The sequence below is a fragment of the Colossoma macropomum genome, unplaced genomic scaffold (genome assembly GCF_904425465.1).
Source record: "Colossoma macropomum unplaced genomic scaffold, Colossoma_macropomum, whole genome shotgun sequence".
NCBI lineage: Eukaryota > Metazoa > Chordata > Actinopteri > Characiformes > Serrasalmidae > Colossoma > Colossoma macropomum.
The window spans coordinates 30391-102479 of NW_023495905.1; the positions used below are offsets into that span (position 1 = coordinate 30391).

A 72089-nucleotide genomic window follows, 5' to 3' on the forward strand; every position below is an offset into this window, starting at 1 on the left:
AATTCTTAAATGTCATTTCTTTTTTGAAGAGTATTTAGAACAGCCATGGTGATATGACCTGAAGTGTCTCAGTACTCAGTAAAGCAGTTGAGTTATTAGTAAGTTTGATAAAAGTAAGAGTTTTATAAAAGTAAAAATAGTTTAAACACACTGGTGGGTCTGTGGATGCTAATGTGCTTAGGTGTTAAACAAAATTATGTTGTACAAATGTAATACCTGCTTTTCCAGACACACTTAAAAAGCTAAACACTGCCTTAACTGAACTCTGCATTAACAGATGTTGTTGTTGTTGTCAGTTTAATAACTGAAGCAATAACTGACATGAGTACACTGAAATATTACAGTAACAGCTGCCTTGATCATTTGTACACTTACCATGTAACCTGTCAGTCAACAATAGTATATGTATGTCACTTAACAGTAACAAAAGTAACAACAATAATAATAGAATGATAATAATATGTAATGTAATGTTATGTAAGTTTATGGAATATTATTTTTTTTAAAATAGCAATAAGCAGGTGTATTGGTAACAGGTGAAAGTATCATGATTGGGCATTAAAGAAGCATCCATTAAAGGCTCAGTCTGTACAAGCAAGGACGACTTGTGGTTCACCACTTTGTGACTTTGTATTTCACCATCTACTGCACATTGTACATACTGTACATAATATTGTGAAAAGAATCAGGGAATCCAGAGAAATGTCAGTCTTATGATGCATTAACACCGCAGCAAATGTTTAATTTTGTTTCGAGGGTAAGAGTTTGTGGTTGTCACTTGAAGATCAATATAGACACATCTAAAATTATATGAAAAAGCAACAAACAAAGGTGTGGTGTCTTTTGAGTGGACATCTTGGAACCAACTGAGCTTTGAACGAAAGCCGTGGTTCTAATTGTAGTTGGGAAGGATCAAGCTAAAAAACAGGCAATAACAACCTACCTGCTTTATTGTAAGATGAAGAGTAGGGGAGAGAGCTTTATATAAAATTGGTTACAATTCAAGGTTCAACATTGGTGGTGTTTTTATTCTGTAGAGTTCTATACATGTATGGATATACAATAAACAATAAAAACCATAAGAAACAAAGACAGACGGTACAAAAACAAGAAATTAGAAACACCAGGCATTTGCACATAATCACCTGAGAGATGTCCAAATGTAACATATTTGTTGAGTTGTGAAAAGATGAATGAAATTAAAAACAGAGCATATGGAAAAAAACAGTAGCAAGCAGCTTTGACGCAGTGCAGTTATGAAGTTCCTGGATGGCTGAAGGGAGGAAACTATTTCTGAGGTGATTTGTTTTAGTGGTCAAGAGTCTGTTGTCTGCCAAGGACAAAGTGCTGGAATATGAGGTGTGCTGTGGTCATTTTTTAAAGCTTAATGTACAGCATGAGTGGCCAATTTTATCCACAATCTGCATTTCTGTTCAGGTGAAGACCTGCAGCCACATCGTCTCTTTGCAGATAGGTTTGGACGCCTCTGGCGTACAGGGACTTCACTGATGGGAGATCACAGTTGGAAGCTATGTCCACAACCCACAACCAGTTCTAGTTTCCTTTTTCCTTATTCATGAATGGTTTACCTGGTACATATGTAAATATTATTGCATTAAAGCTGACATTATGTAAGATGAATAGAAACAAAGGCAAAATTTTTCCAGATATGATCCGGATACAAAACACATGTTAATACAGGGTGTAAACAGGCTTATAGTCTGCCTTACTACATCTTTGCCAAGTCTCTCACATTGCGGTTTGCTAGTGTCCACTTGTGCCTGCTTGATCTGGTTTTGCCTGTTCCTGTTTGTCTAAAGAATATGTTCCTCATCTGTATCAAGCTGTACGGTCTGTTCTTTATTTAGTGTTTCTGAATGCTGAGATGTTTTGAAAAGAATGAAGAATAGCATCATAAGACTAATTAATGACAATGATGCTAAAAGTTCCCTATTTGTAGAAAGAGCATGCATGAAAAAGAAAATTATGATTATAAAAATATATCCTGGCAAATCCACTGAGACGTCAGGAGCGAAATTTGTGTTCTTATAAATTAATTCTTCCAACCAAGATATTAATATGTTAGCCCCCATTTACCCTGTTCTTCAATGTTCAGCACCCCCACAAGACCACCACAGAGCAGGTATTATGTGGGTGGTGGATCATTCTCATCCGTGCAGTGAGAGTGACGTAGTGGTGGCGTGTTGATTTGTGTTGTGCTGGCACGAATGGATCAGACACAGCAGTGCTGCTGTAGTTTGTAATTGTAGATGTTTGTAACTGTAGAACTACAAAGTGCTCCTTTGTGAATGTCAATACAGACCTAACATGTAGTATACTATAAGCCATTACAAAGCCAATTTAGTTATTTTACAGAAGTGCATTCCCTTATATACAAATTGTGAAAGTTGAAAACAAATTTAAAAGAATTAAAGGAAGAGAGATTAAAATCATAGATCTCACAGTTTATGTGTTAGTCTGAAATGTGGCTGTTGGTGTTATCAGTGAATGTGGAGCATGAAAGTAGGAAAAGGAGCGACAGCAGAAACACAAAGGTGCATGCTGGAAGTCTTTGCCCTCAGTTACGTGCATACACCTCAGAGGAGTCTACATGCCATATACCTGCATACATGCACTACTAATTACATTAGTACATTTGTGTGCTTACAGTGTAAACACACAAATACAGTCTTTTGTTTTTGTTTTGAAAAGAAATTCAAAGGCAACAAGCAAAGCTTATTGAGTAGTGGCAGACAGTATAATGTACTAACTATTACAGCCATAGACTGAATAGCTATAGAATAGCTAATATCCCTCTACTGTTATGCATATAAAACCACTGGACAGAAGCCAACAAACCAAGAAGAAACTTCACATGCGCCTTTATTTTACATTTAGCTTGGAAAAGCGACACTCATGCCTTGTTGGAGAAAAGCCAGAACAGAAACACAGAGAAGACAGGGGGATCTTTGGGGTTTGATTTTACATCATTTTTATTTTTCACATTAACCCCCTCAACTAGCCAGGGCCCACCAGCGGACCCAAAGTTTTATTACGCACTTCTGTAACCTAAGAATAACTTAGCCAATTTGCATTGTAGTCCATATAATTACTGAATAATAAGCCTTAGTATGTAATAAGCCTGGGATTTTAAGGGGTTAACCGAAGCAATGTTGTTTTCAGGGGAGCTTGTGTCTTTGTATGTTAAACTTCTTATGGCTCTTCTGTAATTTGAACGCTCCTAATCCCTAACATTTAAAGAATGTTTTATGAATGCATAGGATTGCTTTCATTTACAAATGTTCTTTTACTTGATTATGAACAAATACAAATATTCAAACTTAGTTTACTGTACTTTATTGCTTAATATAAACCACAATAACAAAATAATGCATGCTTTGTGTATGTGGTAATAGTAGTCTTTTTGTTATTTTCTTATTTTTTTCAAGTCTCCACAATTTCAGATTAGCAGCCAAGTTGCATAACTGTATCTTCTTCACATTTATTCTCTCATTGACATCTTTTGTCATATTTAACAAACAATACTGTGTACCATTTTAACTGATCAAATTTTCTTTCATGCTTCAGTTTACTTTCATAATATTTAGGTTCAGATCCTTAATAATGGAGGTCCTGTACTTCTACAAACATTTCACTCTTTAGTTTTCATTTTTGTCAGATTAAATATGCCTTATTTAGTTCAGAAAAACATGCCAGTGGAATAAGACAAGCATAATACCAGAGGGTTATGAAAATAAAATAACACAAATACAGCAAGGCATGTGATAATACAAATATGATAGAAATATTTTGTAGCAAAAGTTTGGATGTTTAGCTGTTTGAGCTGCATTTTCATCTACAGCAGCTGCATATCAACAGTAGAGATACATTGATCAATAACCTGAATGTGTATGCACAGTCAAACAGTTGTTAGGCAGACATAAAGAAAAAAGAACACTTGCAAGCAGCAAACTAAAATAACAGATAGCAATAATTACCTACAAGCAGTTTTTTTGATTTTTTTGGTGATTTTTGGCAGCAGTACATTTGATAGAAAGTTAAGAAGCTATAAGATGATCAACTCAAGGTAAGATGGTCACCAAAAGATAATAAAGTATTATAAAACAAAGCTATAAATCAAGTTGTGGCTACTGTTTATTTTAAGACCATAATGCGTAAACATAGAAATAGTAATACTATGTTTAATAAAATGTATGTAGAAAGTAGGAATGTTCATATTCAGTAATTCAGAGTCTTTTTGTGGCATAAAACTGTAGCAAGAGACAATTGTTTAAATGCAGTTTTCATGATGTGAGAGCTCAAAGCAAAAGAGATTAATGTGAAATTTAAAAATCAATGTACAGAGCAGATGCTGTGTGACTGACAACGTACTGAACTCTGATACATATCATCAGTCATGATGATGCTAGGTATGAACATTCTTAGATTTCTTTTGTAGATAACTTCTTTCAGACTTGAGCTGATAACTTCTTCAATTCTTCTATCTCTTTGGCGACATCTGTAACACAAAAGAAATTTACTTTAAAATTCACTTTAAAAAACATTCAAACAGTATGTTTAAATCTTCTTTGAGTTGAAACGGCACTTTAAGAATAACTTACTGATGTAAGGCAAGGTGTTTGTATTGAGAAGTGAATGTCCCATTGACTTGATTAGTCTTGCCTTTATGTCCTCCAAAGTGAAATGCTATTAGAAAGAACATGTTAACATTATGATAGTAATAAATAGTACATTTGCTTGGAGTTCGTATTTCAAATTTGTACTTATAGTTTTTAATTGACTTTAATTGGTCTATTACAAACCAGTGTGTTATCCGTTAGGTCACACATATCTTTCTTTGCTTTCTGGAATATTTCACTTTTTGATGATTCTATGTGGTTCAACAGCATTTTCTGCCTCTTCATCATAGAGCCAGGTCCAGTAATAGCAGCAGCACCTAATACAATACAATGTTCACTTCTTTTGCTGATTAGGACTAGATAGGATGCCTCAATTTTATGAAGAATCCTTAGCTGTAACTTACTCTGATAGCAGGGCTGCATTGTGGATTTAATGGATTCATGAAGAGATGCGTATATTCTCTTTTTTTGCTTGACAATTTCTTGTTTAAGCATGGTCTTCAGTTTCATTTCCTTTTTGCATTAAAACATAAAAAGACAAAAACATTTTAAGTGAGATAAATGAGAATTAAATAGTTACTGGAGTGCATTTTGTAACACAGACAATGCATAAAAGATATTAAACTATTTCACGAAAGTGAATTATTAGATTTGCATGACCCCATAAAATATGTACTGTAATGAAGGTTTCTTTATCCGAACTTGTACATATATTGTTGCAAAATTTGCAACAAACAGAAAAAGGAAGAAGCTCTACTAAGTGTCCCTGAATGATAAAACAATAGCAGATGAAAATAATTACTGCAATTAACAGAAGACAATGTAAAAAAGTTTTGGTATTCATCACATCTTCATGTAGATCACATATAGACAGATATTAATACACAGTAGTATCTTATTCACCTCGGTTTGAAGGAATTTCAGCATGTGAATCAGCACTGGTGATTTTGTGTATTTTGTTATCAGGTCATCTGGGATGATTGTGAACTTATCAATGTTTGCTTGCAGTGATTTCTCAGTTGCTTTTCCCTGGACCCTGAAAAAAACAACTACTGAAAGTGGAATTTGGGTGAGGCCGGTTAGAGCTGCAACATGAGGTAAGTTGTAACACCATCAGTATCATCAGAAATCAGCTACAGGTGTCGAGGTAACAAACTAAAATCTCAAATCTGGATTACTGCTTGGTAAGTACTCGTATTAATGGAAGGTAAATGTTTTAACTGATATAGTCAAAATCATCTCTATCTCATTTAGTTTGATGTATAAAATGTACATACTTGCTGAAAGTATATAGCAATATCATGTAGACTGTGTTGTATCACACAATATGTTGTAGATAAACTAACCATAGAACAGCAGGCCCATGCACATTTCTAACATGAACCCACTCAAGTCAGGTAAACTTTAATTATCCACAAAAAATTGACTTTGTCCTACATCATCTGCAACTTTGTTCTCTCTTAGGTCCTCGATCAAACAAAGCTTTTTAGTTATAGCTGTTTTAGCTTTTTTAAGTTTGTCCATTAGGTTTCATTGTCAATATTCAGTTTAATGGTTTACAGAATGACTGAACTGAGATAAAAAATAATATTTTACTTTAAATCATTGGTTTTATTCATTTTATGATTCCACTGGTTCAATGAGTCTCAGTCTTCAAACAGTTAGAATCAGATGTGCTCCTGCTTTGTTGGAATGAAAAACATGCATCCACACTGGCTCTTTGTGAATAAGGTTGGTCACTAAATAACTCTTAATAAAACACAGAGACAAAATTGTGGTATTTCTCATCAAATGGAAATTCAATCGAAATTAAATAAAATGGTGAAATGCATTCATACACATCATCAAGCTTACACACCAAAATGCGACTCTCAGTTATGTATTCTCAGTTATATATAAATACATGACAATTCAGTTTTACTCACGGGAAGAAGTCACTGAATGCTTTATCAATGTGCTGTAACATATGTTTGGCCAAGTGTGTATTTAGATCTGTTTTTCCCTTCTTAGACCTGTAGAACCCATCATTCTTGCACAGTGCTGTCAGTGTTTGGTGAAATCCTCGACCATCCTTCTTCTGAGTAAAGAACGGATTTGAAAACAATGCAGTAGTTAAAGTGCCTAAAACATATGACAAATGTTAGACTTAAAGAAAAAAAAAATTACCGGTACTATTAATTCTTTTGCAGTTTCAACACATTTTTCTTCAGATTCTCTCACTCCTTTTAAAAGAAGTTCTGTCAGGGAGTTGTAGATTAGGGCAAAGTGTATATGCAAGTGGTCAAGTGCGCTGTGAAGATTTGTCTCCAAATTAATGTACAGTCTTGAGCTCTCTTCCATCTAAAATACAAACATTATAGCAGTTTTAGTATATACATTTTGGTCTGGCCTTCATCTTTACAGGCCTGTTTTGTATTAAATGACACATGAGCTTAATGCATATGAGTTTTACACAAGACTGTCTTGACATTATTTCCTGCATGTTGCTTAATGGGGACTTGTTCAAGCATTTTGATCCAGTGAAACTTTCAGAAGGGTTTAGAGAATCCTATAGCATTATAAAAAGTTTAAATTTTTTCAAATTACTGTAATTCTGTTTTGAACAACGTTTGATGATAACAAGCTCTAGAAGCAGACAAACAAAGTACTTATCTAAAGATAATGTAAAGTAGCGTATGCAAGAAATCTGCTTGACCAACTAAACTATTAGGTAGCTATCGCATTAGGTAGACTACAGCATTAGTATTTTTTAATCCAAGAAAAGGCTACAACTTGCAGTAGATAACAAGCTAGCAATGACTTACATTATCACAAGTAGCCTGCTCAGTTTAACACACTTTTAAACATGCTTGTCATTCTTGAACATTGTGAACATTGGAAAAGTGAAACTAGCACAATTTAATATAGTAAAGGTGCAAGAAAGATGTCATAGCTAATGACATGATTTAAAAGAGAAATATTTTTGGCCAAGTTTAAAAACTAAAAGCAATCCCAACACACTGTCAAAAAGCTCGGCCACAAGGATACATTGAAAAGGAAATATTAGGGGGACAATAACTTCCCCTGTAACCTTCAGGCTGGACATGAGTTTATTTTCCCCAGTTTATGTTAGTTTCTATGTGGCATTACCACATTGTGTGCCATGCTGAAATGGGTGACCGGAGAACTGTCTCAATAAGGCTTTGTTCACATAGCAGCTAAAAGTGACATCAGTATATTGGTGCTGGCAGCCAAATAAGAAATGTTCTAAATCCATTGTTGTGTTAAAGCTTTTCAGTTTTATCTGAATCCCAGTAGTATTCTTTTTTTTCCTGGTGTGTGACTGTTGAGCTGTAATGTATCCAACTGTTGTTTTTGTTTGTGTATATATGGTTATTTATTAGAAAATTTCAGAAATGCAGCTCAGTCCAAACAGCCAGATTGAAATTTATGCAACTTTTATGTCAGTCCATCTCAACATTTGTCATAATTTTGCGCTGCTAAAACCTCATAAACAATTGGGGAAATGTTTCTGTACAAACAGAATTGAAGAGCCGCTCCGTGTTCAAAGAAGCAAAAAATATATCAGCAAAATCATCATCCTGTAAATGATACTCACAGATCTGGTTCAGAATTACAGTAAATGGACACTGTTCTTAAGGGGGGGGCTTTTTCCCCTGGCTTCACCTACAGTACCTCTTTGGCTGTATGATGGATTGTTGGTATGATTAATGCCACAAATTTAGTGGTGTGACCTACCATTTCAGTGTCACTCTCCTCGGAACCTTGGATTAGGGAGAGGATTCCTAGTGCTCCAGTTATGTAATGACTTGTCATTTCATTTGTGTGACTACTGTTGTACTTCCTCAAAATGTCCCTCAGCATAGGTATCTCTACATAAGGTGAGATCAGAAAATGTCATAATGGCTAGCTTTTATCAGCACATTTGTTTTATATGTGTAATTTTTCTGTCCTTTAATTTGTGATCCTTCAACATTATTTTATATTTGGAACTGCTTATGCTTTACCTGTTTCCTGTGGTTTCAGTATGGGATCTTCTTTGGTGAATTCTTCAGAACTCACCGTGAACACAGAAAAGAAGTCATCATCGCAATTGAAATGTCTCTAGCGGAAGATAATAGGAAAATCAGGCCCAGGTCTAAACACATAGCTTTTGTAAGAATCATCAACAGAAGAAAATACCTGAACTATATCCTGCTGATTAAAATTCTTCTTCACCCTTTCCTTGGCTTTATCATTCCTATGCAGTATGCATGCAGTTTTTCTTTTGTTGGTGCATTCTGAGTCCTACAATGATATGCAGATTATTTATCCATGGGCCACATTTACAAACCTCATTTCTGAAAAGTTGGGACATTTTGTAAAATGCGTTACTTAATTGTGTTTTGTACAGTTAAACAAGTTTAGAATTGATGCCTGCAATACGCTCAAAAATTTTTACTCAAAAAAGTCAGAACAGAGGCATGCTTACCACTGTGTTACATCACCTTTCCTTTTAATTACACTTTTTAATTGCTTGGGAACTGAGAATGCTAACTATTGCTGTTTTGCAAGTGGATTTTTTGACCACTTTTGTTTGATAGAAGACTTCAACTGCGCAACAGTCCATGTTTGTCATCTAATTATGAAAACCATGGCTGAAATAACCATGGAAAAGACGTTGTCTTGATGGCAGCATATGTCTCTCTAAAATCCCAATATATGCCTCCGTGTCAATGATACCTTCACTTCCTTCAAGTCACCCACTTTTGCCACTGCTTTATGGACCATCTTGATGAGCTCGGGCCCAGAGAACTCAGCGGTGTTTCTGCATAGAATTGATGTATGGCTTTCTCCTTTCATAATAGAGTTTCAAGTTGCATTTCTTTAAGCAGCAGTGGACTGTGTTAAGTGACAGTGGTTTTCCGAAGTACTTTTGAGCCCATGTGGCTTTATTGAACACAGCAACATGGCAGTTTCTCATGCAATTCCGTTTAAGTGCTCAAAGGTCATGCACATTGAACAGTGGTTTCTTGCCGTGCCCTGAGATGTCTCCATATTCCCTGATTATTTTCACAGTATTATGCATGGTAGATGGTGAAAGACCTAAATTCTGTGTAATCTTGTGTTAAGAAATGTTAGTTTTGAACTGTTTAACTGTTCTTTCACGAAGTTTGGCACAAAGTGGTGAGCCACGACCCATCTTTGTACTTGTAAGGACTGAGCCTTTGGTGGACGTGCCTTTCTTCTTTTATACCCAGTCATGATACTCTCACCTATTACTAATTGCCCTGCTTATTGTGGAATGTTTCAAAATGGTATAACTTGTATATTCTATAAACCTTTCACTCTTATTTTACCCATCCCAACTTTTTTTGAATGTGTTGCAGGCATCAATCAATAAATTCAAAATTTATTTATATTCACAAATACAATTAAGCTGGTCAGCCAAAACATTAAAAGTCAATTCTTTGTACTTTTGTCAACCTTTAAATAAAAGGGTTAAGAGAATAAACAAATCACAGATTCTTGTTTTTATTGCATTTTACAAAATATAATAATCAAAAAACTTTTCTGGACATGTTATTTGTACAAACTTATCTATAAATATTCTGTGTATGTTTAACTACATTATTACCTGGGGTGTGATTTGAAAGTCCTCATCTGTGAGCTTTCTGGATCTACATTTTGAATATGTGTTTGTCAGATTATAGTACCAAAAAATTCCAAAAAGACAAATTCATCGATGGACATTAATAAGTTAATGAATCAAATTCATATCTTTTGGCTGAGTGGACTGTTCTTACGCAAATCCTGGTCAGCATACATACATTTAAACAAGCCTATTTAAATCTGAACAGGTATCAGAGCTTAAATATGATTTCTATTAATTAAAAAATCTAAATAATAAAATCATAAATTAGATCTTACCTCATGTAGTTCTGTGGATTGATGTCATCAGTCTTGGTACATATAAAGGAGATGCTGGTGCACTCTCCACCTTGTGCCATGTCTGTTATACTGTTAGATAAAATCTCCCAGGCTGCCTTGTCAGACCCAGCACGGTTTATTTCACTTACGATCCACACTGTAGAACACTCTCTCAGTTTCTATAAAACATCAGAGAACATTACAGTTCAGCAGCTGAGCACATGGTGCAGTTGTTAATTGCATGTTTTGTTGAACACATCCTCTACATTGAACAAACTTCAATTTATCTGCAAATTTAGTGCACAATTTCTTTTCATTTGCTTAGTTTAACATATTGGGAAAAACATAACTTTTGATGTGTACCACAAAACTGAATTAAATGGCTACAGAGCTTGATTATATATACAAAAATAACCAGAGAGCGCTTCTAATTACTGCATTCAGCTGTTTTAAGGTGCACCAATTGCTAACACAGGTAAAAAGTGCATACACAACTTGTATAATCTCCATAGAAAAGCATTACCAATAAAATGGGATGCCCTAGAGTGTGCTACATAAATATAAGGTATAAGGCTCCCCAGCAGTGGAACTGCGTTCTGCGAAGTGATGGAGTACCATTGAATACCTTTGGGAAGCATTACAGTGGTGTTTGAGATCCAGACCTAATTTTCCAACATCAATACCTGACCTTGCTATCACCATGGAAAAGAATTAATAGAATAGGTTTGAAACAGCCGCACATAAGCCTAAGGTCACCAAGCCCAAATCCAAACGTCACCTAGAAGGGTATAAAGTGTTCCAGCATTGAACTGTGTTCTCTGGAGTGATGGAGCTCATCATGGAGCTCAATACATGTGGGATGAAGAGGAGCAGCGTTAATGATCCCGTACTAATCATCCTAATAAACATCAGTACCCAACCTCACTAATGCCCTTGTGGCTGAATGCAGTCAAATCTTCACAGCAATGTTCCAACATCTAAATATACTGGTATATAGTATCACACTCAACTCCATCCTCTGAAACTACCGTCATAGACCAGTGTTTCTTCTAGCATCTTACTTACCTGCCTTATTACCCCACTTATCTGTTACCTCACTGATCCCTTTCTTGCCACTATACACCCTTTAACTGCTGCTGCACTCAGCACTTTAACTTTAGACTCATACTTTGCACAATGTAAAGGTTACAGTCATATGTATGTGTGTGTATGAGTGAGTGATTGTAGGAATGCATGTTTTATTTTATCTTTATTATTCTGTATTTTATCTCATTTTATTTTAAATTTAGGTTACTCACTACATGTAAATGTTCGATACTGTACACTGTAAGCTCCTGTAACCAAAACCAAATTCCTTTTAGGTGTAAGCATACCTGGCCAGTAAAGCTTCATTTTGATTCTGATTCTGATCTAGTATAAAGCCTTCCCAGAAGAGTATAGGCTGTTAGTGCAGCAAAGGAGGAAAACTCACCATTAATAACCTTGACTCAGAAGGAATGCTGAATGAGCAGGTGTCTATAAACATGTGGACATGTAGTGTACATAATTACGTTTAATGTTCTGAGGTTTCTAGATTCTAAGGTTTTTGGCTATTTGAGAGTAAAGTTTTTTTTATTTTTTTATTTTGGAAACTCCAGCTGTGCAGGGCACCTCACTGAGCCTCTAGTAAAAGTCAAGGTTTCAAATTAATAATGAAATGATGAAATGATTTTACTTCAAAATAAGTTATTATTATTAAATTTAATATTTACCAATTTCCACATCTCATCTCTGCTCTTGTTGTAGTCTCCAGTTCCAGGGAGGTCCACTATTAAAACATGTTCTAGAAAATCTTTACAGTTTGGAATATTGATGGTCACACACTTCACTACTGGCCAGTAACATCCTCCAGGATTGGAATCATCATGCTGAACATAACACTCAATCTTTTCTGAGAGTTCTGAGGCCTGATGTTAAACACATAATGCACACAGTTAGAAACAAAAGAGGTATACTGCATAGATCTTAGTGCATCATCAGACCTCATCTTCAGGTTTCAAACATTTGACAAAACGGCATTGTTCCTCAGAGTAAACAGCTTTGTGTCTCTGGAAAAACACTCATGTCTCCTTAGGTGTAGACATCACCTGCACAAAATGGCACCAGGCAAAACAGCCTTGTACAAAATTGCACCAGGCAAAAAGGCCTCACACGAAGCAACATTCAGGGGCAAATTTAGTGATTCTGGGGCTCTAGGCAAAAGACAGGTATGGCACTCCCAAATGCACATTTTTAAAAACGTAATGCAACTGTCTACACTGCAAAAAAGTCTTGACAAGTAAAATCATATTGAACCTTATCTAATATGAAACTAATATTACTCATTTTGAGATTGTTTTAAGAATATTATAAGATTATCAAACTTATTTCTAGGTATTTTTCCATAATTTTATTAAGTGAAATTATTTTACTGTATTGACATATAACCTTACTTGTTTTAAGAAATATCCTCCAATATAGTGAGATAATTTAGACTTGAGTAAAGTAGAAGTAATGAGTAATGAGATTACTTTTACTAGGAAGCAATAATTAATATAATCCCATTACATTTCAGGCTCAGTAAAATGAGTGACAATAATCACTATAAACAAATATCAAGTGTTTATTTATTTATTTATAAATGGGTTATGCAACTAGACTTATGTACTGTCAAAATAGACAGTATCTGTAATTTTTATTTTCTTGGGGACCCTGGCACAGAGAGGCCCTGGATGGCTGCCTGTCTTTGCATTAGGCAAAACAGCCTTGCACAGCATCAGGCAAAACAGCCTTGCAAAAAATGGCAGTAGGTGACATCCATGCACAAAACAATCTCAAACAAAAATGGCATCAGCCGAAAGGGTTTTGCACAAAATGGCATCAGGTTAAACAGCCTCATACAAAGCTGCCTGATGCTGTTTTTTGCTTATCTGTTGTGCCTGATGTTTTTTTTTGCAAGGCTGTTTCGTGTAATGCTGTTTTTGCAAGGCTGTTTTGCCTGATTTTCAGTAGCTCATGACAGTGTTTTTCCTGAGACACAAAGCCGTTTCCACTGAGAAATTGTTATTTTGTCTAATTTCTGAAGCTTGATGCTGAGGCCTGAACACATCCTAAAATAAACATAATACAGGTGCTTACTTCACATGTGTAGAATTTACTATGAATAAATAATCTAGTTTAAGTCTCACAAAATTTCATATTCTCAACAACAAAGCCAATTTTGACTTACATTTTCACATATTATAATTTTTTTTTTGGACATGAGAAACTCTGTAATTCCTGTGAAATTGTCATTTTTCATGAGATTTTCTAAGGTCATAGAAAGACCTTCCTCTCCATACAGTGCTGTAATCTTCTCTTTTGCTGTACTGAACATTGCATCGTCCTTCTCCTCACCATCCTCTGATAAAACATTCAGAAGTGTTTTAAGTTCATCTTCCCATTCCTGAAGTTAAAAAAATATATTATGTAATATTTAATAACAAACATTACAATCAGAAGAAAAAGAGTTTTCGAAACACAAGAGATGACAGTTGCTATAATTTGATTTTATGTAAATAACATATTTGAAGGAAGCTATTTTCCAAGTTATTTAATTGTACCATTTGCTGGTATGGGGCAACACTAACTTTCGGGATTTTTTTTTCTTTGATTAAATTCCAAATTTTGTGTATTTTGAGTGGGAAAAAAAACATCTTTATAATGTGTACCTCTTTTGAGATGAATTTAATCTCAGCTCTGTAGTTGGAGTCTGTTATGTTGGCCCCAACCTGTATGATGACTGAAGGTAACAGGTCTCCCCCCCCCCAAGATGGCGTTTATCAGGGAGCTCTTTCCAGCCCCTGTCTTCCCAAACACTCCAACAGTTGTTTTCTTCTTTATACTGTGGTCCAATTTTGAGATGTTTTTCCTGTGCGCAAAAATGCACAAGAAAAATAAACATGGTTCTATCAATTGAACCATTAGTGTACTTATAATGTGCTATTATTAAGGCTACTGTACCTGATATAGTTAATGAGTTTCTTGCTGGGATTGCTGTCTTCATATTTATATTCACCGAGATCAGATTTAATTTTTGTCATAATTTCTTTGGCTCTTCTAATTTTCATCTCTAAAAATATGTTATGAAATGGAAAAGAACAATTATGACAGTAATAATAACAATTATGACAGTAAGTAATAATAGTAATAAACATTACACTTCACACAGACATAACAGACATAAACAAAATTTGCAGGGGTTCAAGCGTTCATTGCATCTCCTACTGCCTAAACCTGAAATTACTTATTATGCTAAATGAATACTGTTAAAGAATGAAATGTCTCATATTCTATTTAAAGCTGATGGGATGTTATAAATATGGGGAAAGTAATGTTGTGTGATTTTTCAAATACTTGGGTTAAATTATTGTAGTTTAAGAGAGTTTTTATTCTACTAGGTTGTAAGGGGTGGTATTACCAAAAATTTAAAGATGGAAATGGGGTGGATAAATGCAAGTGAATTAAAAATAGAGATTTTCTATTTGATAAAATCAGCTATTTATTTAAATCAATGTAAAACAATGCTCCATTGCCATCAACATGGGTTTTGTGGCGCTTGATAGTTAGCTGTCTGCCTCAGAACTATTCATTATCTCACCGCGTTTATAGCAGGAAGGCTTGGCATAGTTCTTCTATATGTAGTTCTTTGTTCTACAAGGGTGCAAAACAACTGCATTCCATGCTTTAAATGTAGCTATGTTATAACTGAATTTTATGGGGAATACCATGCCTGAAACCCCTCTTTCTTCCAACCCAACACCTTATAAATTCACATCCTCACCTTCCTTTCCCGTGAGTATTCGCAATCCCCACCGCCACCCCATCTCCTCCCTGTTCCTCAGTCCTACTACAGCTATGGGGGTCTGGCTTTCTAGCTACAGGCAGAAGCTGCCCAGAACTCCAGCCCAAGCTCTCAGAGTTCCATCAATCAATCTTCCCTCATGCTACCACCACATGCTGAAGGCCGCTGCAGCACTAGGTCTCCAGTCCATCACAGGGCATGGTTGCAATCAGTAATGACTTTTACTGAAGGATTGTTGTTTTATTCTGTGTGATTAAATGCTGTAAAATGGCGCATATAGGCACATTCAGATTTAATGTCTGGATGACTGGACTTTGGAGGAAGACAGCTAGTAAGCATGTACAGTGGAGCATCGAGTGCCATGGAGCATCAAACAATTCACTGAGGGCGGATAGATGGCGCTTTCTGACTAACATTTAGCAATCAGAGGCAGAAGTAACAAAAATGACTATTGTTAAACAATGAATGAACCAAGTAACAAAGAAATAGGACAAGTTAAATTATGAATGCTGCAAGATGACAATAATTATTCAACAAATACATTATTTTTTAGTTACTCTTGATTAAATATCAATTCAGTTTTTAATTTACATGCATTTTAATCACCTTTCTTTTTAAGTTATGTAATATTTATATCGTCATATAAAAACCTTCTTTATGAGGAATTACGAGTGTGGTTCATATTTTATCAGTTGGTTGATTTTATAAATAAATATTTGTAGCTCAAAGTTTCAATTCATATGCATTTGGATGACTATTTTTTATTCACATGTATTTTTATGTGCCCCATTTTCATCATTTGATTTTTGTTAATGCTACTCCTTTTTATAGGTAAGAAAGTATATATAAAGCAGTAAGTACACTTCATAAAGAGTCTATAATTTTTTAACATATTTGAAGGTTTCCTATTTCATTGGTTTGTTTGTTTTTTCCTTTATATGTTTAGAATTTGGTTTTGGTTTAGAGTTTTGTGCCATTAATAAACTTTGAAAACTGCATCTGTATTCTGCTTTCAAGTACACGTGTGACAATTTAGAGAAACAGATATCAAGTCTTCATTTATGCTGATAAAGGTAATATTTAAAAGTGACTTTTAGATTTAACATTTTGTCATCCTTTATATCTTTTAAATAAATAATACTGCAATTTCCTTATGTGGAAAAAGTAAGTACACCCCTGCATATATCACTACTACAAACATGTCAAGTTGAAATCAGATGCACCCGATCAGGTGCTAATGATTAGAATATCATTAGTGAATATCTTGGAGGAACTTGTCTTTTTTAAACCTCATCTTGTCTGGTTTATGCATTGTCATTGGACTGTGTGGTATCATCATGGTTAGATCAAAAGAGCTCTCTGATGCCTTCAGAAAGAAGGATGCCTATGAGTCTGGGAAGGGGTTTAAGAAGACATCCAAAATATTGGAAATTAAATTTTCCCACTGTCCGGAAGTTCATCTACGAGTGGAAAAGATTTAAAAAGACATCTCGAAGACCCCCAAAATTTCATCGCAGCATCTCCAGGTAGCTCTTGGCACTGTTGATATAAGTTGTTTGCCCATGGTACCAGAAACCATGTTTGGTGAAAAACAAAGACAGGATTTGATCAGAAGAACCTCATACCAGCTGTAAAGCATGATGGTGTAAAGCATGATGGTGGAAATGTGATGGTTTGGCGCTGATTTGCTGCTGCAGGACCTGGCCAACTTGCAGTCATAGAATTGACTATGAACTCTTTCATAACAGAGAATGCTAGAAGAGAATGTGAGACCATCTGCGAAACAGTGAAGCTGAAGAAGTGGACATTTCAACAGGACAATGATCCCAAACATACAAGAAAATCCATCAAGGATTTTCAAAAAGGAAGAAATTGAGGGTTATGGAATGGCCTATAGTCAAAGACTAGATCAGAATCCCATTCAGATATTGTGGGGGGATTTGAAATGGGCTGTACATACAAGAAACCCCTCAAACATTGCTCAGTTAAAAGAATTCTGCATGGAGGGATGGGCCAGTATATGTTAGAAGCAGTTATAAAAATTGCCTACATAAAGTTGTTTCTGCCAAAGGGGGCAGTACAAGTTACTGTAAGACAGGGGTGTACTTACTTTCTCAACAAACAAATTTTTTTTAAGTCAAATTTACATTTTTTTTTAATTCACATGATGATTATCTATACTACAAACTGAAGCATTTCATTGGCTGTACTTACTTCTTCACATGACTGTATGTTCACATCTGGTATTTATTAGGCTTCTTGAAAAGTCAGTTAACGGTGTGTTATGCATACAGTCGGTGGAATTTATTATTTTTATGAATCATTAAATTATTAATCATTTAAAGAATAGCTTTTTAAAATTGTAATACTGTGTTTAATCCAATGAGTGCTGTATGTAGATCAGAGGTGGTGAGTTACACTTAAAATGCCTTTTTGGATAAGTTCTAAAATGTGGTTTTGTATCTGGTTTTCTTACAAACAAAAACCCAAACATCACAAGTATATTTCTAGTTACATAGTAAAAGTTTGTATTATTTCAGCAGTTAATGATACCAGTAAACCAGTTTGCCATAGTTAAATACATGGCTAACAATGAGAGCCAAGCTTAAAGTTCTAAGCAAATCTGATTTTTCCATATTTCTGCTTTTCAGCTTGTGATGAATTAGAATGTTTCTTCAGAATGAAGACAGCAGTAATCAATAAAGCTTACCAACATCTCTCCTCTCTGGGCTGGAACGCTGCCTTTTTTGTACAGTATCATAAGAGGTAGAAGCACTGCCATCTCCAAGTGTCCTTTTATCTCCTAGTAAGGAAAAAAGCAAACGTGACAACATTTAAACAGAGCGATAGATGACTTAATTCTGAATTTTAAAGACTAACAAATACCTCTTCTATCCATTTGCTGGTTGTCACCCTGAGAAAAGAAACAACAAAAGATAATGTAAGCCATCTTGAACACAGCCAGTATAAAGTAGCAGATAGTTGTTTTAGATTAAATTATTCAAATAGAAACATTTTCCCTAAAAATACATGAATCACAATTATTGGCAGGCAATAGAAAACATATACAGGCATCTTAGTGTGTCATATAATGTATGCCAACAAGATTCTCAGGGATTTTTAAAATGAGCAAGAAATAACAACAAATAAACATATGGACAAGAAAGCACATACACAGATTGTTAAATGTTAAAACATCTTAATAGGATACTTACTGTAAATGCTGTTCCGAATGGAAGATCAGTTGTGCTATTGTGAACCACTGCAACAAATGCAAGTACAAAGGTACTGTGCAGCTAGAGGCACTTATGTAAACGGATCCTAAACGGGGTGTGGCGTCATGGAATCATTTTTGAGAAAAGGAAAGTTATAAGGGTGTGTCAGCCCACAATACCAAAACAGATAACTGTATTTTATTTATATCTATCTATCTATCTAATATATATATATATATATATATATATATATATATATATATATATATATATATGTATATGTGTATGTGTGTGTGTGTGTGTGTGTGTGTGTATATACAACCCCATTTCCAAAAAAGTTGGGACGTTGCGCAGAATGTAAATAAAAATAGGATGCAATGATCTGCAAATCATGTAAACCGTATTTTTAAAGAACAACATATCAAATGTTGAAACTGAGAAATTTTATTGTTTTTTGAAAAATGTATGCCCATTTTGAATTTGATGCCAACAACACGTTCCAGAAAAGTTGGGACAGGGGCATGTTTACCACTGTGTTTCATCACCTCTTCTTTTAACAACACTCTGTAAACGTTTGGGAACTGAGGAGACCAGTTGCTGTAGTTTTGACAGTGAAATGTTTTCTCGTTTTTGTTTGATATAGGATTTCAGCTGCACCACAGTTCGGGGGCTCCTTTGTCATATTTTTCATTTCATAACGTGCCAAATGTTTTCAGTGGTGACAGGTTTTGACTGCATCCAGGCGAGTTTAGCACCCGGACTTGTTTAATACGGAGCCAGTCTGTTGTAATACATGCAGTATGTGGCTTGGTATTGTCCTAGTGAAATAAGCAAGGCCTTCCATGAAAAAGACGTCATCTGAATGGCAGCATATGTTGCCAAACCATGTATATATCGTTCAGCATTAATGGTGCCTTCACAGATGTGCATGTCACCCATGCCATGTGCACTAATGCACCCCTATACCATCATGAATGCTGGCTTTTCAACTGTGCTCTGATAACAAGCTGAGTGGTCTTTAGCCCAGAGGACACAGTGTCCATGATTTCCAGAAAGAATTTAAAATTTTGATTTGTCAGACTTCAGGACACTTTTCTACTTCACCTCAGTCCATTTTAAATGAGCTCTGGCCCAGAGAAGGTGGCAGTATTTCTGGATGCTGTTTATATATGGTTTGTCCTTTGCATTTTAGAGTTTTAACTTGCATTTGTGGATGCAGCGACAAACGGTGTTCACAGACAATAGTTTTCAGAAGTGTTCCTGAGCCCATGCAGTGATTTCCACTGCAGAATCATGTCTGTTTTTAATGCAGTGCCGCCTGAGGGCACAAAGATCATATATATATATATATATATATATATATATATATATATATATATATATATAATATATATATGGGTGTGTGTATGTTTACAACTTATTTCTTGTAGATATGTTGACACTGCTTTAAACTATGATACAATGAAGTGACTAAATGATCACTTTAAACTAAATCCTCAGACCAATCATGGAGACAGGTCCCCAGTCTCTGAACATTTTGCTCGTTCTGGCTTTTTTTTCTTATTCTCAATAGTATGGCGCAAAAAAGAGCAACTAGTAAACTTAGAACCGGCAGTACATATGAAGTATATATATATTTTTTTTTTGGAGGCTCAACTGTGTACACACCCCCTACAAAAGCAGCCTGAAACACACTCACAACAGACAAACTTAAGGTGACATTAGTGATTCGCCTCCTAATATGAATGTATAGTTAGACTCCAAATTCTGAGTGGCCGTATTTCTTAAAACACAGGGAAAAATTCATATTTAAGCACTGCTGAAGCATGAAATACCTTAAAAGGTTTTAATACATTGTAGTGTCCATAGTGGTTAAATCTCACAAAAATGGAGAATCAGGTTAGAGAATTTAGCTTTAACAAGTTTAACAAGAAAGTGCAATAACAACAGTATCCGTAAGATTTCTGGAACATTTTCTGAACCATACTCTTCCAAATCTCTAAATGAGCACATTCAAAGTCAGTACTGTTCCAGAACTGTGCAAGATAAGACCACGGTTATAAACATGATAACAGCAAAGCAACATTAAATCAACATTGATATTGTGTAATTTTTGTCTGTTTTGATTGATGTAAAATCAACTACAAATCAACATTGTCAGAGGTTGAATTTTTTTCACATCGTTTAAATGTTAAAAGCAAGATGTGGAATCAACGTTGAGTTGTAGTTATCTTCACGTTGAATTGTAGTTATTATCTTCCAAGAGTGCTAACTCTAGCAAAGAGTGTGTTTGGCTAAGTGTTGGAACTGACAGTTGACTGACTCGACGCAAAAGCTTCTGGCCTGTGTGTGTGGCTTATGTCTGCTTTTAAGCTGAATGAGACTTGCTAGCAAAAAGCATTGGCATGCCCTCTGTGGTATATTGTGGTATATGAACAATAAACACTTCTTTGTGACTCTAGATTTAGGCTTGTTTTGTTTGTTTTTAGGGTTTTTTATGGTATAATGCAAATTTCTAAATGTAAATTATGTTGCATGTTGTGTTTTCTGATCAAAAATCAAGATAAATTATGCATGCTAATATATATTACAGTAAACATGATTCTGATTCTGCCACCTTGGTGCATGCATCTCAGCACATAGTATAAAATGTAAATTTAACACAGTAGTCACACATTTGTCTTAATTTGTGGAACTTAATTCCAGTTTTAAATGTACATTTTACACTATGTGCTGAGATTCAACAAGCACAACAATATCTGCAATGCAAAAAAAGCTGTTGACAAAACACATAAATATTTAAAAATGTAAGAGCATACATTAAGCACATAATTTTTAAAAATCTGCCAGTGGGGTAAGCATATTTTACTCTGTAATATATGCATTTCAACCTGTAGGCCTGCTGCTTTTTGAAGGCAGCCTGTCAGAACAGAGCTAATTTAAAGGAAAAATGGCCTGTTTAATTTAGGAGTTTAAGGAATAAAGAGTGGTTAGAAAATGATCATTGAATTGTAAATATTTAAATTATTACTAATATTGGTAAAAGCATATACATGCCGTAAGTGGGGCTTATGGGGAAAAACTAAAATGGAAGACAAATATCAGCTATTTAAAAAGGTTTTCCATAGTCTTCCATAGTCTAGTTTCAACCAGTTCTGAAATATGATTCAACACAGAACAGGATGTGCATTTTACCATTACATCAACATCCGAAATCAATGATGATTCAACACTTCTGCTTTAAAATGGACAATGGCTATCTGTTATGCTCTAGCTAGCAAATAGTCTAGATCATAAAAATGTTCACGTGGCATATGTAAGTTTCTGCTTGCATACAGTGTTTGAAACAAAGGAACATTTATTATTTGCCTCTGTACCCCACAGCTTTAAATTTGTTCTCAAACTATTCACACATGGTTAAAGTGCACATTCTCAGATTTTCATTAGCATTATTCTTATACATTTCTGTTTTACTGTGCAGAACTAACAGCACGGTTTATACATGTTTGGGACATAGCTGTGGTATGTACAGTAAATTTAGTCATGCTTAACGTTTTGTTGCATATCCTTTCCATGCAATGACTGCTTGAATTCTGTGACTCATAGACATCATCAGATTTTGTTGAATATCTTCTCTGGTGTTGCTCTGCCAGACTTGTGCAGGAGCCATCTTCAGTTCCTGCTTGTTTTGGGGGCCCCTTAAGGTTTTTGTTCAGCATATGGAAAACATGCTCAGTGGGTTCAGAGCAGGTGATTGACATGGTCAGTCCAGAGATTTACAATTTTCATTTGTGTTTGTTTCATTGTCTTAAAGTGCCATCCAATGAGCTTAGAGACATTTTCCTGAACCTTGGCTGATGTTTCCACACACCTCAGAATTCCAATTCATTTTCTAAAATGAAAATTTAAATTTTGAAATGATTAAATTTTTTTAAAAATTACATTGCATTTCATCACAAACTGGTGCCGCAGCACTGTCACATTGCTGTTACCAATTGTTTGCAGCTATGTTTCTAGGACTGTGGGAGGCTGAAGGTCTTGTAGAATACACTAGCTGTGTCCTTCAATCTCTTCCAAATGAAGGATGCATTGCTCGGCCCCATTCAAAGGTTCAACAAATGGAAAACGGCGCAGCCTTCAGTGCATACATGCATTTTTAGTTCCCAGAAATCATTAGGCCTTCTCTGAAAGCCTAGAAGGCCCTGAAAGTTCTTCACTGGAGGGTGGATACTATCCCCACTCAAATTTCATTGCCGCATTGAACTGGAATGGGGCCGGAGCATGTCATTGCCTTGGCCACATTTATACACCTCTTTAATATATTTTTTTTAATTTCAGATTGCCGCAAATGAGCATCATTAATATCTACATGAATACTGTCATAGAAACCTATGGTCTACAGACTAATTTACACTTATCACAAAGGAAGTTAGTACTGTCACTAGTGACAGAGAAGGTGAAATATCTAAGCACTTAGGGCACAGCAAAACCTTGTGATCTGCCATAATGATATTTATGTCTCTTCTTCAGTGTATTTCTTTTTTTCCAAATGTATTTTGAAGATTTGATGGACAACTGGGGCGTCTGATTGCCTGTAGATGTAAATTTCTTTCAAAATAATGAGTGGAAAATGTAAAAAAAAAAACAATTAAAGAATAATAAACATTAGATTGCAGAAAGAGCAGCATTGTTTTGGAAATCCATCAAGAGGTTTTTGAGGGGATTGTTTGTCTGTTGAGAGTGATAACACTCTATACAGTTGGTGTGTGCTCCTGCTTTCCTGTGGGAGAAGGAACCAACTGGTGACCTGTGAACATCTCTTGACAGCAATGCAGACTTCAGCATTCTGTCTCATTAAACACGCCTGATTCAACCCATCAGCTAACTATCAAGGCCTTGATGAATTGAAATTCACAACACTAGATAAGGGGAAATGCTAATCTCTGTAGAGCTGTGGCCTGAACCCAGTTTGACATGCCAGGTTTAAACCAGTGTTTTTCAATCCTGGTCCTGAAGGCCCACTGCCCTGCACTTTTTAATGTTTTCATTGCTCCCAGTATACCTGATCCAACAAATAAGCTGATTAAATAAATGATTAAGAGCCCATTATTGAATGAAAGTGGCTGTGTTAACACAGGTAAAGCACTAAAATGTGTAGGACAATGGGCCTTCAAGACCATGGTTGAGAAAAACTGGTTTAGTTTGTAGTATTACAGAGGTCAACCTTTTGTCAATAGAGTTTGAATGGCAGTCTAATGTGTATAAGAAGTACGAAACTGCAGTTTCGGTAAAATGAAAAGGATATAAGAGATGCTAATCTGGGGTTTGCTGTTCACATTGTAAATTCAAAAGATGACTGAGTAAAAAATGTAATTCAATATATGTGTTTTTATTACACTCTTTTTGCATGAATGGCTACAATACAGCATGACAACACCTCACACATACATTTGTTTTTAAGTGGTAGGCCTACATCGTATTTAAAGTGATATAAGTAAAAGACCATTTTCAGAGTTTATGCTTCACATATTTAGAATTATCTTCAGTCATCTACAGATTCTGAAGTGCATCCAAATTAAGGATTTCTACCGTATTTTCTTTTCTATGCTTTGCTGTTACCCAGCACACAACTGGTACACGTGAACAATATGTGCAGTAAAACAATACTTAAACTTACATAGATTAATTACATGGTCCAAACAGCTTTGTAAAACACAAATATTTGAATAACAAAATAATTTCTAAGTGATTAGTAGACAGAAACACTATGAATAGTTAACTAATCCACTGCTCAAGGGAACTTAAATGTATAAATTGTTGATTTTATACAAGCGGTCAGTTTAAGCCTAGTTCAGACTTTTCATCTTTTCTGTTCTTTATTTCATTATTTTTCAAATAAATCATATAATGCTTATGTTAAAAGAGAGAATAGTCTTTCATTTTGTCTTAAGATATACCACTAACCCTGACCACTAAAAACATATAATAAATGGGCTTATTAAAGGCTTCCCCGTACCTTTTTAATTGTCCTTTTATATTCAAATTCTTAATTAACTCTTGACTCCTTGGTTCTCAGGCTTATCAGATTAAATGCACTTTATTCATTCACAAATAAATCCCATTTAAAAAAGACAAGTGTATAATAAAGCTGCACTTATATGAAAAGAAAATACAATCACTCAAATCACTCTTGTACTCAGTGCAGGCAGTGTAATCACTGATATTGTGAACAGTCAAAATGAAGCAGAAAAGTATGCAGTAGGTATCACGTAAATGGCACAACATAATAATGCCAGTGTAATGCAAGTAGTTTGTTTGCTGTAAAATGCCAAATTGTGCAGCTGTTTAATCTCTATTTCAACAACAAAAGCTCATTTATCCATAACCTGAAAGTATACCTACAGCCAAACAGTTGTTAAACAAAGAGAAAGTCAAAGAGCACCAAATAACAATGACAGATAGCCACGAATTACTTTTTGAAATGTATCTTAAGATTTGCTTATAATTTTTGGCTGCAGTACAACAATGCTAGCAACTAGAATTCTAAAATTTTGTAAATGATGTGAAAGCAACAATAACAACTGTCTAGTTTCAAACAACAATGCTCAAAACACTACAGTGTAGCAACGGTATCAAAACAAAATTTCAAGAAAATGTTTTTAGAAAGAAAATATGTTCTAAAAAGGATGTTTTGTTGGCTTTTTGAGAAAACAGTTAGTGTAGATGATTGCCATGATTTTAGAAGTATCGCATTATGTGAGAGCTCAAAGCAAAAAAAAATCATGTGAGATTGTGATTAATGTGAGATTACTGTGAGAACGCTGATGCACAGTTCTTTTGTAGATTACTCTAATCTGAGACCTGAGCTAATAACTTCTTTATTTCTTCCATGTCTTCGGACACATCTGTAACACAAAATTTTACATTTGAATGTGATTACAGTTTTAAATGCATTGTATAAATCAAATCCAATTCCAAAAAAGTTGGGGCAGTATGTGAAACATGTTACAAAATAGTTGGAACAGGAGTATGTTTACCAGTGTATTACATGTTCTTGCCTTAGGCATCATCTTGCCTAATTGTTTTTGAGTTGACACAAATTGATCCATTTTTGAAAGTGTAATTTTTATCCATTATTCAGTTATGCAAGTTTTCAGCTGTGCACTCATGTGGGTCCTTCATTGTCGTATTTTGCTCTTCATAATGCACCACACATTTTCTATAGGAGACAGCCAGGCCAGTCAGGCCAGTCTGCATTCGTGAATGCAGCGGTATACAGCATTTATTGACAATGATTTGTCAAAGTATTCTCAAGCCCATGTGGTGATCCATCAGAGAAGCTTATCAGTTTTTAACGCAGTACTGCCTGGAGTTGAAGGTCATGGTCATTCAGCTGCAGTTTTTGACCTGGCTTTTTATGTACAGAGATTTTTCTGGATTCCCTGAATCTTTTGATAACATTAAGAACTGTAGAGGGTGAAATACCTAAAATCCAGGCAAACCCTTATTAAGGAACATCGTTCTTATCTGTATATATATATATATGTATCTCAGTTGGTATGGTAGAACATTAAGGCCCAATCCCATTTCATCCCTTGCCCCTACCACTTAGCCCTTAGCCCTCTGTTTTGCGTGTTCACGCCTAGAGTTAGGCTGTCCCAATTTTTGTTGAGATACAGGGGTAGGGTGAAGTGTTAGGAAAAAAAAGAAAACCGGCAAGATGGATGCGCGAGCGACCAAAGAAACCCACAAATGTGAGTATTTTCTCCGTTAAAAAATGATGATAACCATAGTATGATCTGAGTTTAATGTCGTTTCAATGTATTGTGGTCGTTTTCCTAATAACAAGCATAAAAGATCTCTAACAGAATGCTAATGTCTCTGTAGCTAGCTTGCTAACTTTCCTGTTCCACCTTAAATAGTCCAGCAGTATTGACGCCTGAAGCGCCAGAATGTAACTGCTGCACCATTTAAGGTGGAACGGGAAAATTTGAACGAGAAGCTGGTGAATAGCTGACTTCAGCTTCGTATCACCAAAGAATTAGCGGTGTGCGATAATAATTAAGTGTCTTATACCCCTCTTTGAAGGCAAATGATGCCCTAAATGTAACTAAAGCCCAGCAGCAAGGCTGCTGAACTTGTCCCTTCTCTGCTATCACCGAAGACGCGATGGGCCGCCTTTTTTTTTTGAGGGTTGTCTCATTTCGTAGGGCAAGATTTCAACCACTACCCCTTGTAACTCAGTTCCAAGGGGTTAGGGTGACACTCAAAAACAAGGGGTAGGGGTAAAAAGAAGAAATGGGATTGATCCTAAATATCTTTTCTTTGTACTGCTTTCATTTAAATACAGATCAACGTGAATTTATAAATTACCGCTTTCTTACCGTTTTTATTTGCATTTCACATACTGTCCTGACTTTTTTGGAAATGGGTTTGTAGATTTTAATCAGTAAGTTTAGGTCACCCTTTTCGTCATATTATGACAAGAAATGAACCTGCACTCAGCTTTATAGATAACTTACTCTTGTAAGACAAGGTGTTTGCACCAACAAGTGAATGCGTCAGCAAATCCATTAGTCTTGTTCTTATCTCATTTGTGATGTAGCTCTGTCAAAGCAAACATTTCAACATAACAGTGGTTATAAATGATAAGTATGCTTTTAGTTTGTTTTTCAAATATGTATTTATGGCTCTTTAATTTATTATATAAATACAAACCATTGTTTCAACCAGCAGTTCAAGCATATTTTTTTTTGCTGTCTGGAACATTTCACTTTTTGATGATTTTATGTGTTTCAACAGCATTTCCTGCTTCACCCTCATAGAGCCAGTTCCACTAATGGCAGCAGCCCCTAATACAGTACAGTGTTGTTTACTTTTCTATGTTAGGATGAGATGAGATGCATCAATTTAAGAAATATCATAAGCTGTAACTTACTCTGATAGCAGGGCAGCATAGTGGTTTTAATTGATTCAGAAAGAGATGCGTATATTTCCTTTTTTCGCTCAACAATTTCTTCTTTAAGCATTTCTTTCACTTTCATTTCCTGTTTACATTAGAAAACAAAAACAAACTCTGCCAGTCTGCATCTTTTTCCATGTAATTATAGAAATTATAGGCCTTTGGCAGTAACATGCCCGAGATTTAAGGTTAAAAATATGCTAAAGGTTAAAAATATGCTAAAGTTAATACACAATGTAGTATAATGATCTCAAGACAGAACTTTGTAATACAGGTAATGCACAAAAAAGTATCATATTACGTTCAACATTTATTATGTTCAGAGGGTTGCTTAGCAGATCAGCATGATCCCATGAAATAAGTGCAATAACTGTAAAAATACTAATATCTGTACCTGTAAAATGTACTGACTAGAAAAAGTTGAAGCTGTACTTATTGCCTTCCCCTTTAAAGACCAAGTGAAGCTGAATGGTATGGCAATACCAAATGTAACTTGCAAGAAATAGTAAACTGATATGTGAAATCATGGTTTGGTATGGTTGGTTATGGTAAGTACCATATATTTTCTAATTCATTGATATTATTAGAAGGTAATATTGTATTCACCTCAGTTTCAAGGAATGTCAGCACTGTAGAATTTTTGTATTCTGTGATCTCATTCTCCAGGATGATAGTAAATTTATCAATGTGTGCTTGCAGTGATTTCTCGGTTACATTGCCCTCAAGCCTGAAAAAAAAATAACAGTGAAAGTGTTGTTCTGAAATACTAATAATTTTTTACTCACTCACACACACACACTCAATTACATTTAGCACGCTGTTAATTCACCACAAGGAGGTGCTATCAAATAGCTTTTGGGCATTCATAGTAGTGGTGCTTCACATCAATGATACTTTTTGTTCTAGTTTGTCTTAATAAGCCATATATCTATTTTTAAAAAATCCACCAAACATAAACACTTTTTGCAAAAACACATGACAATTGTTATTACAACAGTAACTTGTAAAGTAGCAACATCACTGTGTCTCCTCTTATAATATGGAATGAGGTGGGTGTGGAATATGGGATAAAGGGGTGTGAAACTTTAAAATATTCTTTAGTCTCATTTGACCTTGCTTGTGGAATCTCATCTTCAGCTCACCCTCTGGTTTCGAAAGGGGTTTTCATAGCAACAGGAGGTCAAGAATGACCACTTAATAGCTCCTAAAGTCTCAGGATGGAAAATGGGAATACATGCCAGATATATTTTGTTCATAGGAATGTGTAAGACCCTGTCCTCACATATTTGTTTTTTCTTAAACATTGATCTCTGCATTTTGGTTTCCTGTCCACACAAAAACAATGTTTTAGGTCACTGAAAACTCACCAGGGTGGAAATTCCAATTTTAGCATAGACGGGCAAAACGCAGCATTATCATGCAGTTGACTTGCACATGGTTGTGGCTGTTTTCATTCACTAAGCATGCAGAACTATGTCTGAAATACACCTGATGAGTGGATTGTTTGTGTGTGCCTGCCAATGTGGGGAATTTAGCTTTACTTTTTATGACACTGTATTTATTAATGTATATACTTCATGATTCCTGCTGTATTAGTCTTAGATTTCCTGCTGTATTAGTCTATAGATTAATTCACTGTGATGAAAGCATTAGTTAAGTATTAGTTCATGCTTATTTGTGGTCTGAAATACACCTGATGAGTGGATTGTTTGTGTGTGCCTGCCAATGTGGGGAATTTAGCTTTACTTTTTATGACACTGTATTTATTAATGTATATACTTCATGATTTCCTGCTGTATTAGTCTTAGATTTCCTGCTGTATTAGTCTATAGATTAATTCACTGTGATGAAAGCATTAGTTAAGTATTAGTTCATGCTTATTTGTGGTCTAGTATTGTAAAGCCCCCCCCCCGAAAAAAAAAAGCAAGGACAGAATACACAGCAGCCCTCTACAAAAAAAGATGCTAATAGCCAAGATAGTTTTGTTGATGTCAGTTACACAAAACTGGATACTTGAAAAAGAATTCAAAACAATTTAATGTGCATTTTGACTACAGCAAGGCCTTCTGTGAGTGTTCTCAGGAAAATGCGTATACCAGAGCATCTCATTATTCTAATAAGGAACCTCTATATTGAGCAATAAGCCGCAGTCATGACAGAAAGTACAACCTTTCTTCATAGAGTAACCACAATTTATAGGAAAGTGGCAAAACAGAAAAGCTTTAAATGGTTGACTAGCATGTAGTTTGAATAGCAAGTAACTATATCTAGTGCAATAGTTAATCTAGCTGAAGTTCTGATAATAAATATATAACAACAACAATAACAGATAGAATAACAACGTGTTTAATAACAAATAGAACATTTAAAACAACTGTAAACCAAAATGAAAAGTGGAATAGTTAATACATGTTTTTTTTTTTTGTTGGAGGGGCTCAGGTGTTACTATAAGAAATATTTAAACTTTAATTTGTCCTCTCATGGTGTCAGTATATCATTTTTTATCTTTTGGTATCTGAAAGCATAATTCCATTATAAAGCAGTATATCAACAAATTGAACTGAGTTGAGTACTTACGGGAAGAAGTCACTGAATGCTTTATTAATTTCTTGCAACATGTCTTTGACCAAGTCTGTATTCAGATCTTTATGTCCATTCCTAGACCTGCAGTACCCATGATTCTTGCACAGTGCTGTCAGTGTTTGGTGAAATCCTCCACCACCCTTATTCTTCAGAGTAATAAAAGGATTGAGTAGAACATTAAAAAATATTACCAATAGTACAGTTTATAAAAGATAAAACGTAACCATTTACCGGTTTTATTAGTTTTTTTGCAGTTGCAGCACATTTTTCTTCAGATTTTCTTGCTCCTTCCGAAAGATGCAGTTCCAGACACCTGTAGATTTGGCCAGTGTAGTCTTGCAAGTGTTCAAGTGCATTGTCAAGATTTTTGTTTAAGTTCTCATGTAGTCTGGATTTGTTTTCCATCTAAAATATAAATATTATTACAAAATGATTTTTAGTGTATACATTTTTTTTGGGTGTTTTTAGTGTGCAAGGCTATCATTAAAACGGGATAGTGATAAATAAATGCATTTTAATTTCATGTGGGACTGTTTAGACATTCTTTCCTTTGTGTGGCTCAGTGCTGATAAAGGATCTTTCACAAGAGAATTCAGTCATTCAAAGGATTCAGAGGAATCGGAGAATCCATAGAACATTTTTACATGTTTGACCGAGAAGACCTTAGAGTACTAAAACATCTAAAATCACCAAAAGGGAAACAGCAAAACAAAAAAGCTAGTGTTAAGTGCTTGGTTAGGATTTAGTATTCTATGTAATCTTTAATGAGGTTTCCAAGTAATTAGTGTGACAAACTTGAGTTATGTGACCAACTTGAGTGTTGAGCGTGAAAAAATTAAATGTTGCTGTCCAATTCCTAACAAATCACATGTAATTAACAAGGAACTTTCCTATAGATGCCATCAGATGCCATTAGAACTGTTAAATGAAGGTGTTACAAAAAGTAAGTAAACAGTATCTACCACTTCCAGTGTACTTAATATGTCAGTAGCAGTCAGGGCTTTGAACCAGTTTGAGGAACAAAAATGACACCATAATAGCCCTTAACTGTTCCTGGAATAGAAACATTAATTTGAAATATGTGTTACTGGTTTATAACATGGGCGGCACGGTGGCGCAGTGGGTAGCGCTGTCGCCTCACAGCAAGAATGGCCTGGGTTCAATTCCCGGCCGGGTGACCAGGGTCATTTCTGTGTGGAGTTTGCCTGTTCTCCCCGTGTCTGCGTGGGTTTCCTCCGGGTACTCCGGTTTCCTCCCACAGTCCAAAAACATGCAGTCAGGCCGATTGGACATGCTAGATTGCCCCTAGGTGTGAGTGTGTGTGTGAATGTGTATGTCTGTCTGTCTGCCCTGTGATGGACTGGCGACCTGTCCAGGGTGTATCCTGCCTTCCGCCCAATGACAGCTGGGATAGGCTCCAGCACCCCACCGCGACCCAGAAGGATAAGCGGTTTAGATGATGGATGGATGGTTTATAACATGCCTTCCATCCAATGACTGCTGGGATAGGCTCCAGCTCCCCCCGTGACCCGGAAGGATAAGCGGCTTTGAAGATGTGTACGTGTGTGTGTGTGGTTAATAATACTTAATACTTTCACAGCTTACAGGCTGTGGATAAAGGAAGAAAAATAAACACATGACACAGTGGAAAGAAAGCGACAGGGTCGTGATATGGTCGATGTGTTTGAATAAATAAAATCCATGGCCTTAATCAACGCAGGAGTTGATGATTGGGAGAGTTGGGAGAATTCCGGGTGGGCCGGTAGTGTTTTGGGCCAGTTACTGCGAGCTAAGAAATAAACTCATGCATGTAAGCACAAGAATGCTCAGACTGTAAATATTACATCTGAGTGTATATCTGTAGCTGTTTAGGGGTTAAACCAGCGGCCCCCGTCTCAGGTGATACAGCCCCAGTTTGATGACTGTAACTAAGACTCATATTCATCTCCTTGAGTAAAACCCTGATACCCAAAGTGAAGTGTGTTGTTCTCTGTCAGTGGTCTTCAAATTAGGAAAGATGTCTTTTTACTAAAATTACTCAAATAAGTCATGTTAGAATTCAGTAGTAAATGTCAGCATTCATGCATCAAGTCATCAAAGGTAAAATATAAATGGCATTTTTCATGACCAAGTGTCAACATTTTATATGAAATGAGCGTACACTGCATATGCACAAATTTTTGCCCAATAAAATTTAGGCTTAATGTTAAATTTCTGACAGTGTACCAGGGGCATTGGCTGGTCACATACAGATCCAGGGCTCAGCCGAATTAATTGTACAATTGTTCTGAGATATCATCTACCAGAATTTTTTTATTAAACTGTACAGTGAGCACTACATTTTTATTTAGTGTGGTCAACAAATCAATAAAATGTGCATGTATTCAGTAATGTTTATTGGCTTATAAACAAAATCATTAAAAAAACTAAGCAAAAAAAGAGTGATTGTAACAAATAAAAAAAATGTCAGATGTTTCCCAAATGATGACATTATTAAGTCCTCTGCACATTTCCTCTCTCTCCACCATCTCTTCTACACGTCTCCTCCCTAATGACCTGCTACATGTAAAGATTTTATCTATAGTGTTTGTTTTTTTTTTAACAAGTTAAATAATCATTAATTCAATTCCTCTTTTTAAAATATAATTTTTTATATATAAAATTTTTAAATATAAAAGAGCATGCTAAAACAAAGCCTTTCACATTAGTAAGTTTATGTCCTGATGACCTGTTATGGGTATGCTACCTGACCTGAGATCGGCGAGCCGAACAAATGATTGGGTACATACTTTTTTTTTTATGGGTTGGGCTTGGTTTCAGATGAGCAACTTTTATGTACAAAGTAAAATCTGATTTGGTCTTAAAAATTTAAGTAACCAGGCTGCCTTCAAATTTGGATGCTATTGTACTTCAAAGTATGAGTTAACAGAATTTAACACACAGGATAACTGTGCTGTCTATTTGATGTTCAGTGAACATGACATTTTAAAACAGCCAGTTTATACCTTTACAAGTTAAAATGATTATTGTTTCACAGTGGAGTAGATGAGCCTTTTTTTAAAGAAATTTCAGGCACTCACATTTTCTTTCTAGCCCTCTCAGCGCATATGCATGTGCTCTCCCATTTTCTGGTCTGCTGACACCCTCTCTCTCTCTCTCTCTCTCTCTCTCACCATACTCTTTTCTTCTCTCTTTCTCTGTGTTTCATATCTCTCATTTACCAAGCGTGAAAATGTCAATGTGTCACTAGAGTCATATCAAAAACACCAACTGCTGTGGCTAGTTCTGCATTCCCCTTTGCATAGATCGTTTCTGTTGGTGAGTTTAAAGAGAATTGGTTAATGGATGGTTGTGGAAAGACCTTTTCTGCTTGAGAGTTTGAGGGTTTAAGCTACTGAATGAGAGTGTACAGGCCGACCTGTACAAAGATGTGACTGTTATATGTTTTCCTTACTTTGTTTTCTGGAATGGGTTTAGTTTCTGAAAAAAACAAAAACCTTTTTTGAAACGTTTAGTGATGATTGTGACAGTGAGTACATACCATTTCAGTGTCACTTACCTTGAAACCTTGAATTAGGGAGAGGATTCCATGTGCTCCAGAGATGTAGTGAATTATCATTTTATTTTTCCGGTTATTGTTGTACTCCCTCAAAAGTTCTTTGAGTTTAGGGATCTCTGCAAATGTTCAGATCACAGAATGTCAGACCAACTATTATCATTACAGATGTTTTATTGATGACATTTTTTGAAAGGTAAAAATACTTTGTAATGACTACTTGACTTATAAAATTAAGGGTTACTAAGAGGCACAACAAGTGAGTTTACATTGTATGATGCACAGTAAAAGTGACCTAAAGTTGACTAAAATCCAATTAAAAAAAAATACATTGATTATTCATTACAAAATCTCATTCAAATATTGGACAAAACAACAAACCTTGGAGCATGCGACAAAAAATATGTGCTACCCACTCACCCCCTCTATTTCTACTGGTGAATAGGTGACATTTCATTTGATTAATTATTTATTGATTTGATTCTACCACCATGCACCCATGTGACAAAACTACCATAAACAACTGTGAGTATGTGCAGTACAAAATACGTATACATGGCTCCTGCATACTTTATCAACTGTCACTTGGGTGGTGCCCTCAAGAGTACATATTCAGTACCTTTAGTTACAGAACATAACTGCACCATATTTGTTACAAGTTGTATTGAGTCTACAAACCCTGTCTTGACTCTAGGCCTTTCTTTACTTTTCAATTTAAAACAGTTATAAAAACATACAAACATACCCCTTTCCCCTGGTAAAGTGAATGCAGTGTACCTTTGAAACACATTTAAGGTACAAGTTTGGGCCTTAAGGACAGTATTGTACTTTTAGGAGTACATTTACATTGGTTGTACCTTGGGGGACTAAAATATACCCTTTTTTAACAGTGTATTTAATATTTAGAATGTTTTTATACTTTACCTGTTTCCTCTGGTGTCAGGATTGGATCTGTCTTGGTGAATTCTGTAGAACTCACAGTGAACACAGAAAGGAATGTATCGTCACAGTTTAAATGTTTCTAGTGGAGGAAAACCATGGAGTGAGAGTCAGACATTTTTCCATTGTAACCCCAAGGTAGGCTAAACCTGGTTTCTACCAAATTACTGAGCTTCCTCTCACAATGACTTAATTTACATGCAAACCAATGATTGGTAAATAGTTAGAATGAGGCTGATATTCTAACTAAGCTATCATCATGTAAACAGAATGGTTCTGTTTTCATAATCTGACTAACGTCTTATTCAAGCTAAGCATAGTGTGATTGAAACACAGTCAGGGTTGATACTGTCAGGACTACTCAAGGCTTTTACCAAGCTTAATTGATTCACACACCCTCCATGAAAACCTCCAGCAGCACTGGTGTATCTAAAATACTCATACAAGCGTGACACACACTAACACACCACCACCACGTCAGTGTCACTGCAGTGCTGAGAATGATCCACCACTCACATAATACCTGCTCTGTGGTGGTCCTGAGAACTGGGTAAAAGGGGACTAGCACACTACATGGAGCAACAGATCGTCTCCTCTTGTTATTTTAAAAGTGTTAGCGAAGTGTGCTGTTTGTTAACATGTTGTAACATCCAGCTACTGGCTCCTTCGGTCATGGGCGCGTAGGAAGCGTGGCCATGCAGAGCAGCCATGCCCAAGGGCTCTTGGGAGGTGCTGCTCCTGGCAAGTAAGAGACTTTAATATGCAAATAAGTTGTTGATGCTATTGTAAAGAGGTGCAGCAATGTTATGTGTTATTCTGTGCTACATTGTGTGTGAGATAATAGGGGTCTTTTGTCTACTGTGAAGTGAAAGTGTATGGTTATGGATGACCTGCCTGCTATTGTGGTCTTTTTAGCAAACGCTTTATGGTAGTACTCTATTGCTGTTGTGTTCAATACATGGCATTAGTCAAAGCAAGTGCTACTCTACTATGAACGTGCTGTGATTCAACTACATGATGTGTTCAAACATCTTGTGTGTAACAGAGAATGTGTCCATGCCGTGTTTAATTAGATAAGAAGAAAAACCGAAAATATGTTTTTGGTTGTTTTGATTAGGAATGCACCGATGTGGGAGTTCTAGGCTAATCCTGATGTAGTTCATGTACAGTTTAAACACCCTTGGTCAAATTACATGCTATTTTGGGACAAAAAAACATAAAATATACAATATGCCTTAACATTTGCAAAGGCTGCATTTTATGTTTTACAATATGGGAAAAGGGGGCTACTTACTGACAACTTACTGATAACTGTGTCCCCCTCACTTTTCAAATGGCTTCTTGCCCCTGTACAGTATATCCTTTAATTGGGGATTTTTATTTTCATGTGTTTTCACTTTAAAATACTGTTCCTGATCATAATTAACTACTAAAGAACACAGTAACACCATGTTCATTAGTAATGAATTACCATGTCTTTTACTTTTTAAACCTGTTTCTAATTATTATTGTGTCCTAAATAAAGACACAGCAACATCTACATAATGAGTTACTATTTGTTTCACTTTATACTGTTCCACTTTATAATGTTAGAAGTGTTCCAGATTAACTCCTAATGAAAGACAGTAATACCTCATTCATTAGCTACCATATAGGAATTACATAATCACTTGGTAATATTTAGAAGAACTTTCCCAAAGAATTTGGAGGTAGGACACATACACAGCCCATATATTTGTAGGGGTCATCTCTTTGATTGAACATACACTGAAGAGGACATTAAAAAATAACAATAACAAACAAACACGAGGGACATCACCCAGTAGAGTGCGGTGTTGTGTCTGCTGCATTCTTTGAGGATACCTGTTTCTGTGAATAATAATATATCCTTTATAGTTATCCTTATAATCCTTTATAGTTTAGATACTGCACACTTTTAGAAGTATTCGTCACTACATCATTTAGTAGTCACCGAGGAGCCCTGTAAGACTCCTGCTATTGAACAGTTAATGTTGAATTTATCAGTAAGTTATGAGAAGTTATTCTAAGATGCTATAGTTTGTAAGCAGTTCTCTAGGAATTAGATTTTTGCAGTATTGTGGCTCAGTTTTGACCCATTCCTTTTTTTGCAAACCATCTTTAATTCCCCAGGATTACTTTGATGGGCTCTCAATTTTAAAATCCTCTGGAAAATTTCAGTTGCACTGAAGTCAGGAGATTGGCTAGATGAACAAACATGACATGCTGAATTATTTGCCAAAATAATTGTGTGCGAATCGCAGACACACGTCTCTGTGCTTCTTTTTGTCAGAGTTTTATGTGGGATGTAGTAACTGAGATGATTGCAGTGCAGTTCATTTTTGTTCTCTGTGTAACTGCTGTTCCTGCTGCTTTCAGACCATCCTGATCTTTTTGAGTGACTGCTGGCTTCACTTTTACCTTCCTTATCAGTAGTCTGAAAGAAATCTTGCTTGGTGCACCTGTCCAAGGAGGATTAGTTGTGATTCCATGAATTTTGATGTAATAACATGAACGTTATTACACCAATTGTACTAATAGAGATGTTTAAGATCTTTCCTAGGGCTCTGTAGCTTTTGAGTAAAAGTTTTTGGGGGGGTGAATATTAATGCATGGTACTGAACCTGATCATTTAGATTGATAAAATCTTGCCATTCTAAACAAAGAGTTCAAAATTGAAAGAAACTTCATGTTAAATAATAGCTAAAACCTTTGGAAACTGTAGTCAGACTTGTTCCCTGTGAGCCTTTCCAAATACATCACTGCGATTAATACATTAATATTCATTTAATGCTCACATCATAGAGAATACTGCTTTCTTATATTACTTTCATAGTCTTAAATACTATGTAGTACTTTTGTTTGTTTTTTGAACCACAGATAATGCCAGTGTGGAAGCATGTCGTCATGGCTGTCTGTGAACTTTCTGCCTGTATAAAACAGTGAAAAAAATAAAAGAAAATACCTTAACTGTAGATCGTTTAAAATTCTTCTGCACCGTTTCCTTGGCTTTGTTATTCCTGTGCAGTATGCATTTGGATTTTCTGTTATTGTACTGAGAGTCCTGTAAGACAAACATTTGCGTATGCTACTACATTTACCAAGTTAAAGGATATTTTGGGAATATTTACCAAACTACATTTATTACCTTTGGTGTGATCTGCAAGTCTTCATCCCTGAGCTTTGTGGATCTACATTTAGATAGGTATTAGTTTCACTGTGGCAAATGCTTTATATATATATATATATATATATATATATATATATATATATATATATATAAAATATATATAAAAAATGCTAATTTTGTAGCAAGCCTGTCGCATGAACTGTAGCTGATATATACACTACCAGTCAAAAGTTTGGACACACTCATAGAGCAGGCTTTTTTCCTCATTTTAGAATAATAATGAAGACACCAAGACAAGAAATTTCTACATAAAGTACTTGTTTTGAAAAAAAATATTTTAAAATGATTATTTCCTGTTTTCTGTTTTTGGACATAAATCCATATGTAGGCATTATATTGAATAGTTGTCTTAGCAACAATTTTCAAACTTCAGCAAAAGCCTTTGAATCAAAATGCCTTTTTAACAACATGAAACCATGTGTCCTCATGACTGGTAGTGTAAATTGTATCTTCAAATGCAATAGAATAACTTGCAACTGACCTCATGTAGTTCTGTGGGTCAATGTCATCAGTTTTGGTACATATGAAGCAGATGCTGCTGCACTCTCCACCTTGTGCCATGTCTCTTATATTGTTAGAAATAAGTTCCCAGGTCTCCTTTTCAGAACCAGCACGGTTTATTTCACTTACGATCCACACAGTAGAACACTCTCTCAGTTTCTATAAAACATCAGAGGATATTACACTTCAACATTATAGGGAAAGATAACTATAGGGAAATGGAAACAGCCATGATTACTTGAACAGCTCTCGCTGGACAGCAATACATGGCTGTTCTGCTTGTGACTCTTCTGGTATGAATTTTTAAATACTTTGATGTATGCCACATTTGTTAGTGAACTAAGTTATTCCATTTAAAGTGATGGAAGTGTCCCTGGTCAGAGTCAAGCACAGGCATAAGTTTAAAATCTTTAAACAGACTATTAATCTCCCTCTCGTTATAACTACTGCCAATTCTAATGCAGCATCTTCTCAGTGTTGTAATTGGCTACTTGTTTAACTTCATTGATTTGATCTTTTTATATAAAATGGTTGACCAAATTCAGCTATGGTATCACTACATGCACAGAGCCCTGTGTATGTTAATAAATCATTATTTACTCACAGATTAAGTGCTTAGTGATTTATAATTAAATCCAGAGTTAATTGATATGTTAGTGTATCATTTGTTCATAGATTATTTAATCAATAACTGTTTACTAACTGCTGCTTTTACACTGATAATGAACTGATAAGTGTGTTTACTCAGATGAAGAAGTAATGTGACACCTACCTAGTACTTATGTGTTAGTGCTCTTAATTATCTGTTAATTAATCCACTGATAAATTTTTACATTTTTCTTCCATTGTACAGTCACAAATGTAGACAAATGTTAAAATTATATATATAATGTTTCATTTGCAACCATAATTGTAAAGTGTTACCTATACTTCTAACAAACAAGTTTTCCCTTTATGAGTCAGAATGAAAATGATCATCAATAATAATTGAACATATATATGAGAGACTTATTAAACAATTGAAACACATTGCATGCATATGTTTACAGCATAATCTAGTGTATGTATTCACAATGTGCTTAGATGCTTTATTCAAGTTTATTAAGACACTAAGCAACACCAAGAACAGTGGAGCATCTGACAGTTTTTGTATGCATTAATCCACCACCTTAAAATAATTAGAAATAAAGATGCTGTAAAGGGTTCAAGATTTCATATTAACCTTTGACAATTTGGCTTTATTTTGAAAGTGACAGCAATATTTACCGATCTCCACATCTGATCTCTGCTCTTGTTGTAATCTCCAGTTCCAGGGAGATCAACTATTAAAATGTGTTCTAGAAAATCTTCACAGTTTGGAACATTGATGGTCACACTCGTGACTACCGGCCAGTAACATCCTCCAGGGCTTGAATCATCATTCTTAACATAACACCTAATCTCATCCGAGAGATCTGAAGCCTGATGTTTAATGCACAAACATAAACACAAATGAGGTGCTTTATTTACACATTTGGAATGTTGGCTTTTAGTGACTTTCAGAAATATTACATGCTCTCAACAAAAAATCACCTTCACTTACTGTCTCACATGTTATCTTTTTGGTTCCAGATTTGAGAAACTCTGGAATTCCTGAGAATTTGTCATCTTTCAGGAGGTCTTCTACGCTCATTTTAACACCTTCCTCCCCATACAGTGCTTCAATCTTCTCATTGGCTGTATTGACCATTGCATTATCCCTCTCCTCACCGTCCTCCGATAAAATATTAAGAAGCGTTTTGAGTTCCTCTTCCCATTCCTCATTCAAGATGTTCAAGAAAAAGAATCCAAGAAGAAACAATACAGTCAGCAACCTTTCAGAGTTATAAACAGTTATAAAACAGTAGACAGTAGAAGCAAAGGGCAGGTGATCATGTGAATGTGTGGTCCAAGTGTTTCTGCACCATTTGCTTGATAAGGGATTACAGCTGCAAATAGAAGCAAACATGAAAAAGTCTGGCAAATCTTAATCTACTTACAATTTTACACTCACCAGCAACTTTATTAGGGACTCCTACCCTCTGGTTTCACCTTGTTTGTGTGCAGTTATGTCATCCTCAAACAATCTACGTCAGTGATTCACAGGAGAGCAGTGGATTCTACATTTTTCTCATTCCTGATTCTCTGCAGGTCCTACAAGCCTTTCCTTTAGTTGATACTGATTAATGTTGCATATTCTAATAAAACTATATTAAAAATAAAGGTATTTTACTCTTATCTGAGTTGAATTAAAGGCTATCAGTATGTAAACTAAATGCATATTTTTCACTGTAATGACACACTGTTGGTCATCACAAACATTTATTTTATTTATATTAGTCTCTATAGAGTAATTTTATATAACAGTCCCAGTAGAATGAAGGAATGCATGGGGTTTGTGAAGAAAGATTCATCCTTTTGGAGTTATTGCCAGTGATAAGAAAAGCATGGTGTAATTCAGTACACCATCAGAATGTTTTGTCTAGTCTGTGTGTCCCTCGCACGAGTACCTACAAGCATCAGACACAGAAAATATTGCAATTATACAGCTATCAGTACCAGCTGGTCCAAGGTTTGTTTTGCACACAAGGGAAGGAAGTGTGGCAATTGGTCTGGTGTCCATGTTAGCCTAAGGCTACTGTGACACTGGTACTGACTAGTAAGAGTGTTACTGTCACAGTCACTATCACTGAATAGTAAGAGTGTTGCTGTTACATTTTTGCTGATTAGTAAGAGTGTTACTGTTACACTGTCAGTGACTACTAAGAGTGTTACAGCTACAGTCACTATTTCTGAATAGTAAGAGTGTTGCTGTTCTGTGAACACTGGCTGCCCCGGGGCTCTCGCCGGCTCTGTCTTCCTGAGCCATCAAGCACAAGGGCAGCGCGCTGAAGCTCTGACAGCAGCTGTCAAAACACAGCTGGCGGCCACGTGGCTACAGGGGCGGAGCCCTAAATACCACACACCTGGCCGCCAATGAGTTCAACACCTGCGCTGGTTCACTTAGATGGAGCGGTTGCCATTCCAGCAGGGCTGGCTGAACTAATCGCCTTGTTTTTTTCCTCCTTTCTCTTTCTCTCAACCTATCTAGGGGACTAAACCTGCCGAGTCTCCCCACAGACCAACCGGGTAGCCTCAGTATGGATCAACTCATCCAGCATCTCCTTGAGACCAGTCTCCAACAGCAAGCTGTGACCCGAGAATTGGCATGGGGTATCAGAACCACAACGGATGATCTTCTGGCCTCTTGGAGGGCCGCCACCGCCGCAGGATCCCCTTTCCCTAGCCCCAAACAGACTGTTCACCATCTCCTTACAAAACTAACCTCCGATGACGACATATTGGATTACACAACGCGCTACCCTGAGACTCTCCCGTTAAGAAAGGCCACCTCCAAAGCCATCGCTAAGGAACTGTTTTTGCTCTGCAGCCGCGTGGGGATACCCAAAGACATTATAACGGACCAAGGCACCCCGTTCGTCTCACAGCTTATGGCTGACCTCTGCAGGCTCCTTCAGGTAAAGCACCTACCCACTTCTGTTTATCATCCCCAGACCGATGGGTTGGTGGAGCGCTTCAATCAGACCCTCAAGCGTATGCTGAAAAGGGTGATAGCACAAGATGGGTGCGACTGGGACCTGTTGATTCCTTGCCATTCGAGAAGTTCCCCAAGCCTCTACGGGGTTTTCCCTTTTGAATTATTGTATGCAAGGAGACCCCGGGGACTTCGCGATGTGGTTAGAGAGGCATGGAAACAACAGCCATCCCCTTTTCGCTCGGCCATTGAATATGTATGAGAAATGCAGCACCGAATAGATGCAATTGTGCCTATTGTGAAGGAGCACATGGAAGAGGCGCAGAGAGCTCAGCAAAGGACGTACAACTGCCCAGCTCAGCCCAGAGAGTTCCATCTGGGAGACCGTGTCTTGGTCCTTGTTCCCACAACCACCTGCAAATTCCTGGCTACCTGGCAGGGACCTTATACAGTAAAGGAGAGAGTGGGGCTAGTGAACTGCCGCCTAGAACAGCCAGGTAAGAAGAAACAGGAACAAACTTATCACATTAACCTCCTAAAAAAGTGGATTGAACCTGTCCCTCTGCTCTCAGCTTTTGCCTCTCCCACAGACACGTCCCTCCTACAATATGGGGACGACCTATCACCATCCCAAAGACAAGAACTGGCAGAGCTCGCTGACCAGTATGAGGACCCTGGCCGCACTCACGTCATTCAGCATGACATCCGTACTCCCCCGGTACTGTGGTTAGGCAGGGGCCCTACCGGGTCCCCGAAGCACGCTGGGCCGTCATCGAAGAAGAGGATAGGCACATGCTGTCGGCCGGTATTATAGAGCCCTCCAACAGACCGTGGTCCAGCCCCATCGTCATGGTCCCAAAGCCCATCGTCATGGTCCCAAAGCCCCCGCCACTTTTCTGGCACTTAAAACATCGCCTCAACAACGGAGCCCGTCCTGCGGAACCCGGATTTTGACAGGCCGTTCATCCTGCAGACGGATGCGTCAGAGCAGGGCCTCTGAGTTGTTCTGGCACAAGACTTCGATGGAGAAGAGCATCCTGTACTGTACATGAGCTGTAAGCTCAACTCCGCAGAGCAACGCTATGCTGCCCTGGAACGAGAAGCTCTTGCCATCAAATGGGTCATCGGCGAGTTACCAGTCTTACCAGTAGGCATTTCACTTTGATCACTGATCACACTCCGTTACAATGGCTGGCTAAGGCCAAGGATTCGAATGCCCGCGTTACGCGGTGGTTCCTCTCTCTGCAAGACTTCTCTTTCCAGGTGTGGCATAGATCGGGAGCCCTGAGCGGTAACGCGGGCCTTCGCTGGCCCCGTCTTCCTGAGCCATCAAGCACAAGGGCAGTGTGCCGAAGCTGATACCGCACGCCTGGCCGCCAATGAGTTCGCCACCTGCGCTGGCTCACTTGGACGGAGCCAGCCCCATAAAAAGCGCTGGCAGAAGATCAGCCAGTGAGTGGTTGCCATTCCAGCGGGGCTGGCTTGTTTTTTTTCCTCTCTCTTTCTCTCGACCTATCTAGGGGACTAAACCTGCCAGGCTCCCCGCAGACCGACCGGAAGCCGAACCGTCATCCCCCTGCAGCAGTACAGAGATGGAATGCCCTCCCTTTAGGGACCTTTGTTTTGCTTCACATTTAGTTTTGTTTTTTTTTTTTTCTGGAGAAAGAATTTTAATAAAATCTGCCCAGTGCCACCCTGACTTGAATTCCCCGTACCTCGTGCCGTCCCTCTTGGCAAACGCCCCACAACTGTCAGTGACTACTGAGAGTGTTACAGTTACAGTCACTATTTCTGAATAGTAAGAGTTTTACTGTTACACTGTCAATGACTACTAAGAGTGTTACAGCTACAGTCACTATTTCTGAATAGTAAGTGTTACTGTTACACTGTTACAGACTAGTATGAGTGTTACTGTTACAGTCACTATTACTGAATAGTAGGTGTTACTGTTAGTCACTATTACTGAATAGTAAGAGTGTTACTGTTACAGTTACTATTTCTGAATAGTAAGTGTTACTGTTACACTGTTACAGACTAGTATGAGTGTTACTGTTACAGTCACTATTACTGAATAGTAAGAGTGTTACTGTTACAGTTACTATTTCTGAATAGTAAGATTGTTACTGTTACAGTCAATATTTCTGAATAGTAAGAGTGTTACTGTTACAGTCACTATTTCTAAATAGTAAGTTTTACTGTACTGGGACACTATGGGACACTATGAAGGACATGACAGATGAGGTTCTCATCAAGGAAGCCAATTCCGGTAGAAAATTGCTTTAAATTTTCAAATTTACTGAATGCTCATTTTACTAGGTTTGAAATGGTGGATACTGACGATAAATGTAGTGATATTTTCACACTAAACTAACCAGCTTAGATAGGATAAAAATCTCTGCTGATGATGTGTTAAGTACGTTTAGACATAGTAATGTAAGACCAAAGTAAACAATTCAACAATTCATCCATGACACCAGCAGGAATGAACAATTAATTAAATTGTGTATGTTTTGATTAGATTCCTTTTTTGAGTATATGTAGATAGATTGTATTTATTTCTTTGTTTACTTTGGTCTATGTTGATGGTTTTTCAATGGTCATGTGAGAGTCATGTGATGTTATTGATGTGAGTATTTTAGGCCACACCTGTATGCACTAATTTTGAATGGCATTGTGGCATGAGTCAATACATGATCATGAAATGAAAAGAGTAAAAGTAAGCAGCTATAATTACTTATTTAATCGCTGAGCACGGGACTTCGTGTTCTATCAGAATTTTGTATTTTGGAGAGCCAGGGCACCAGTAATCATTTAAAAATTGCACAAGGTGGAAGTCTCCCCTTTTTTCTTCAATTAGACATTAATCCTTATCTCAGTCACTGGTATAAAAATTTCATTACTAATAGAGAACAAGAATTGAAAGTAAATGAAACCCTATCACTGTCCAATATTACTACTGTTGGGGCTTCACAGGGATGTGTTAGTTCTCTGCTTCTGCTTACATTGTATACAAATGTTGTAAAGCTCATGAAACAAATTATTTTATTTTTAAATATTCTGATTCTATGTTACTAGCTCTGTTGACAGATAATGATGACATTATTTCAACAGGGTGTAAATAGGCTGGTAGATAAGTGCAACCAGAATGATCTTATTATCAATACAAAGAAGACTAAGACTAAAAGAGATTATTTTTGGTCTCTCCTGATTCATTTCCACCTCCATTAAGAATACCTATAGAGGAAATTAAGCAGGATATGTCCTATAAATACCTTGGTGTACATATAAATGCAACAGTATCATGGACTATTCACACTGATTATGTCTGCAGTAAGGAATATACGGGCGGATACAAGTTTGTTCCGAGATTGTAGGTCAGTTTTTGGTGGATGGTTTTACGACAACCTATAGGAAAAGTATGGAAAAAATTATTGTGTGGTATTTTGTCTATACTATATATAGTCATCAGATGTGCCACATAAAGCACGGAAAGGTGTGGGAATGGAAAGCTTGGAGGGCAGCAGTGGTGAGTAAGTACGAGGTTAGCTCAACGCTAACACCAAACCCGACTCTCTATCCACTCATATCTGCATTGATGATGCTATGGATCTGCTAGTTGGCTCTGCGTAGTACTGGCAGGTGACATTCACTGCGGGAGCCAGAGAGAAGACAGTGTTCACGCTGGGTGCTGGGCTAGTAGTGCCGTCCTCTCGCAGTTACAGGATGAGAATAAGACGTCATTGCATACTACAGCTGGCATTTGAATAAGCCAGAGCACTGTGCAGAACTACTGTATGACGTGAAGGGAGCTGTTGGCTAGCATGGTGGGGCTGCGTCATTTCCACCCTTATGTTTTCGGTGTTCCCACCATTTTGCACACTGATCATGACTAGTTGGCCTGGCTCATGCAGTTCAAAGAGCCCCAGGGTAAGATGGGGAGGTGGATCGTGGCACCACAGGAGTATCATTTGGGGCGATGGACTGTTGCTGTCCAAAGAGATTAACTTACCCTGTACCGGCCCAGTGAACGAGAGACCACTCAGGGTTGCACCCGTTACACAGACGAGTGGGCATAGTTTATATGCAACACGAATTAACAGGTTAGCTTATCGCTGCAAAGCCTAAAAATGTTGTTCACTTGTTCAGTTTCAATGCATGGTCATGGCACTCTCAAGCCTCTGCAGCTCACGCGCCTCCACTCCGACCCTTGCCCCTTTTGTGAACCTCGTCCAAGCTGCATCCCTGACTGGACTGCAACCACGTACTGAATTATTCCACTTTGTTGAAGTAAACAAAGCCTGCCCTCTGCCATTGCTCAACCACCCTCAGCTCATGCAGCGGCACAAACCATGTGACGACACCACTGCATTGACTCTCACCCTTCGCTATCACCTCACTGTGCCAACACACATTTTACATGATGATGTCACCCCTTCAACAGCCATTCCGACCGGCTACGCAAACCGCCATTCCTCCTCTCTCTTGCTGTTGTCACTTTCCTCCTTTGTTATGTTTATTTCCCTCTCTTCTCCCTAGCATGGGCCCAAAATTCCTGTCCCCTACATGTCTTGCATCTATTTAGTTAGATGCCTTATTTTGCTAAGCCTTTTGCTTGCTGGCTTGTTATGTCAGTTTCTCTGTACCTCCCTAAATTACTGGTTTCTATCCAGCTGTTTAAGCTCTTACCAGGGACTTGCTTATTCAGTCCTATTGTGTATTGTGTTTATTGCCTGTGTACAGTTGGTAGTATTGCTATATGTTTTCTACATTCCACTCCATATAGTATTATCTTAGTGATGTTGAATTACGCAGAAGCTCAACCCACTGATCCAAGCCCCCTTTTCTTCAAGCCCCCTTTTTTGTCCCAGCTCCACCCTTTTCATCCCACCCCCACCCTTTTCATCCTTCATCCCCCCTCCCCTCTTTCATCCCTCGTTCCCCTTTTTTTCATCACTAATTCTCCTATAATCCTTCTCCCTTTTGCTCTCTTCCCAACTCTGCTGCACCTCTTCCTCGATCAGTCCTTGGTGCCATTAGACAAAGTTCAGATTATGACTGCTTAAATTACAATTTTGGTATCTTTTGGAGGAGTGAACACTCCAGACATGTTTTCAGACACATTGTGTTATAACTTACGTCTTTTGAGATGAATTCAATCTCAGCACTGTACTTGGAGTCTGTTATGTTGGCTCCAACCTGTATGATGACTGAAGTACAGGCAGAAATGGTTCCTGATGGTAACAGGTCTTTTTCTCCCAGGATAGCGTTTATCAAAGAGCTCTTCCCAGCCCCTGTCCTCCCAACCACTCCAACAGTAGTTTTCTTTGTTTCATCTCTTTTGTCCAGTTTTGAGATGTTTTGTCTGTGCATAAAAAGCATAAGAAAAAAAAGTTTCCAAAACACAGTTTTAACAGTTGTGCTGTCAATGTATTTATATGGTGCAATTAATAAGTTTATTGTACCTGATATACTGAATGAGCTTTTTGGGGCTGGAGCTGTCTTCATGTAGTTTTTTATGTAGATCGGATTGAATTTTTTTCATAACTGACTTGGCTGTTGTAATATTCACCCCTGGAAAAAAAAAAACATGTTAAGAAAAAGAAACTGAGTCAATGACAATTATGGCAAAGCGTAAATTATAAGTTGGTGTGTGAAACAGACCAATATTTTCTATTATCAGTATAATGGACAGTATAATTGCATATAGTATAATAGAGATAAAGGTCATTCCACACTAATAGGTTATTTATTTTTTAGTAATTCATTTTAAAAGTTTGCTCTAACAGATTCTAAATTGTATTCTACCGCTTACAGCATAAAACACCTGAACAATGGTCTGCAAAAAATCATGGGTCTCAGTCTGCTTCCAAGTGAGTCCTGGTTCAGTTCGCTGCTGGTTGGAACACATTTTTATGATAGTCCACACAAAACGATGGAATTTCAGTACTGAGCATGCCTTCTTGTTCTTGTTGCAATACATCAGTGCTGTACTGTCTGCAAAATCTGGCTGTTTTAACAATTTAGCATATGGATTGCAGAACATATTTTTGGCCAAGCACCATCGACCTTGTTGGTTATGTTCAAAATGACGAGACATTCAGTCCTAAACTCACTGATATCAAGTAAGGTTTATTATTATTGCTTTGATTTTGATACATATTGACATTAAGCATCTCTCTTTTTATGCAAAGTAGGATGAATGGTGATTGGCAAATGTGAAATTAGTGTTACACAAAATATAAACCATTTTATTCTCCACGATCGGCTACACGATCGGCTCCTTTGCATTAATTTAAATATTTTACTGTTATCATCGTTTTATATTGTATGTATGTATGTGAGTTTTAAAGCATCCTTAAATAGGTAAGATCAACTCTTTGAAAACATTTTATGTATTGTGAGCCACATATTTGTTCCCACTATGTTTGCTCTTTGTTTGTGTGCTTTCATATAATTGGCGTTTAAATTTATAGCACAGCTTGATTTTAATTAAAAGAACAAACTTTTACATTTCACACATGCATTATTTGCTATGCTTTGTATGTCATGTGATGCCTTCTGGCGTTGAGACTTACCCAATTCCAAAAAAAATTGAGACAGTAGGTAAAATGCAAATAAAAACATAAAGCAGTGATCTGTAAACTTCCCATCACAGGTAATTAATTGAAAACAGCACAAAGAAGCCAATTTCCGAAAAAGTTGGGACGCTGGGCAGAATGTAAATATTGATAGAATGCAACAATATGCAAATCATGTAAACCATATTTATAATGGAAAATACTACAAAGACAACATATCACATGTTGAAACTGAGAAACTTCATAGTTTTTTGAAAAATATATGCTGAATTTGAATTTGATGCCAACAACACGTTCCAACAAAGTTGTGATGGGGGCATGTTTACCACTGTGTTTCATCACCTCTTCTTTTAACAATACTCTGTTAGCATTTGGGAACTGAGGAGACCAATTGCTGTAGTTTTGAAAGTGAAATGTTTTCCCATTCTTGTTTGATATAGGATTTCAGCTGCTCAACAGTTCGGGGGCTCATTTGTCATATTTTTCATTTCATAATGCTTCAGATGTTATCAGTGGGTGACAGGTCTGAACTGCAGGCAGGCCAGTTTAGCACCCGGACTCTTTTAATACAGAGCCATTCTGTTGTAATACATACTGAAATAAGCAAGGCCTTCCCTGAAAAAGCTGTCATCTGGATGGCAGCATGTGTTGCCAAAACATGTATATATCGTTCAGCATTAATGGTGTCTTCCCCCATGCCATGTGCACTAATGCACCCCTATGCCATCATGAATACTGGATTTTGAACTGTGCTCTGATAACAAGCTGAGTGGTCTTTAGCCCAGAGGACACGGTGTCCATGATTTAAAAAAAAATTTCAAATGTTGATTCTTCAGACCACAGGACACTTTTCCCCTTCCCCTCAGTCCATTTTAAATGAGCTCAGGCCCAGAGAAGGTGGCAGCATTTCTGGATGCTGTTTATATATGATTTTTTCTTTGCATTTTAGAGTTTTAACTTGAATCATTTGTGGATGCAGCAACGAACTGTATTCACAGACAGTGGTTTTTAGAAGTGTTTCTGAGCCAATGCAGTGATTTCCTCTATAGAATCATGTCTGTTTTTAATGCAGTGCTGCCTGAGGGCAGGGGGCAATCAACCACCAGGTGTTTTTTTTAGCATTACACAACAACAAGAGGCAAGGTGGAAAACTGCCAAGATTTTTTTTTTTAATATTACTGTAAGACGATGTTCATTTAAATCTTGGCCTGACCTCACTATTGACTGTGAGCAACCCAGATGCCCAGTGTGCTTCTCCAGTGCAATGTTGTTCCCAATTGCAGACTGCAGCTACTGTCAATCATGCCTATTGTCAGTCTCCCACATTCCCCAAGACTTGTAAGTCACACCACAAATACACCTGCCAGTGTCAACCTTACCAGTGCACTGTTCTGGATGGCCTCTCCCCAGAGGGGTGGGCTGCACGGTGCAGTGCCAGTGGAGATCAGCAAAGACTTTGGCAGACTGCCTCCCTGTTAGTGCCAGTGGCATAGGTGGTTCTTGACCTGGTGCAGCCTAATGTACAGATCGATAATGACGAGCATGGGGTGTGAGTCCAGGGACCTACACACACTGCAATAGCCTGCTAGGAGGCTCTTTGCCAACTGGTAATTTGACCTCATTTGCTAATCATGCTGGGGTAACTCTAAAGGAGCATCAAACTACTCTGAGATCTACAAGGGTCCACAATGGAACAAATGTGAACTGCACAGTGATAAAACAAAGAAAATGTTTCAAATACTTCTTTCAAACTGTCAATCACGCAAAGGTTATTTGGGACTGTGAAACAAAACTTAAAGGCATTCTTGACAGTAACCGAAATGTCTGGAGCATATTGTCCAAAATTGACCAAATACAAAAACTGTTGTTTACTTTAACCAGGATTTTCTGTGTCTCAATGAGAGCTGGCTAAACAGTTATACACCATCAAAACAATTATAAGGACTGCAGTATACACTTGTTTTAGGAAAGACTGGGCAATAGGGAGAGGAGGAGGAGTATATATCAGAGAGAATTTTAGATGCACAGAAATACAGTTGGACTATAATCTGTAATGCCTGGCACTGAATATTGTTCTTTGACATCAAATGAATTTCAGTGTCATTGCTCTGAATAATGCACCTTCACACAATGTAAGGTTTTATGATGAACTTAAAAACTGTTTGTAATGTGTAATCATTTTTCTGAATGTGTTTTATTTGGAGATTACCATATTAACTGGATGGATAAAGATGCTAAAAGGAAATTGAAATAAATTACGGCAAAATTCAATTACCAAAACTGATTGATAGACCTAAAAGAATAACAGTGAAGTAAAATCCTGATTGGCCTTGTTTTCACCAACAGAAAGAATACCTAATAAATAATAAAAAGTACAGAAAGAATAACTAAAAGATACAATTTGATCACAGACCTATCAGATCACAATATGACATTGGTTGTCAGAAAGAACTACTGGTTCATCATACTGAAAATGACATGAAATCTATCAAATCAGGGATTCCAAAATGTACAATGGTAGATTTTGAAAGAGAACTGATGCACATGAACTGGGATACAGTAACAGAAACACATAATTTGAGCACCTGCTGTGATAATTTCATGACAGTTATTAATGGTTTAATTGGCATATACTAAAACATGGAGCACTTAAAAGGGCTCTTGTCTCAAAAACTAATAATGATCATCTCAGTTACACAGGTATAAGAAACAAAGTTGTCATTGACCTGAGCAAGGCCCCATAAGCACAACAGAGTAAAGCAGCTGAGAATAAACAAATATATTTCTGATAATGCAACATTTGATGATTGATTTGATTTTTTGTTTTCTGTTGAATCAGTGCAGGAACTTACGAACAGTTTTAAATTGGTAGAGCTGACACTCATAGCATAGCATAGTGGACCAGAACCCTCAAAATGTATTTTTCATTAAAGATGTTAACCTTGAAAGTCAGTAAAATTCTGAGTAATCTCAGCAACTGACAGGCCAAAGACATCCATAATCTTGATTCTGCACTGAGAAAAAAATATCGAACTGCTAGAGTCAAGAGCACATCTTGTAAACTTGTCCATCAAAACATGAACTCATTGAGAGCTGGAAAACAGTTACTATCAGTCCAATTTTTAAATCTGGTGAGCCAAACTTGACATGTAATTACAGACCTATTGCCATTCTCCCAACTGTCTCCAAGATACTGGACAAAAATAGTAGCAAAGCAATTTATAAGCCATCTGGAGACAAATCAGTTATTGCACCAACAACAATTTAGATTAAGACCCAAACACTCTACAGGGACTGCAAATTGTCATCTAATTGAAAAAAAATAGAAGGACTTTTGGATAAAGGTCATGTTGTGGGAGCTTTTTTCTTAGACTTAAAAAAGGCTTTTGATATGGGCTGGCTGCCAAATGTATGCCAACCATATAGAAAAATATATGCTCATTTTGAATTTGATGCCAGCAACACATTTCAAAAAAGGTGGGACGGGGCAACAGACTGATAAAGTTGTGTAATGTTAAAACAACGACAAGTGGAACATCTCACAACTAATTAGGTTAATGGCAATAGGTCAGTAACATGAGAGAGACTTTCGGTATTTCAGAACTAAGGATGAGGAGGGGTTCACCACTCTGTCAAAGTCTGCGTGGGCAAATAGTGCTATCCAAGAATATTCTCAATACAAAATAGCAAAGAACTTGGGAAATTCAGCATCATAATGTCATTAAAAGATTTAGAGAATCTGGAGAAATCTATGTGAAAGGGATAAGGCCGAAAAACAGTATTTGATGGCTATGATCTTCAGACCAAATCTGACAAATCAAAATTTGACACTGTTTTTGGAAATCAGGGACGCCGCATCCTCGGGGCAAGGGGAGGGACTATCCAGCTTGTTATAAGCACGCAGTTAAAAGCCAGCATCTGTGATGGTATGGGGGTGCATTAGTTCACATGGCAGGCTGACTTGTACATCTGTGAAGGCACCATTAATACTGAACAATATACAGGTTTTGGAGCAACATATGCTGCCATCCAGATGACGTCTTTTTCAGGGAAGACTTTGGTTATTTCAGCAAGACAATACCAAACCATATTCTGCACGCATTACAACAACATGACTTCATATTAAAGGAATCACAGTGCTAAACTCGCCTGCCTGCAGTCCAGACCTGTCACCCATTGAACATTTGGCAGATTATGAAACGAAAAGTATGACAAAGGGGACCCTGAACTGTTGAGCAGCTGAAATCCTATATTAATCAAGAATGGGAAAACATTTAACTTTTAAATCTATAGCAATTGGTCTCCTCAGTCCCTAAAATCATAGTGTTGTTAAGCTTGCATACTTCCTGTGGTTTCGTTTTTGTCTGTCGTGGATGCTCCGCTAATGCAGGTAATGTTGATAAGTTCCATCACTACTGGAAAACAGTTCTACCACAGTTCTCACAATGGCAATGTGCAAGCCCAGAAAACTGCCACTATTTAAGGTGGAACAGGAAAAATCGAGCAAGAAGCTGGCAAATAGGTAGCCAACTTCAGCATTGTCCTCTCGTGAACCTAAATATAACATAACCTATATGTTTTGGTGCTTACTACTAGTTAATACTACCGAATAATAGTCGTCTTACATGTAGGAGGTATTGATAGTACTTCTTGCGAAACAAAGATCCTCAAAGTCATTCATCTTTGTTTAATGGCACGCCTCTTTTTTACCGACCAGTCACAGGCTTTGTTGTGTAGTGTCTTCGTCCACGGAGTTCGCCCAGCTGCTGTGTGCACGACACAGTGAACGAAGTCTCTGCACGACCTCTGCGGTTGTTCATTTTCTCTGCAATTACATCATATTGTTCGTTGTCCGCTGAAGCCAGGCGGACACCCGCAAGAAGTATGCGGAGGTCTTAATGCATCACTTGTCTTTCAAAATAAAATAAGCCAGGCATAAGGACAGTAACAGAAATTTGACGACGTTGCTGTATTTCAAATTTATGACAGGAAACAAATCATTTACATAAAAAGTAACCACTACGTAGAGTCCTGTCTGCAGTCAGATGCCTCTCCACATTTCTTTCACTTTGGGTCTCGAGTATTTTTGAGTCATAAGGCTCAAGTCCGAGTCGCAAGTCTTTGTTGATTTTGTCGAGTCGAGTCGCAAGTTGTCAAATTTGTGACTTGAGTCTGACTTGAGTCCAAGTCACATGACTCGAGTCCACACCTCTGAAACCTAAATATCAAGCCAGACCTTGTTTTTGAGCCTGTGTGTGATGTTAATATGTAAAGATGTTTGACATGGTCAGAAAAACACCCGCCGAATTCAACCCGACACCTCTGACTTGTAAATTACTTTACAGGGCAACTCGCAGCAGCGCACACACACACGCACACACACATGCACGCACACACACACACACACACACACACACACACACACACACACACACACACATCATATTTTACTGTGGTTTTGTCAGTAATGCTTCATCTTTCAGTTTTTAAGAAATAAAAAAATTTTAACCTGCTTTAAGAGTGGTTACGTGTGCAATGTCCACAACACAGTAACTAAGGTTCCCGACTCATTATTTTGTTTGTGATAGTGTGATAAACACAACTGCACTGTTACAACCTCATAACCTGAGATTTGAGTACAGAATAAGTACAGACTCAAGGTGGCGAGATATAAACTGACTTGGACTGACATAAAATTTTATCTTTTGTTAAAGTTACAGTTAAAGACTTTGTTTCCTTTTTGTTTATTTTTGATTTTTTAAATTAAAAAAACATACTACAAAGAACTCCAATCATCAAATCCTATTTCTAGTTATGTACTAGTTGTTTCTTTGGAATAGTAACCATTTGGCAACAGCAGCAAAATGTAAAGCTTACCGGCACCTCTTCTCTCAGGGCTAGAATGCCTTTTTTGTCTTTTAGCTGTCCCAGGTGGAGAAGAAATATTGCCATCTCCAAGTGTCCTTTTATCTGTTGTTAATAAAAAAAAATCTTCCAAACATGTAACAACTGTGTAAAAATAGATTCATTCAAATATTTAGAGACTCTGAACACATACCTCTTCTACTCATTTGTAGATTTATTACTCTGAGGAAGAAAACAAGAAATAAAATAATGGAAGCCATTTCCAACACAGCCAGTGGAAACCATTATTTGACCAAACTATGTAAAGAGAAAATCACAATTCTAGGCAGGTAGGACATATAAATAAAGGGATCTGAGCACATCATACAACATATGCTGACAAGATTGCCAGGGATTTTTGGTTGGAAAGAAAAGATGTATGAAAGATGAAAAGAAGTATGAAATTAAAACAAATTAAAAGAACCAGTGCCAAGAAACCATTTTATCAGCTTATTGAACCATCATGAATATGATACTCACGGTAAATGCTGTTCTGACTGGAAGAGCAGTTGTGAACTGTTGCAACTCCTCTACAAATATTGTTGTGCAGGTAGATAAGCACATATAAAACTGATCCTAAAAGGGGTGTGGTCTCTACCGAGTAGAGTTCTGAGAAAAGGACAGTTAAAAGGGGCGTCGACCCACAACAGACATTTGACTGCCGTGCAGGATCAAGTCAGTGTAACTATGTGTATAGTATAAGTAAGTACCCACCAAATTTTAGAATGATTGTAAATAATGTGACATTTACTGGAAACAGGCCTAGGTGAAACATGTGTTTAATAGGCTTCAAGACAGACATTTCTCCAGAATTCAGCCTGAATGTTGTACCATGAAAGTCACACCTATATTATTTAATCTCTTTGAGCCCGTATTATAGCACAGTGAAAGTAAGCCAGGCTAAAGAACAGAGCGAGATTAGTTTTAAAACAGTGTTACCCATGAGCCTTCCAAAGTAAACAAGAAGACACATTTTTCAAAATTTCTGCAGAATTCAGTTCTGGAGATGTAAACAAAGTCATTTAGAGTGGTTTGAGGTGAAATGCTCCATTCTAGAGGAACTTACAGACTTACTCAATTTTAGAGAAACGTTCTGAAATTTGCCAATTTGTTCACAGTGGTAGTAATAGGAGCCAGACGTCTGAGAGTTTAATGCCTCTAAACCCTACATCACAGAAAGTTTTTACATGAAATGGTTATGTATTAATTTTTTAAAATCTGTGGAATTCCCATTTAATGTTACTGAATGCTGAATGAGTTAAATTTGGACGAAAGAAGATTAGCATTGTAGGACTACTAAATGTCAAAAAAAAAATAAATTCTCTCTTTACAAAAGGGTATACATGAAAATAAAAATGATGATTATAAAAATATACAAAAAGATTAGTTAACCTAATCCTAGTTTCATTGCCCTGGTGCAGATCACAGTGGTTGATTAGTTCAGTATTATTAGTATTATTGTTATTATTATTACGAAGTCTTCTTACAATGCACTTCTGTGGACATACACCATTTAAACACATAGGCAACTGTGCATTAGACGGTTGTTGTGTCAATTAATATCAAAACTAATTTTTAAAAAACACATTTTTGGTTTTAAATCCTGATTGGCTGAATCACATTTGGAGCTTTTGTCAAGTTATTACTTTGATACATTAGTTTGACTGTTCTCTTCTGAGTATTCTTAAATATGACATTGAAGCTAGTAGGTAAAAAGTAGGTAAATTAGTGAATATGGCCAAATCTACCTATGTGACAGACTTGGCAGTATATTTGATGTTTATATATTCTTTATAAGGCCATACAAGGGATTTAATACCTTAGCATACACAGCTTGAAAATGTATGTCTTTATAGCAGTGCAAATGTATTTTAAATCTTACAATCTGTTTTTATTTTCCCATAAAGTCTGCCCTTTAAGCTTAAAATGTTCTAGTACATGTATAATCAAGCATGTATTCAGACAGTAATACTGTGAGTTGGCATGAGCCAGAATATAACATTTATCCTTATCTGTGTTATGAATGTGTGCTCATCGTCATATAGGCATTTACATATAATGTAGTTATATATGGTATATGCATTACTGTGCAAGTCTTAGACCATCTGAGAAAATGATACAAAAAGCCATTTATCTGGGAAGTACAAGAGAAACACTACAACATTACAATAAATACAAACCAGTTTCCAAAAAGAACGTGCAAAATGTAAATAAAACAGAATGTAATGATGTGTAAATTATTTAAATCCTGTATTTAATTGGGAGGTGTTGTTAATTATTAGACTTACTGTATCTGCACGTTAGATAGTTTAACCGTGCTTTATACCTTTATTATTCTATCATTAGTGCTTTTATGCCTTAATTGATTAATAAATTACTCTTTTAAGTTATCACTTGTGGTTGTGTGTGAGCAATTATCACAATCCAATCAACTGATCACTGTCTGCAGGAAAACATTAACCTGAGATGAACCTAAAAAATAGGTTGTTTTTAAGTGTGAAATAGGTGAATTGAGTGGCCGTCTCCCGCTACCATCTCTAGAAGAACTGGACTTTCTGGTGGAGGAGCTGAAAAAATATGAAGAATCATTATTGGTCATAATTGGTTATGAAGTCAATGTGAAAAGAATATATGCAATTGGAACTACAGGAAGTAAATCTGAAAGAAAGAAACTCGTCTTAAATAATAAATCTAAATGAGAGTAATTCTCTGATGGAATGTTTTCTCTTTACTTTGTTGCTCCTTTGTGTTCTAGCATACCTTCTTCTCACAAACAGTTCCGTGGCTGTGTCAGAGTAACCTCGTCTTGGTGTTTAAATGTTTTCTTTTCCGGGTTCATGGTGGCAGTTCAGGTTAGTAGCAGTACAGGTTGGCCAACAAGACAGATGAACTAGCAGCACTGGTTCGTAATCAGCGGTTATACCAGGAATGTAGTCTTTTATGTCTCACGGAAACGTGGCTAACCGACAACATTCCTGATGCTAACGTGGACATTCCTGAATTCACCACAGTGAGAGTGGACAGGGACACTAAACTGAGCGGCAAAAGCAAAGGTAGGGGAAGGTGCTTTTTGTGCACATCAGGTGGTGTAACCCAGGACATGTGACGGTGAAGGAGATAATCTGCTGTCGGGATATTGAACTGCTGGCGGTGAGTCTCTGACCCTATTACATGCCTAGGGAGCTGTCCCACCCCATTGTGGGACAATGGCGTGGGACAGCTCCCTAGACTTCAGACCCAGCACCCCGAGGCTTTCATTGCTATCTCTGGTGATTTTAACATTACATTACACTGGACTCAATGCTACATACCAGTATGTAGACTGCCCCACTAGGAAGAACAGGACAATTGATCTCCTTTACGCCAATGTGAAGGATGCATACACCGCCACACCCCTGCCCTCTCTGGGAAAATCTGACCACAACGTGGTCTGCTTGCAGCCTCAGTACAAACCCCGTGTTTGAAGACAACCTGTAACCACACGCTCCTTCAGAAAATGGTCTCCTGAAGCCAAAGCGGCTCTCAGGGATTTTTTCGAGTGCACTGAATGGAGTGTACTGCAGGAGCCATATGGGGAGGAATGCTAATAACAAGCCCTGGATAACCAGCAATGTCAAAGGCCTGCTGAACAAGAAGAAGAGAGCCTTTAAAGACAATAACCAGGAATAGCTTAGGAATGTACAGAAGGAGCTCAAAGTCCAATTGCGAGAGGCCAAGGAGTCCTACAGGATGAAGGTGGAGCAGAAGTTAAGGGAGAATAGGATAAGCAGAGGATGGACAGTGCGTTAGACGGTGACGCAGAGAGAGCCAATGAGTTTAATATCTTCTATAACCGGTTTGACTGCCCTGTTTAGATCTCCACAGTGTCTGTATGTACAGTGGTCACCTCCACACCCTTCCTCTTCTCAGCTCCTGGCACTTCAGTCTCTGCCTGCCGGGACATCAACACCTCATCTTCTTCTATTGATATTCATGCACCCCTCCCACAGGCTGACAGCACAGACATCACACTGGCCACCCACTGTACACCATCATCATGGACAGGAAGAGCATGTTTAGTGGCAGGTTGCTGTCACAGAGCTGCTCAACTGACAGATTAAGAAGATCCTTTGTCCCCAGAGCCATCAGGCTCTTCAACTCTTCCCAGGGGGGCCAGAAGAGAAGAGAGAAGAGGGGAGAGGAGAGATGAGGACTGAATCTGAATCTCATGTTAAATCACAAATCATAAGTCTTATATCTCATGCTAAATCTTATGTTCCTTTTTGTCCATCTACACATATGGACACTCCACACTAGACACTTTATTTTGGTACCAATATCTGCACATATTTATTCAGTATTGTCTGTTTTCTATCTATCTATCTATCTATCTATCTATCTATCTATCCATCCATCCATCCATCCATCCATCCATCCATCTCTTTATTTTCACTTCTCAACAGTGCTACTCTTAAAATGCATATTAATTAAATCAGGTGCACTAACGCCTGCAGCTGTAGTGTCCTCAAATTTATACACATAAATAGGTTTATAGAGCAAGGGTGTTTGCTTTTTATTTTTAATTTTGTTTTGAGGGTAAGCATTAGTGCTTGTCAGAACCACATTAGTTTGAACTACAGTAGTTTGACCTTGTTGCCATATTGTTATGAAACTTTAGTCATGGGGGCTTCATACTAACTTAGTAAATACCATTCACCCCATCTAAATTGGGCTGCCTACACACAGTTGAAACTTTCGCAAGAAATGTGGAATGCAGTCACATATAATTGCAACCAATAAACAATTATCAGTGCTCACTGTACCATGTTGCTATGTTAATATGCTAAGCTAATCCACTGAAGGACATAAGTAAGTTCTTGTTAGCTTTATTACAATCGAGCTAGCATTGATTAACATTTGTGAATAAACTGGAACTATATTGTTTGTCACAGAGGCAAAAAAGTTACCTTAAATCTCGCACTGTTGAATTCCACATCCTGTGAATATCCAATGTGCCCAAAAAGAATCCAGTGAAACATCCGGGTAGAACCAGTTTCCCAGTACCCGGTTTCTTCAGCATAGTTTGAAAGGAATGTGCATGGCTGCGTAATTCTAATTTAATTGGATACATTTTATGAGGCTTTTAAATGTAGTAGATTTTACTTGAAATGTTGTACTCCATAATGTAGATAATATTAAGTAGAAGTCAATGGCTTTACTGAAGTGTTTTTTACAGATGTGAATTTTACTTAAAGTTGCATAAAATTGAACTATTTTATGTAAATGTTAATCAGTTCCCTTGTATTATATTTACCACCCCCAAAAAGCGTTTTTACATGTGGAGGGGAAAGGGGGGCTTTGATGTGATTGATGGGGGCTTTGAGGGTAGGTGGGCCTAAAGCCCTAGTTGAATACCACTGATTGAGCTGCGCAGTAACATGGCCTAAAAAACATGCTGTGTAAATATATGTATAGTATCGTAATTGCTGATTAACATCTATATGCTATCATATGTATATACATATATATATATATATATATATATATATATATATATATATATATATATGAAATACTAGGTGTGTTCATGTTTAATTATGGGCCTAAATAGCTTAACTTAAAGTTGCCAGTTTTATTAAACAAATTGGTTCTTGTACATCAAAGTTGGGTGCTGTCAAATCTGATTGTAAAATGAGCACACACAATTTCACTGATAGTTTTGTTATTCATTAATGTTATCTTTGGCTTATCTGTATGATCAAACTCACATCTGGTAGAATTGTGTAAATTTGAGTGTAATTGTTTAACAACCTGAAAAAAAATCTGATTTGCGGAAAAACATTATTAATATAATCTATAATCCCAATAATAAGAATAAAAGCAAACAAACAAACAAGCAAAAAAAACAATAATACTAATCACACATGGCAAACCAGTACAAAAGAGGATGCACTTATTTTACAAGCACATTGGTATAAACAAATATTCAATATTTCATTTAAACATATAGCACACTGTGCTTTTGTTTTATACTACTGAAAAATATAAACAGTACAAAACACAGCTAGTACAGAAGCATCTCATACATTGCAATCATACAGCATTTAAATATCTTACAAAAATAATCACACTACACAATTAAATAAACATGATTCATAGTCTGTCACCTGCCTGTCAACTGCCTTTTAGGTTGCATCGATTAATTCTGGATGATTTTCATTAATTGTGACCTTTAATTTACAAAATTCTAAACACATTTGGATGGTTTTGACACATTGCAGATTTGTTGAAACAATTACGAATTACAGAAATGAGTTATACTTATAGAATGTTGCTCGTTTACTCCACATATCACACCTGCACAAACTGAGTACATACAGTAATTATCTTCCCCTTGATTACCTATATCTGGTATGTTCAGGTAGCCTTAACAAGACTCAGAACAAAGACGCAGCAGGAAACACTGATAAAATACAATTCCCAAACACCTTTTTATTGCTAATTACACAGTAACACACATATCACGTCATGAGTCATAACATAAATGTTTTATCAATTTTCTATTCATGGACAAATTCTTCTGTTGTTGTTGCCAAGCAATGCTAACCTGCTTGCAGCAGCCCAGCATGTTAAATGGAGAGGAACTCTTACTTATTATTATTATGACAGCACAGCTTGGCTTGAATTCCTCTGTCTGCAGTTTATACATTTAAATAAAGAAAAAGATTGTTTTCTGTTTTCAATTCAGTACAGAATTGATTCTTGATGTACTTGATGTACAGGGACTTCACTTACGGGAGATCATTTTCTTTAAAGCATTGCCTACAACCCATTCCAGTTTCCTTTTTCCTTATGTGGTTTAACTGACACAGATGTAAATATATCTGCATTAAAGCCAGTATTATGTAAGGTGAATAGAGTATTGCACCTGTTTACAGAGCATACCGAGCCTTTTAGATAGATAGATAGAACTTTATTGATCCTGAAGGGAAATTGCTGAGTTACAGTAGCAAAACATTTAATTGCACATAAACTTACATATATTAGACAGAAATAAAATAGGAATAAAACAGAGATAAATTAGGCAGAAATAGAAAAATAGACATAAATGAAGTAAATGTGAGAGAGTAGGAATATAACAGGAATTTTCCTGTTATAGCTTATGTTGTTTCTTGACCCTTTTTATTCGTATCTTTGACTACGTTTTTGCCTGTGCTCGTTTTGGATTTGTTTGCTTGTTTGCTGGATTTGTTTTGGATTGTAGTTTTGCGCTTTGGTTTTGACGTGTGTTTTTGTCTGCGCTGTTCTCTTGATGTCCCTTTGGCTTTGTTATCGAATGTTTCTGGCATTTACCCTAGCATGTTTTCTGATTGTGATTTTGGATCACACTTTTTCCAGTAAAGCCTCGTGTCATTTTAATTGTGAGCGTGCAGTGTTACAAGTATAAACCTTAGTTTTAAGAACTACTTAAAATATTTTCTACCTTACAAAATTATGTATTAGTGATCAATGAATGCCATTTCATTGATTAATAGCTTTGCTCTGTTGTAAACAAAAATCCTTTTTAAGATATCACACTTTTATAAATGATTAAATAGTACATTTTATCACATTATGATGGTGAGTCAATACATCGTCTATTAAGAATTTTAGGATTAAGGATTTTTTTTTGTTTGTGTAAAATGATTAAGTAGCTGTTTAAGCAGCACTTCTGATTATTATTAATCATTACCCAGGGTCTTCCTTGCACATATTTCAGTCTCTGAGTCTTTTCATGTCTAACTGAATTGTGACTGTGGCAGTGTTGCTTCATATAGACTTTACACACTTTACACACTGGGAATGGGGCATGTCTAGTGAATACATAAGTTAAATGAATTCTTATGCAATCTGTAGTTCTAATATAGTATTTCGTCTGTCATTTAGGTCCAATTCAGCCCCACTGTCTGCTGATTGTGAGTGACAGCATTGTAATCTGTAACATTTGAAGAATAGGTTTCATGAATGCACAGGTTTGTTTTCATTTAGTTTGCAAACAGAAATGTACAAATAACTGATTATGAAAACAACACTTAACTTTCAGTGTTTTTGATTTAACTTATTGTTGATTTTTTTGTTTGAAGTGGCAAAAATAGTCTCACCTGACTGGCCTACTACTGAGCTGCTACTTCTTAATTACCATCTGACCTTACAGAAAATATATATATTTTCTGTAAGGTTATATGGCTCTTTAGCAGCTCAGCCGTTCAGAAAAAACTGTAAGGTCTATTAACTGAATCTCAGTGATAGACAGAAATATGTATATATGTATATATGTAATATGTATATATTTTTGCTAACGCATCATAAGTGGACACTTTTAGGATAGACAGTAAATAGTCACATTATGTTGACGCTGATAAAATGTAGTAAAATGAGCTATTAGGCTGTGGTTCATACTTCATTTTTACATGACTTTCATACTCTTTTTATAAAAGATTATAGTTTACTTTCATGATTTAACACATAAAAAAGGAGCATCAATATATAACACATATCAAATTTGATTAAAAAACATGTTCTTACGTTTGTTCTCACGTTACACAAACTACATATATACACAGATAAAGTACTGCATCTTAGTGACCTGCATAAACCATAAACAGGAAAAATCTGTTTGGTGTTAGCACACCTGAGCTGTGGAGTGCTGTTGTCTATGCTGAGGACTCTGAGGTGAGTGGGATGGTGGTGCTGATTTGATCTTTAGGTAGACTCTCTGTGGCCTCCTGCATTCGCTTACAAGCCCTCTGAAATGCCTCTACACATGCAAACACACACAAACACCAGTTCATTCAGAACATTATTTGATGAGCTCAGTATTGCAGTGCATTTGAAGAGGCTACATCCTGCATTTATCTTGTATTCCAACTTATACTTTTTGCATGGTTTTAAAAGTTGTATTTAATTTTTATGACGATTTCCCCAAACTCCTAATCACCGTGGCATTTCTTCTGATACCTCCACTTGACTGTGATCGGTCTACATGGTATCACATGGTTGCTTGTATCACTACGTGGAGCCTGTAGTGTCGTGAGTGAAACAGTCACTACAGTGCTGTGAAAAAGTATTTGCCCCAATTTCTTCAATTTTTGCTAATTTGTCACATTTAAATATTTCAGATCATCCAACTAATTTTAATATAAGATAAAGACAACACGAATAAACACAAAATGCAGCTTTTAAATGACTATTCCATTTATTGAGGATAATGATTTATTCAAAATCTATATCATCCATGTGAAAAAGTAACTGCCCCCTTAAGACTAATAACTGATTGCGCTACCCTTGGCATTAACAACAGCAATCAGACATTTGCGCTAAATTGCGATGAGACTTTTACTTCACTGTGGAGGAGTTTTGGCCTGCTCTTCTTTGCAGAATGGTTACTCTGGAGGGTTTCCAAGCATGAAATGCCCATTTATGGTCTTGCCACAGTATCTCTATGGGATTTAAGTCAGGACTCAGCCACTTCAGAACTTTAATTTTGTTTCCTTTGAGCCATTCAGACCTGGACTTGCTTGTGTGCTTCGATGCATTGACCTGCTGCATAACCCAACTGCACTTGAGCTTTAGGTCACAAACTGACAGGTGGACATGACAGAAAGCAGAATTCATGATTCCATTAATTATGACAAGTCCTCCAGGTCCTGCAAAGCAACCCCAGATCATCACACGACCACCACCATGTTTAATAGTTGGTGTGATGTTCTTATCGTGGAATGCACTGTTAGCTTTACACCAGATGTAACAGAACCCATGTCTTCCAAAAAGTTCCATCTTTGACTTATCAGTCCACAGAGTATTATCCCAAAAGTCTTGAGGGTCATCTAGATTTTTTTGCCAAACACAACACGAGCCTTTGTGTTCTTTTTGGTCAGGAGTGATTTACGCCTTGCAACTCTCCCATAGATGCCATTTTTGCCCTGTGTCTTTTTATATTGTGGAATTGTGTACATTGACCTTAACTGAGGCAAGTGAGGCCTAAAGCTCTTTAGATTTTCATCTGAGTTCTCCTGGATGAGTTGTTGATGCGCTCTTGGTGAAATTTTGGTAGGCCGGCCAGCCTGGGAAGGTTCACCACTGTTCCAAGTTTTTTCCATTTGTGGATAATGGCTCTCACTGGGGTTCGCTGAGTCCTAGAGCCTTAGCAATGTCTTTGTAACTCATTCCAGACTGGTAGATTTCAATGACTTTGTTTTGCATCTGTATTTGAGTCTCTTTAGATTGTGGCATCATGTGCTGCTTCTTGAGACCTTCTATCCTGCTTCACATTGCCAGACAGGTTCTGTTTAAGTGATGTTTAGATTCAGCAGGTCTGGCAGTGATCATGCCTGGGTGTGCCTAGTGAAATTGAACCCAATAGTCAATTGAATTAGGTCAATGTGAATGGGTGGAACTAAACGGCTGTAGGCTGAATAGATGGATATGTGTAAAGGTGTTGGTTTTCATGACACCACAATAAAAAAAAACAGTAAAAATGTGTTGTTTCTGCAGCTTAGTTTCCATAACACCTTTACCATGCTTTTATCTTGAACACCTGTGGCCCACAGGTGATCACAGACAGCTGTGCTTTCTGTTCACCCATGGTTTGTAGCCACTCCATCATTAAATATGCTAAACACACAGCTGCAGTGGGCCTGATCATAAAAACTAGAACCACAAGCTCATTCTAATGAAAGGGCTTGCTGGGAAGGGGCAGACAGCTTTAAGCTCCTTGGGGCCACATAACTCAGGACTTCTCAGTGGCCCTCCTCAATTCCACTCTTATCATGTAGGCTTATCAATGCCTACTCTTTCTCAGGAAGCTGAAGAAGGTCAACTTCCACCCCAAGATTCTACAACTTCTACAGATGCTCACACTGACCAGGTGCATCACAGTATAGTATGGCATCTCCCCTGTGTCTGACCACAAGGCTCTGTAGTGCTTGGTCAGAAGAACCCAGCAAATTACTGTGTCGATTTTTCCACCCATGAAGGACATTATGATAAGAGACATCAAAGGAGAGCTTTCTGCACCATTAGGGATGCCACACACCCCAACTATCATCCGTGTACCCCCTCTGTCACCTGGTGGGAGTATTAGTCAGGCATGACAAGACCGAGGAACAATTTTAACTCCAGACCCAGTGTTGCTGCCATCAAGTTCTAATGAGTTAATATTTTTTATGAAATGGTAAAATGTCTCATCTGATATGTGTTCTATGTTCTATTGTGAATAAAATATGGGTCTGTGAGATTTGCAAGTCATTGCATTCTGTTTTTATTTACATGTATTTACACTTTGCACAGTGTCCCAACTTTCTTGGAATTGGAGTTCAAAGTAACATTAGAAGTAACAAGTACATATGTGTTAATCCCTTTATTTATTTGTTTGCTAACACTTTACATTAAGGATACATGATCTGCCAGTAAGTAAGGAATTTACTAATGAATAACTAATCAGAAAGTAATGTCATTAACCCTGAACAAATGAATAAATCATATATTAACAACCACAAGAATAAATTACTCCACATTGACTAATGTATGTACCAGGGTTGGGATAGCTACTGAAAAATTAGTAGTTAGCTACTTTGTAGCTACTTTCCCAAAATTTGTAGCTAGCTACAATTTAGCTACATTTCCAGAAATAGTAGTGGCTACTTTTTAGCTACTTTTTGAAAAGTAGTGCACTGCTTTTTAGCTACTATCAAAGCGTGATTGTCAGAATGTTTGTGAATCTCTACCTGACACACCAAATAAGCCCAACCGACAGACTGAACAAGACACTGCATTTAATCCTGTGCCAGAAAGAAAAATATAATTGAAAAGCTGCAAATATGCAAAAAGATAACCAAAAAGTGAGTTAAGTGTAACCAACAATCAAACTTACACAACCAAAAGGTGTGATATCCAACAAAAATTTACACTAAGTAAAGGCAAAGTCAATCATTCCAAAAATAACTGGATACAAACCAAACAACTTTGTGCAAAGCATTGTCAACTGTTGAAATAAAACTGCTCCAATTTAAACATTTCAGCAAGATACAGACATGATATTCAGAGTCCTTTGATAAACTTCAGCAACACTTCAGCCTCAAAATCCTCAGTGACCCTGACTCTGTTTGGGGTGAGAATCAGGCCTGCGCAGCTGAATAATCTCTCCTCTGCTACGGAGCTGTTGTAGGGAGCCCCTAAGGGGCCATGGTTAATAGAAAAAAGGTTAATGACATTGCATTGCAGGTTTTGAATTCCCTTGCAAATGTTTTGCATTACGATGCAAATGGTTTGCAATCGTTTGCAAAAGGTGTGCTTTGCTTAAGCTCAGAGATGGAGCAGCTCATTGAATTTATGTCGATTTTGGATTTAAATATAAAGACGTGTCGCTTCTCAAAATCAAACATAATTATGCTGTTAGTGAGCGCAACCTGAAACTGAGATCGAGGGTCCTTGTACGGTAAAAGCTACATTTACAGACACTGCAAAGAACAATTGCTGAATAAACTCAGCACAGACTGGCAAAACTGGTAAAACAGTTTTCAACGCTAGCGATGCTAAAAACAAAGCTCTAAAGTAGGCAATGTCGTTGGGCACCTCTGGTCCTACGTTTGCTTGCTGTCTGACAAGCATATATTTTGCGAGGGAATGCAATGTCATTAACTTTTTTTTTTAACCACGGCCCCTTAAGGGCTCCGTACTGCTGCGGCAACAACTGTAATCTGCAACAACTCGCGAAGCTGAAGTCGCTTCTCATTCTCTTGCTTGCCATTTGAATTTTCCTGTTCCACCTTAAATGGCGCAGCAGTACAATGTGGCGCCTCAGGCACCATTTGGAACGGGACAATTCGAACGGGAAGCAGGAGAATGAGAAGCGACTTCAGCCTCATAAAAAGTCAAACATTGAGAGACATTTTACAAGAAACAGAGAAGTTTCCTGACATGCGAGAAAAGCGGCTATAGCTGACTTAAAGTTTAAAGCAGAGCAGAGTAAGTCTGAGTTTGTGTTTATTTAATTTTTAGCATGAACAAGTGCATCAGCACATACTGAGACATACTTACAACAGTGATGGTAAAACGGACATAAAACGTTGTGGCTCCCAAGGTGGTTTCATTATTGTTGAAAGGACAAAATGGCTCTTCTTACCATTTTGGTTGCCGACCCCTGAGCTAAACCTACTAGTAAGGGGTGATCAGAGCATGCCCGTTTGCTCTAACTGTCCGCTGCTCAGTCAGGATTGCACAGTCGTCACCAGCCCAGTTAGCGACCGCGGTCTATGGTTCATGTTACACGGATTGTCTGAAGCCTGTAGTGAAAATGTAGCGAAAGATTTCGCTATAGCTACGTTTCATAAAACTGTAGCGGATACAGCTTTTAGCAACAAAAATTTGTAGCTAACTACAAAAAGTAGTGCGCTACTTAGCTACTCCCCCATCCCTGGTATGTACTAATGAATGAATATGAAGGTAATAGAGGCTTTCTTCATCATCTGAATTCATCATAAATTCATGTGTTAGTTAATGTTTGTTGTCACAGATCCCCCTGACGCACAGTGCTCTGGAATATTGTGTCTATCTAAGTCAACTGTAGTTTCATCCTCACATCATCTTGTCCTTTTGCTTCACCCTGCTGTGTAAGCAGCCCTTGGCAAAAGCCTACACTTAGAGCTGGGCGATATGGCCAAAAACGTTATCACGATAAACAAAATTCATATCATTCGATATCGATACACATCGTGATAAATGTCAAATCATGATTTCTTTCACGTTTGAAGGCTGATTTTGCTCCTGGGTGGTTAATTGTGGTTTTAATCTATCACTTATGGTCCGATCATGACAAACACTTGGCAAACAGTGGAACATTTCAGAAATCTGTCATGGAAGAGTGGGAGAAAGGTTTTGAGCTGTTTTTATCAGCTTGAAAAGCACAGCTGCAATTTTTGTAATAGTCATGATTTAAGAAAGAAAACATTATTTTTAGCTGTCTGGTGACGAGCGCTCGGCTACCCCGTTACAAATGCTAAAGAAGTGGCCAACAACAGTGCTAAACTCTTTACTTTCTCAACAACGTCGACTCGGTTCGGTAGGTCACTGCTGTCACTCCTACCACATCCATGTCAGAGCAGATCACAGTATTCAGACACCAGCTAGCGATGACTGGGTTTCTCTATGCTATCGTAGTAGTTTAAGGGGTGAACCGCAGTATATCTGACGTTCGCTGTGTAAAAGCATTATCTGCAGTGTGAATCTCTCACACCAGTCACAGAGTCCTCCTTTTAGGTATGTTTAAACTGAAAGAGGTGATTTTGTGTCGTGTTTGATCTACCGTATCATCAATTCACCGTGTTGTGCCGGAGCGCTGCTTCAGGTTAGCCAGCAGCTAAAAACAGCTAGCCTGGAAAGATAGCGCTCTCCCGCTCTCCAATGCCTCACAGCTTCCTCAGTTTACTTTCGAACATGAACCCACTTCTTTCTTTCACTTTCGTTGCTCGAGAATGCACTAATACTAAAATATGATGGTTTGGCGCTGTAACACGGCGCTATAGACGTGACTTAACACCGCTAAAGGTGTTAAGAGGCACGGAAAGAGGTGAGTTTGCTGTAGGACAGTACAGTTACACCACTGACCTCGTCACTCACACTCGGTCACAGGAGAACAGATCGCCAATAACATCCACTCAAACAGGGACTGTGTAACTCCACGTTTCAGACGTTGCTAAAGACTCATCTTACTCGTGGCCCCCTCCCTCTCTAATCATGTAGAAAAACTCAGAGGTGCGCCCTCTCCTGGCGACAGCTGAGTAGTGTCGCTTTCCTTGCAGTAGAAAATGCCACCAGGGCTTTCGCTGAACGTGGAAGTGTGAGAATGGTGTATTATATCGAACATTTATCGAACCTGTCTTATCGCTCTATCGAGGAAAAGTTATATCGCGATACTTATCGTTATCGTTTTATCGCCCAGCCCTACCTACACTGACATCTTTTGCAACTAGTTCTCATTTGTGACAGTTGCCATAGTTTTAATTCACCTTTCATGGTAATAATATGACACCTTTTAACTCCTATATTGATACACAGTGCCTCATGAGGGAGTGGTTTATCCTATCCTAACAATGCGCTGGGAAATTAGTTACTGATTGACAGGGCAAGTGCAGTGCCCCTCTCTTAGGGTCATAAGAATCCTTAATTCTATGCACATTTTGCAGAGTCAGTTCTCAATTAATTATAAAGAAAGCACTGATAACTGATTCTTCATGATGAATTTATAATGTTTGTGCCCCCTAAAGTGATCAACTATTCACACTTTATTACAGATTAAAAGCGATTAAAATAGTAAAATAGAGTTCATCATTACTTACATTACTGACAGTCATTCTTTTGTCTTTCCAAGAACAGTGATGAGTGATAAGTACAACATGGCTCATATTTAAACAAGACATTGACAAAATCCATAGGAATAAAAAGCCAATATAAAGCCAAATATAAAGCCAACATATACTAGTTCTGTTGTTCCACAAACATCTGTAAAACTGACAGAATTGCAAATTTACTTCACACAGTTCACACAAATTGAAGTTAGAGTCCATGACTCAGCTTTACTGAAAAACTCTGAACCACGTACAAAAGAAAAGGGGAGAATATTGCGCTAGGTTAGCCCTCGGCTATGCGCAGTTAGCACGCCCTTTCACTGTCCTGGCTCAGTCTGTTTACTACTAAGCCCTACACACAGCCCTTCAGAATAAGAGTCCCTGTAAAAGGAGCAATAACAAAAGAACCAAACAGCCTAAAATCAACATGTACCCCTTCCTAATTTTTAACCAAACAGAAAAGACGTGCCTGACGCCACATATTAATATAGATTAAAAGCCTCCAGAATGCTTGAGAAGTAGGAGACAGCATTTAAGCCCAAGGTTATTAAAGAGGCCAAACACCTGACTCAGTCAACCAATCGACAGCGACTTCTGAAATCAGCTGAGAAACTTGCAGAGAATGACAGTGACATCAATAAACTACATTATATGCTTGGTTTATATTCTAAATAGCTAGTTTTATTTCCTTTGTGCATGCCAAGTAGATACTAACGACTTGTTTTTCCTCCTGATAGACTGGGACAGTTACCTGGCTTCTCTGCTGCTCCTTCTCTATCTCTTGCCACCCACAGCTGCATGAAAGAGAAAAAATGAGTCCCAGTGATGGTGGACAAATTGGTGCACTTTCACAAGGTATGTATGTCTCATCTGTTACAATCCCATGCACCACTTTCTCAGTTATATTAACTCAATTAGAAACACGTTGCAGAGGCATTTTCTTACCCCAGAGATGTAAGTTTGCAAAAACAGTGTTTGCCTTCTAAATTAATGGAGAGAAACATTCATTTGGGACAAACATACTGCCAGTAAAGTGCATGATGCACTGGTCCAACTGGAGGATCTGGATAAGAATCTGATCTAGCACTTTAAGGTGTTAACGTTATTATTCTGTTTTTCAGTCATGCTGCAGCATCGATGAACATCTGCGAGGAAGAGAGGGTAAACAACCATAAATCACTGCTGTTGGCCAAACCCAGCACAGAATTGATACTTTCTACATTGTTGCGGACAAACAGCTCATCCCCTGCCGAGCCACCAGCTCGTTGGGTACTTTTGATGAACTGTTTAATGAGTTTGATGTTGTTTGATGAGTCCCTGGTCCAGCTCTTGTTTATTAAATAGCGATGATGTGAAGATGATGATGAAGTCTCCGCTGACACTGTCTTGCTTGTATAAGATGTTTATTACAAAGTGAAACAGTATCTTATCAAGCACTATAAAGTACCTGAGAGGGGATCCGTGCCAATTCTGAAGTGTCCCCTCCAGAACAGTATAACCAACTGCTTATATACGGTGGTTGTTTTCGAAAAAGGAAACAGAACATATTGTCCTTTTTAAAATAATCTCATCCATCTGGATCTAAGAGAGGAAGGGAGAGGAAGAGAGAGGGGCCCATTCCCTATGGGACCTTGACCCTTGGACCTTTGGACCAGGGGCCCCCTAACTTAAACATTCCAAACCTGCAAAGTCAGATAACACATGGAACTCCAGATACTACAAACACACTGTAACATTTTCATGCCTACTGAGTAATGAAAAGTATATAAATGAAAAGTTTATAAACAAATATATAAACAGAATGAGGTTAATGCTTTCAGGTGTAGTCTACTTCCAAATGTGTATATTTGTGTTTCACTAAACTGTTTCCAAATGGAATGCTGAGGAAAATGTAAAACCAGAATGCAATGATGTGTGAATTATGTAAACCCTATATTTAATTGAAAATAGTACAAAGACAACATGTTCAAAATGTTGAAACTGAGAAATTGTATTGTTTTTGGAAAATATTTGTGCATTTTGAATTTGATGCCAGAAACATATTTTTAAAAAGTTAGGATGTTTACCACTGTGTTTCATCACCTCTTCTTTTAACAACACTCTGTAAGCTTTTGGGAACCTAGGAGACCAATTGCTGTAGTTTTAAAAGTGAAATGTCTGCTTATTCTTGTTTGACATAGGATTTTAGCTGCTCAATAGTTCGGGGTCTTCTTTGTCATATATTTCGTTTCATAATGCGGCAAATGTTTTCAGTGGGTGATGGGTCTGGACTGCTGACAGGTCAGTTTAGTACCTGGACTCTTACACTACAGAGCCA

The 72089-nt window shown here is 37.2% G+C and overlaps 1 protein-coding gene and 1 pseudogene across 1 annotated transcript; both read right to left on the reverse strand.

Annotated features, from left to right (window-relative positions):
- Positions 1-4469: 4469 nt before the first annotated feature.
- LOC118803476 lies at positions 4470-18681 on the reverse strand (annotated as a pseudogene).
- Positions 18682-25475: 6794 nt separating this feature from the next.
- On the reverse strand, positions 25476-54936 carry LOC118803477 (nuclear GTPase SLIP-GC-like). The gene is made up of 20 exons (XM_036563969.1): positions 54891-54936; positions 54565-54593; positions 54384-54476; positions 53221-53361; positions 47391-47499; positions 47065-47290; positions 39958-40173; positions 39642-39836; positions 38356-38534; positions 37833-37875; positions 37650-37748; positions 34652-34748; positions 33713-33846; positions 30396-30576; positions 30166-30301; positions 28195-28315; positions 27565-27673; positions 27345-27478; positions 27149-27233; positions 25476-25531 (listed from the first exon to the last, which is right to left on the reverse strand). Exons 2-20 carry the CDS (start codon positions 54575-54577, stop codon positions 25476-25478), a joined length of 2367 nt encoding a protein of 788 aa, XP_036419862.1. The 5' UTR covers positions 54578-54593; positions 54891-54936.
- Positions 54937-72089: the final 17153 nt, after the last annotated feature.

Coding starts and splice junctions, on each gene's coding strand:
- LOC118803477 (XM_036563969.1), bottom strand. Junction 38,535..39,641: donor GAGATCAGATGTGGAGATCG/GTAAATATTGCT, acceptor GATGTTTTATAG/AAACTGAGAGAGTGTTCTAC. Junction 27,479..27,564: donor TATGCTGCCCTGCTATCAGA/GTAAGTTACAGC, acceptor GTACTGTATTAG/GGGCTGCTGCCATTAGTGGA.